General features: G+C 41.3%; 1 long non-coding RNA gene across 1 annotated transcript; it reads right to left on the bottom strand.

The window, feature by feature from the left end:
* Nucleotides 1-14,105: 14,105 nt before the first annotated feature.
* Nucleotides 14,106-43,736, bottom strand: LOC147623800 (uncharacterized). The gene is made up of 2 exons (XR_015269209.1): nucleotides 43,276-43,736; nucleotides 14,106-14,440 (listed from the first exon to the last, which is right to left on the bottom strand). It is a non-coding gene; the product is annotated as an uncharacterized LOC147623800 (long non-coding RNA).
* Nucleotides 43,737-72,089: the final 28,353 nt, after the last annotated feature.

The raw sequence follows: 72,089 nt of genomic DNA, 5'->3' as shown, positions 1-72,089 counted from the left end.
AAGGAACACCCATGTATAAGGTGCCTTCCTCCTCACCAGTGAGACAAAGAAAGTGCACATCACAAGAGACAAGCCACGCTATGGTCATTGATATTGATGAATGAGGCCATGCATCGACTAGAGTATAATGCACATGTACGAGATCGCAAGTATGCCGAGAGGCCACGGAAGATATGGGTCCACTACTAACACAAAGGCAAGTGGTTTAGGCGTGCGAAATGGCATAAGTCTCAAGTATCTCATGTTGATATCAGAGGAAGTGGCAAAAAAAAGGCCGCTTTGAAAATAAAAGCTATAGTGGTAGAAGAAGTGCAAAGACTAGAGCACAAGCATGAAGTTTTCAAGATCGAATCACACGGGGATGATGCACACGTGGAAAATATGATGTGCGTGTGAAAGATGAACCGTGTTGTACATGTCCAGATTTTGCATATAGAGAATCTAAGAAGAAGCCATATCTTGCATGTAAGCACTTGTACTTCATTTATTTACGTGTGCTAGGCTTGAGCCAGAATGAGAATATGTTTATCGACTAATCTATCCTATCGGACTTGGAGCTTTACAATGCCTTATCTTGTAGGAGAAGCTACCCTAATTTAGACCATTGAATGCATTGAATTTCACATGTCCTGTAGTATTTTGGGACTTTTGTAACCTCAAGCAACCTCATTATAGAGGGTTTGATTGTGCAATGTCTTTCTCTCCCCCTTCCTCCCTCTTCCCCCTCTTGCTCGGGTTGTGCATTTTCAAGCAGGTATGGTATTGTAGAACATGATCATATATTGATGAATGGTATTCACGTTACGAGCATTAAATGGTTAGAAATCTTAGTGAAATGAGAGGGGAATGGCGAGCTAGAGAGAGAAGAGAGATGCAAAGTGTTCCACAAAGCACACAACCCTTTATTTGAAATTGCATGTATTAAAAAAAATCAATACATACTCACTCTTCCCCAAAAATGTACAAAAATATGCCTTTATTATTGATATTAAAAAAGACAAAATGTGTTTTTATTTTGTTTGTTGCAAAAGTAGAGTACACCTTTCCCACTACTATAAATATAGAGATAAGCTCCATAACACTTTGTTAATCACCACCATTGCCACCAAGCCTTGTTAGTAGAGTACACCACCCTAAACCCTCCTTCGTATTGTTTGTGATGACCTCATCAAATATTAGCATTGAAGTTGTTGCTACGTGTATCGCAGGCCACCAATGTGGAGGTGAAGAAAAAGACCGTAGATGGTGCACAAGCATGGAAAGGTATCACATCCTTTCCACTTCCTCGTAATGATGATGATATTTCTCTAGTGAAGACCAAAGTGGTGGGCTTAATTGCAATATGGCGAGCCCATGGTTTTATTGATGATAGTGTCTGAGCATGTCTTGCTAGAGGAAGTGTGGAAGGGTACGACAGTCATTCACTTACTTTGTGCCTTCACCCCAGAGGACAAGCGAGGCCCATATAAGTAAAGATAATGGTTTGCACAGTTTTGTATTTGGAAGTTGTACGTGAATGAACTTGGTTTTATTTTCACTTTGGATCAATAACATCGATGTAGAGGATGTGATATTGTCATGTTTTTCTCTTTTTCACTCCCTCTGGCTCTCTCTCGCCCTCTTCCTCTCAAATAATTATGTCATGAATCTCTCTCCAACTCTCTTCACCTCTCTCTCTCTCTCTCTCTCTCTCTCTCTCTCTCTCTCTCTCTCTTGATGGAGGGGGAGGGAAACTTTTTGAATCTGCTGGCATGATTCCCAAAAAGCGCTCGTTAGAAAATACTCACCACCAAAAAATCCCCTACCGCTAAGTATAATGTCCTTGCAAGACCAGATGCTTATGGAAAATTGGAGAGGTTACCTATACCAAGCCTAAATTCATTAGATTGGGATTTTCCAGACAAAGGTACTTTGTTAGCATTTAAATCCAAGATTCTCTTGGATACTTAGAAGTCTATGAAAGCAAAAAGGATTTCTAAGAGGATTAAGCTATCATGGTTTATACCTCTCCATGTATTTGTGGCATGTTTTCGAGAAGCAAACATGAAGAGGACAAAAACAACGTGGCTGTCTATACATATATTTGAATCTGACTTGGATAACGTAATTGGAGAAGAATGGAAAGTCACTGAAGTCATCCATAGGGGTGATTTTATAAAATGTAATGCTTGCATTGATTCTGTGGTGATGGCATATAATATCTCTCGACAGACCTTGTACATCAACTTAGAGTACAAACGATGGAAAAAGAGTAGAGGGATTTGGATGCCATTGGATTCAGGCAAAAAATTTATGCAGTATGACCTAACGATCAACTTGAGTGTGATGACAACATAGTTTTTCCTATGAATAAGGTAGATGGTATTATGGTGGGAAGAAGATCTGCACATACTTTTAGTTGTATGAAATGTATATCCCCTGTAATCTTGAAGTTTTCTTAATACAAGATAATTTTACCTCGTATTATGGATTCATTTTGTAAAATAGTTATTCAACATTATTAATAATATTTAGGATGTATAAGACCAATGTTAAACGAGAAATGAATGCAATATTAATTTCATATATATATTTATTACAATGGTATCTATATAAATTGGTTGGATACAAAGCGTGAAGACAAAAATAATTTCTACTCCTACGGCTCTTGCTTTGGCTGGTCAGTGTCCATAGAAGCTTTGGCCTCTTCGGATCCCTTGGTCGACTGGGACTCCGATTTCTTGGACGTAGTTTTTTGACTTGGCCTCTTTTTCCCTAGACTATTTCTGTTTTCAAGGAGCCTTTCCCTTCTTTTCCGTGTCTGTTGTTTTCTTCTTTGAAGATGACCCAAATTTCAATGGAGACAATGTGGGATGTCCTTTCTTTTTCAATGGCTTCTTTTTCAGCTGAAGTGGGATTGTTGGTGGTGGCAAGTCTAGATCTGTGGAAGATCTACACGATTGTCCATCATTAATCTAATTGCCTTTGCTCTCACCCACCATATGTATGTTTCTATATAACATAAAGTTGTAAACTGCAAAGAATTATGACATAATTCTTAGTATATATTAGTATAATATGAAATTTTAAGAAAAATGTATAAATTTACCATAATTACTCTTTTTGATGTGTCTGTTGAAAATATTGATTGCATGTATACTCACAACTACTCTTTTTGATATGTCTATTGGAAATCTTGACTGCATGTTTCTCCATGTATTTTTGTGACCACTCTCCATCCACATGAGCTTCAATCAATTTGTAATCGAACCTACAACAATGATAGTTCTTGTTAAAACTCTCAACAAAAGCTCTAAGTTACAATATTTAAAATTGTTATTGATACTCTGATAACATACATGTAAAATGAAAAACTAATGTGGAGTTTTATTTTGCCAATGAGTGGAGGATGGAGGGTTTCTAATGTGTTTATTATTTGCTTAGATGCCTTGCAAAATAACAAACCACATATATTATTCAATCTAATACCATTTGCATAATTTAGCACAACCACCATATTAATTAAAAACATACAATTTTGCTTCCTCATGCATATCAAGCATGGAATTCAAGAAACATGTCCTTCTTTTCTTTAGATCAATTATAAATACAGTCCAATGGCTCCTACACAACAGAAAGAGAAGCAAATGATCATTAATAGAGAAGTATAATAAAATATATTTAAAACAAAGTAAGATATATTTAAAACAAAATACTTACTTCTTATTATAAGGCACAATTACATATTGCACCTTTTCCAAGTTGCATCTCCTCAACCATTCTTCAAGCCATTAAAATTAGTGTTTGTGTCTCTTACATAAACAGAAAGTATAGGGTCCAACAAAAAAAGAGGATAATAGGCCTCTGGGGGTAGGGTGGCCAGAAGAAGCCTACAAAAAAAATTCATTAGATAAATTAGTTTATTATCTTAAAAAAAGACTACAATAATAAAATTTACAAAAATGATAGCTTGCAAACTTGAGAGCTATCAAGATCACTGTATCATTTATTTCTCGATTTCTCTCTACCAACATATATGTATCTGATGGTGCTATATCAAGGTACTCTACACCATTAGCAAAATCTTTCACCTAAACAACAAGTTGTCCAGGTACATCCTTTAAATCTTAAAGATTCTTTTCTCAAGATCCAGTTGCTCATCCTCCATTATTCTTTCTTCCTCAATTTTCCTATCTTTCATGATTTGTAGTTCTAGCATCCATGTCATGTGTAATATCCTCAATCTTAATACCTGCATTCTTGGGTTTCCTAGCTGGTGGCACATTCAAGATATTGAATGCATTATAGTCACTCAGTGTGGTATATGATGTAATAGGTTTTCAAATCTATATCTTATAAGTCTGTAAGTGTGCATGTCCTTGTCCATAAAAGAGTGACCTATGAGCATGGGTGGAACAAATATAGTTGTCAATAAAAAAGTCAATATAAAATCTTCTGCGGCCTTTTAAATGGCACATATTGCATTAGAGGCCCATCTCATACCAAGCTTCCGGTCATCACATATTTGTTTTACAATTCTCATAAATGTAAGCTTGAGGATGGGAAGATCAACATGTTTTTGGGCATTCCTCATCTCTTTGAGGGCATTCATATGCTGGTTAATCCTTTTCTTTAGCTTCTCCCCTGATACTTTACTTGTTGCTTTCTTTGCCAAACCTGGGCCTGGTCTAACCCTCCTTGTTATCTTCTTTGTTCTAGCCATCTATGACAAATCAGACATAAGAAAATAAATCAAACACAAGAAAACTTGATGTTAATGTAGATTTTATGTGCCACTCTTCTAGTGTGCTTAACATACCAAGAGGTAAAAAATTTGATGCTAAATATGCAAGCAAACATAAATTAGATATCCAAATTACAAAAATAAGCATAAAAATAAACCTTGTATTCGGATGGAAAGACGACACGGTACTGTGATTCTGATGATGCCGCTTTGTTGATATCACACCGTGTTTCTATGAGATATGAGAACAGCGGCCCACAGATATCAGAACAGTGCCCCCTTAGATTAATCTAATTGATGCTTTGCAGACAAGAAGGTGATGTGGGATCTTGAAAGCTGAGTGAAGAAAAGGAGATGATGTGGGGGCATCTGAAAGCTGAGGTGATAAGGATCAGAGGATTTGCAAAAGGAGGTGTGAACAATCCGAGAATCTGAGAATGATGGCGCGATTTGTTTGTCTCTTTGGTGTGTATATGCGCTATTCACGTCGTCCTAAATGTGAAAAAAATACTTCCACCTATTTATAGATCGTGAAGACATGTCACATCAGCACATACTGTCACACGTGGCAGTACAGGCCACACGTACCAACCACGTGTGAACCTTACTGCCACGTGTGACCGTACTACCATGTGTCAATTCGTGAGAGCATCACACATGTGGATGAGTGTGGCTCACATGTGTACATGCACGTGGCTCACACGTGTGGATGTACGAACATGTGGCAACCGTATGGTTACCACATGTCTCCGTGCTCCAATGGTATTTTTATCCGGTTATACAAACTGTTTCGAGTCATTTTTTAATATTTTGTGTTGTACCTTTCTCGCTTCCAAGTCGCTACCTAGTCCGCACCACTGAGATCATCCTAGCTATTCATTCAACCATTTTCTCATTTTTCTTAGCTTTCGATTGTGATAGAAAGACGGTGCCAATTTGGGCATCGGAGAAGATTGAAGTTAAGTTATCATGTTGTCCTTCTACAACATCATTTAGATATAATCCCCAATTTTCATCAAAAAGTGCTTATTTTGCAAGTTAGTGTGGTAGAATGTCGACGCGTATTAAGGCAATGGATATAATTGGATTTACCATATCGTGCCATCCTTCCAAACGCTGCAAAGGTATTCCTCGATCTGCTCTTATAGGTTCAAGTGATGAAGGGATACATGTGGTAGAGGAAACACCTGCATAGAAGCTCTTTGATTTTTTGCACAATTAACAGGTGCACAGGATATGTTTGTGTCCTATAGGGAATGCTTTAATGTGGGTTTTGACTTGTGTGCACTCATTAATCATTTCAAAGAGTACTGTGCAGAAGAAATGAAAGCTTTCCTTTGCTTGATAGATGATGATGCTTTGGATTCTGAAGGTATACGGTTTGATTGTCTTAGTAGTTTAGCAAAGACTTATTTAGTAAAGGCCATGCTACAAAAGAAGTATGATGCACTTCCTGAACATGTCAAAATCACTATTGATGACTAGTGCATGTTACATAATAGAAAATGTAGGCTCCTTCAGCATAATATAGCCTTGCTTTTCTATTTGCATGCACAACAAGCATTGAGGATGCTGGAAATATTAATCTTGACATTGGTGTGTAGTTTATAGCATTTTTAGGAAATATTAAAAATCAAGAAGAAATGAATCATGTAGAAATGATCTTGGATAAGGTAGAGGAAGAAATATTGAGCAAGGATTTTTATGCTATTGATTTCAAGGTAAGCTTAATTGTGCTAGAGGAAAATGATGTTTCTATAGAGGTTTCAGAGAAGAAGATCACTCTCCCATGCCTACCATCCTTCCCACTCAAGGATAATAAAAGTTTTATACTCCTCATCACAGATATCTAGAAGCTCTTGAATTTAAGAGAAGACTATTGCCTTGGATTAATAGCAGATGGTTGTCAAGTTGCTTCAGAATTTATAGATCTTAATGAGGTTTATGAATTTTCAGTGCTTAATACAGAAGCAAGGAGCAATTTCATTGATGCACCCAGGGCTTTAGAAATGTGCTTAAAAAATATTGAAGAACAAGAAAAGATAAGAAATTAAAAAAGAAAATAAATAAATAAAAAGAGAAAAAGAGAAAAAAAAAGTGCGTATGTACACCCTCTTATCTACTCATTTTGGGGTGTGTACTTATCTTTTGTATCTGGCACACATTTGTCCATTCTAATCTAGTGAGTTTGTGTGCTCTCAAGCTTCTCTATCTTGTGTGTGTGTATTGTTGCAACCCTAACCCTGATTCCAACAATTGGTATCAGAGCTAGCTTCCTTGACACTTGATCTAGTAGTCTGCCTCCCTCCTCTCACGGCCTTTTTTTTTTTTGGTCTCTGATTGATATACCCTCTTAGGAAAAGAAGGTATATACTGTAGTGTGCTGCATACGAAGTATAAGCATTTTTGAGGTCTACGACGTGATTCGGACACATATAGGACATTGTAAGGTTTCTGTAGATGTTCTAGAGAGGCGTCAAATTGGATTGGTTCTGCTCGATTTTGGGTGTTTGGGCTGTGTAGAGGAAAAGATTTGGTGTGCAACAGCATCTACAATGTCTTCAATAACATCGACCATCATACTTTCACCAGTAACACTCTATTCTCTACTTTGTGTTATTTTTCATACACTTTGCAGGTGATTCAGTCAGTTGGCAGCCATCTAGGGTTACATTCAGTGAATATTGTGAGTACTTGCAGTGTGTTGAAAGATTTTGCATTTGGTAGAAAGTCACGGCTGGCAGTAGTGATGTATTCAACATGTTGTCTAGTTGAGGATAAACTTGATGGGACTAACTACCCATTGTGGTTCTATATGATGAGGGATGTACTGGTTGCTAAAGGCCTTTGGAATGTGGTTAGTGGTAGTGAAACTCATCCTGTTTCACAACTACTAGTGCAACCAGGTGCTGCAGGTATGTCTGAAGTAGAATCTGATACAGATGTGGCTTCTCCACATACACCACCAGTACCTCCCACTGTTGCTCAAACGAGATAGGATGGAAGAGATGCACAGGAACATGCATTGCTTGCACTTTCTGTGAAAGCGAAGCATTATTTCTCATATTCGGTCATGTAAGACTTTAAAACAGGCATGGGATGCACTTGCTGTATTATACCAGGTGCACAATGAAGCATGTATTGCGTATCTGCATAAACAGTTGTAGTCTGAGCACATGAATGAGGGAGAATTAATGGACAGCTTCTTGACCAAGATCAAAGATTTTTAGAAGCAGCTTGCTAGTGTGGATGAGATATATCTTGATAGTACATTGGTGCCCATAGTTCTCAATGCATTGCCGGATTCTTATTAGAGTTTTGTCTCTACCCTTGGACTCATGATGAAGGGAAATCCAAATGCCCTTACATTTGATGAGTTGGTTTCAGTACTCTTGCAAGAAGAGCAGTCTAGGCAAAAAAGATCTGTTATGTGAATTGGTGACCAAGCTTTTGTTGCCAATCAGAAAGGCAAAGGTAAAGCTTCTTCGCATGGTGGTGTTATGGCTCACCCTAACCCTCCTTGAAACACATCCAAAAAGAGATTACCTGGTGAACTGCAACTCTCGTGAGGATCTTTCCAATGGCCGAGCTCATAACCCTAGAGGTCTCCAAGCTCTACAACTCCTTGGGAAGCAATTCCACCGCGCCTCCCGCCGCGAGCGTTGTCACACCGCCACATTGCACTACGGGTACTCCTCCCTCCTCTCACCTCACTTCACTTACATACACTCACTAGCATGCATTAGGGAGAGATTAGCGAGAGGATTAGCAAGAGCAATACTCAATTGCACAATGGGGAGAGTATCTTGTATTATGAGAGATATTCACTTATATACACGGTCATAAGTGTCCACACTCACTTAAACTGTGGTCGGCCAGGTAGTTTAGGCTCATAAAGAGGCCTAATGCTATTACAATGACTACTCTCATAATATATCCATGAAGTACATCACTTAGGACTTCATCCTAACTTGCTCTACCACACTCTCTTGAAAGCGAGAATCGCCATAAATACCCTACAAACATTTCAAAGGATTGTGACCAATATCTATAGCGAATTTTTTCTCAATTTCCTTCAAACTTTTGTGGATAATTTTTCTAACTTTACCGACACCACCCGTCTCTCCTCATATTTAGAAGCCTTCAGCAAGCACCTTCTCCAATTGGCCGAAATCTTCAACAACTGTCGGTCATCTCAACCCTTTCAAATGCCACTTTTTGGTGGTACAAGGCACCTTCCTTGAGCACACCATCTTTGTAGAGGGCACCCAAATCTTTGTCCACCACACTCGCTACCACAGGTGCTTCATCAGAATGTATGCTGACATTGCCTTGCCCCTCACTCCGCTAATAGTGAGCCCCTCCTCAAGTCTATCACATTCTTGATGCAAGTCAAACTGCAGTTGATGATGCCCTTACCCAACCTAGCACCGAATTTCAACTGGACATACCCATTTGCTATGCTGCCCCGCCACCTACTCAATCCAGCAGAGAGAAAATTCTAGCGTGAATGCTTGGCAATTGTTTATGCACTCCAAAAGCTGTGTCACTATCTCCTAAGGTTCCTCTTCATTGTCATCACCGAACATCATGCCTTGAAATATCTTCTCAACAAGCCCCATGTGGTTGGTCGAGTCTAGAGATCGCTTCTTCTCTTCCAAGAATTCGATTTCGACATCCTACCTTGAAATATCTTCTCAACAAGTCCCAAGTGGTTGGCCAAGGCAAGAGATGGCTCCTTCTCTTCCAAGAATTTGATTTTGACATCCTGACTTTGACCAGGCAAGCATCATGTCATGGCATATCACCTTTCTTGCATGGACAATGGTAACCGTGCGACTCCTAGAGGTATTGATGATGACTTCCCTGACAATGTGCTTTTTACATTAGATGTTGCTCCTACTGGGTGCTTGCCGTGCTCTCTAAAGGTTCTTTTCACACAAGTTTGTCCCCCAAAGGCATAAGGGAGTTGCTACTCAAGAGTCAGGCATACCAACTCATGGGTGGGCTCTGCAATGATGTGCCAACCCTCATAAGGTTCCACACCTGGTGGAGGATGCTCACATTGCACCTTCCATATGGTGGCGTGCTTGGTCTCTATGTTTGAGCGATGGGGAATGGACTTCATGGGCTCCATTGATCCCATAGCTTGCCCAACAATGCCGTTACATCCTTGTCACTACTGACTATGCCACCAAGTGGGTAGAAACACAAGCCACCAAATATACCACTGCCTCTTCATAAAGGAATCTCGCTCGATTCCTTTATGAGCATATCCTCACTTGCTTTGGTTGTCCCGTGGAGCTAACCAGTGATCGAGGCTCCCATTTTGTCAATGAAATAATCGCCAACCTCATCGCCAATTACCATGTATTCCACCGCAAAGCATGTGCCTACTAGCCTCTGGGCAACGGTCAGGCCAAGAGCACCAACAAAGTGCTCTATCACCTTCTCTGCAAGGCTTGTCATTAGCATCCCAGGCAATGGTTCGACACACTTTGGGCGTATCACACTGCTTATAAGCTACTACTCAACACACCCCCTTCTAGTTTGGACTTTGGGCTTGAAGCCATGTCCCCTTTCAAATTCAACCATGGCTCCTACTGGGTGGGCACCCTCCGTGTCTCTTGCTTTGGTGAGCCTCATTCCTCCTCCGTCAACCATCTCTCCGTCTAGGAAGACACCAGTACCTTTGCCAACCCCGCGGAAGCTGAGCAGCACAAACTCAAGGTAACTTGGTGCTCCTTTACCATGCTCAATTTCTTAAACGAGTGTTGCCCTTCTCTCTGTATGTTGTCCTCTCTCTCTCTCTCTTCGCCAACAAATGTTTCTTCTCCCTCTTCGACAAGGCATTGAAGTAGAAGTACAGAGAGCTTGAAGGGGAGCAAGCGACCATGGCCAAGCAAGGAGAACCAGGTGCGGGCTTGGATGGCGAAGGGGTTACTAATGTGTTCTCAATGGTGTCTCCGTGCCTGGAAACTATATGTATGCCCATCATCTTTCACGATCACTTTTGCTGGCAGGTCTCTCATATCCGTCCTTACCTCTCTCTCTTCACCACCATGTGCTTCCCTCTCTGTCCTTGATATATATACTACTTACTCTCGCTCTTTACTCCCCACTCTGTTCGACAAAATGCTCCCTACACCCTCTCTTCCCCTCTTCGGCAACGCACATGTCTAACCTCCTCTCTCTCTCTCCATCATCCTTGCCATCGGCCCCAAGTGTTCACACCAATTGAAATTGACAAGCATCCACTAACCAACTAACAATGCCAATTACCAGCCGACAAGTGTCCAACAAACAAATGCCAATCGTTCATGACAAGTGGCACTCCAAGCTCGTGGCTCATTGATGGAAGTACCCACCTACAACCAGCCTCTTACGCACTCCATGGCATTTACCAAGTCTATCTCTAACATTGGATGGCTACTACTTGCACACCATTAGCAAATAGATGGCGTGTCTCTAATATTGGCAAACACGCACCATTAGCAAATGGGTGGCACTTCTCTAATATTGGCAAACAATCAAGATTAGGTTGCACATGAATCATGCTTCATGTTCAGTGCTGAGCACTTCATGGCACAAATGGTACACCTACTCAAGATGGTTGGATGTTCTACCAAAGTGTTATCTTGCCAATTGCCTGTTGTCATTGTCACTTTTGTGCACATTAAGTAGAGTGTTTTGTCAAAGTATGTGAATATGTAATGGAGCGAGGCACTATAGCCACACATCTCCCTAGCCAAGTAGCAACTCGTGGAGGCATATTGCCACAGAGTGAATTCATGACATAGTCCAATGTCATAGAACCTAAGTATTTGAAATGATCAATTCCAAAATAACCTAGACTAAACAATATCATTGTTTTCATTGCTCGAGATTCATATATTCTATGGATGATGGACATGTGAAAAATGATCATAAAAGCAAGCCTTATTGAGTGGTAGATGCATGGAGTAGAGAGAACCTTGGGGGCCATTTGCACATGATGTGAATGATGGTGTGCCTAAATCATACAAGTGATGTTGCTTGAAAAGGGTTATCGACGAGTATATTGCAATCAGATCCTTGAGAGCCCATTGGCAAAACAAGATGCAGCTACACCAAAAGATGATGTTGCTTGAAAAAGGTTGTCGACAACAAGTATATTGCAATCAGGGTTGTGAGTTCAATTCAACCCTGCCCCCCCCCCCCCCCCCACCCCCAAAAAAAAACAATTCTTAAGGGGTGAGAAAGAAATGAACCCTTCCCGCAAAATAAAAAAATAATCAGAGACATGACTCTCTCTTCAAGACCTTGATTGATTCAAATGCAATCGTAGTAGACCTTGTTGCCTACAGGTGTTTAATGATTATGATTGTTCAATCTAGACTATTTTGGAATTGTTCATTTCAAGAACTTCCATTAGATTCTATCATAACCAACGTACAGGAGTTAAAAGTACACCTCCTTTTCACAAATGGCTTTGCAAACCCATGAAACCGTGTAGTACATGCACCTCAAAAAAACATTAACATCAAGCATGTTTATTGATATGTTTATTGTGAAGAGTCCATGAACATCACACCAGTAAGAGTCCCAATCAAGGACATCTGCATGGATGATTTTGATTGTGTATAATGTTTCCTCATGCACTTTGAGGTCTTCTTCTTTTGGACCTCTAGTTCTAGTTCATTGGCCCTTTTAGGGGTTACTGCAACCTTTAGGGGTTGCACCTCCTTATGCTCTTAATCTTAGTGTCTTCGAGGTACAACCTTAGTGTTGAGAAGGAGATCCCAGGCGTAGGCACACATGGATGGCCAGTACCGGCCGGGGCCCCCCTTTCCTCCAATCCCATGTGAACTACAAAGGTTTGTGGAGGGATAGAGGGGGCCAAGTGCTAATTGCCTCTTTATTCTATGGTCAAGGACCAGATTTCAACATTATGGGATAACCCATTTCCACGTGAAAATCGTACCCATTTCCAAGTGAAAGTAGAAGAGGAGGACAGCTCTTGCAACACTTAGTGGGGGCCAATATTAATCTTCATAGGCTTTTAGCCTAAGGTACATTTTTGGAATGTAGAGGGGGCAACCCACATGGGGTTGGTCCTAGGTGGCATTCTATTATTAGAGGCATATGTGGGGGTCTTAGGAGCTTTTAAGAGAGGTCATGGGCAGGACATGAGCTGGAATACGCGCCCCCTTCTACATGGATCGATATAGGTAATACTCCTCTATCTCATCTACACTTGAGGCATGTACTTGTGATAGTTGTTGCCCTAATAAAACAATAAGCTTAGTGCTTAGCTCTTTATGAGCTTATCACTCATTGGTCTCTTGTGTTGAGTATTATCTATCTTCAATTATGTATCAATCATTCTTGTTAAGCTCTAGCTCATACCAACAAATGGTATCAGAGATATTGTTGGTGTACTAGTGATTAAACTAACTATGAGCATGCTTAATATGAGATCTAGAGAGATTAAGTGTTGAGGGATTCTGTGCTTTGTGTAAGCTTAGTACTCTTTGATACTAATCGTTTTACAAGATTAAGTAAGATTTTAGAGAGAGGATAATCTCTGATTTTGAAGTTATCATTGTGCTTGAGAGTAATCTTTGAGGCGTTCATTGGGATAGATTTGTGAGAGATTCATCTTGTGGTGGCCCAATAAAGTGGTGATAATCAAGTTGCAGAGGTGTGATCATCTCATTGGAAGCTCAAGGTGCTAAACTTGACGTAAATAGCATCTACAAAGGCTCATCATCAACATACATATATCCTACATCAAATCTAGTGCAAGCAAAACTTGAAATGGTGGTTACAAGAGGTAAACTATGGAAATGATTATAATTAATGTGATAAAATCAGTGGGTTGGAAGGGTTTGGAGTGTCTCCAAAGTGAGAAAAATTCATTATCTAATGGTAATTAATGGCATTAATAGAAAGGCTTGAACTTATAACAGTGAGTTAATTTTTTTTGGGTGTAATCAAAATGCTACTAAGAATGCATGGAATCACAGAGAAAGAGGCATTCAGAGCTTGAATAACTTGTGTGCAAGGTGTGTGGAAGAGCCCATGTGAATAGAAGTTGATTAAGGTCACTAATTAAATCACTAATTGGAGTTAAGCTTCTAAACAGAGTTTGCAGTCAGAACATGGGTCTGTTTTCCAGCTTGGTGTGGCCATTCCAAAGCAAAACACGATGGGTGAAGCACATGGGCACCTTCACAGGCACAGAGCGCAACCCACGCATAGTTCAATTGCAGAGGGTGCAGAAGTCAACATACACGTTTCTTATCAACCTTAATATCGTTTTGAATCTTGTTTTTTTTTTTTTGGTGAAGATCTTATTTGCTTGTGTTGTGAATCCATTAGCTATGAATACAAAGGAGTAGACCAAATGTATATTTCCTAGACTTCAAAGATCAAATGAGAATAGACCACAAGTACACACAATGAGAGAATTCAGACCACAAGTAGCCATAATGGGAATTAAGTAGCACTTAGATCACAAGGACCCATAATCAAAATTAAGTAGCACTTAGACCACAAGTACCCACAATAATCATACTAACATAGGTGTGGGCTATTCAAACCCTACAAGGGGTGTAAAACTAGAGTGGTAATGCCCACACATTAGCAAGCTAATGACGATATTCTTTGGCTGCATCATACTATGGATCAGACACCATTCTCCTTGCAATAGCTTATGCATAATTTGGCAGTAGACTGTGCAACGAACAGAAAACACACAATAATTCTTCCATCATAAACAAGATCTCGTGTATACAAATAAAATTATACAACTACCCTTTCTTTAAAATCAATCATTAAAAAAAAAAGAGAGCTTTTGACATAATATTAGAGCATTGTACTGTTGCACAAGAATTGGCACAATAGTATAGCCTATCTTAAGAATAAGACCCCCACGATGGCATAAATATTACATGTAGCATGCTAGAAGGGGATGTGTTCTCTCAAGCCCGCCACACACAACGCGTCCTTCCTAGTAGGTGGAATGTGATGAACCACTATAGAGGCCTGGGGTCGCATCTACATGGCCTCAAAAGAAGGGGTTTTTTCACCCAAGTACATTGAAGGAGTCATACCCTGTCTATGAACAAGGTAGAGCATGGATTCTATGTACTGTATTCACAATCAACACACACACATCACATTTCATAGTGTAGCATAGAAAAAGTTGTTATTTATACAACTGGTCTTGATTCACACTTGGACGCCCAAAACTTAATGAAAGATGAACTAAAGGCTTACAAGATACATAGTTTTATGGCATTGCCAGCCATTCTCATAATTACAACATCTATAGTGCTTTTTCATAACACTTATTGTGCTCTCTCTCTTATGTAATGGAGAGATACAAAGTTAACCCAAAATGGACCTGATGGAGATTCCGTCCTTGAAATCTATTACTACTGCAAGGCCTACTACCCCAGATATTCTTTATAGTAGCTTTTTCTTGTCTAGAGGACACAAAGGGTTTGGCATAGAAAGTAAAGGGGCCCTTGAGAAGTTTGTGTCAATCATATTCTCAAATGACATATGCATATACGAGAGTAGGCAACAGAGGCGATGATAGTAGTACATTATGTTAGAGGGCCCTTTGTTGAGGTCAAAGCACATCCCTTCTCTATTGTAGTTTTGGACATAACCATCCTGAATATCAATTAGAAGTATGATTAGCTTGAAGAACCTGATAGTAGCTACTATGGTAGGATCGAGGATCGCTTGCCATGCATGGACAGTATTAAGCATGAAATGCCTGTGCTCAAAGTAAGGAAAATTGTAGATCAAGTGAGATACTCGAGCACACCTTTCGTGGAACTCCTTGGCTGGTAGTAAGCCTTTGTTTGACGGGCATAAACAATGGGTCAACAACGAAGGTGCCATGGAGATGCCTTGTATATATCAACATATTCTTTGATGGCAAGGAAGGACAATCTCCACATCGGGGTTGGATATGAAAGTTGTCAATCGCAACTTCGCCATCAACATATCAGCACAAGTATTTCTGCATACCCTCCCTGTGACTCAATTGAATGCTCACGCCGCCACCACTTGAATGTGACAATTTGTATCTTGAGCAAATCAGCCAGCCATCACAGGTTGGCAAGCCTTGATCCTTTTGCTATATCAGACCACAATGTTTCTGGGTGATCTATTTTCCCCAACTCTCTTACTATCTCCCACTAAAGGGTGTGGCATAGTAGGTTGGCTATGCCCTTGTTGCATAAGCTTTCGCCTAGATTGGAGTGGTGGGGTCGAATGGAGTGATCTGTAAAAGATTTTGCCACCACAAATAATGGGGCTTAAGTAAGGAATTTATGCTCATGATGATTTGCTCATATTCTGGAGCTGGCAGATCGAGGATCGGGTCAACGGTAGAACCCGTCGCATCAAGATCTTAGTGCTGAGTGGGGCCCCAACCGTCCAATGGTTCCTCAGGGTCGAGAATGTTAGTAGGGAAATCAAATGAATAAGAGGAAAGTCTTTCTTAGTTAATGGTGTTTTAGTATTGTCCTTAGTCTTATTATCATAAATGCTAGATAAATAAGAGGTTATTGGACTAAACCCTGGATAGGTGCTGTTCTCTTCTTCTTCCCTTTTGTTGTCCTCTTCTCCCCATCATTAAAAGGAGGTGGTGGTTTCTTTGTGATTAAAAAATCATAGAGAGCATGCAAATCCGCTTCCTCGGGGAATGAGGGATACTCAATATGTACATAGTCAAAATCATAGACTAATTTTGTTAATAATGTTTGTAAAAAAGTCTTAAAATACCATAACGATGATATATTTTACTATTATGGATTAGTGGGTGCCAGTGGGTGTCCCAAGCCTCTACACAACCATGCATAGTATCCAATTTAGTTTGCCTTGTATTCTAGGAAGGGGAGCTATACAAGAATTTCAGACAATTTTAGATTTGTAGTATCACCACCACCACTTGGCTCTACACTACCATATGGATGAGCCTTTGAAGGGTGAACATCCAAAATGAACTACAAGAACATGACAGTTGATAACAGCACTAATTTTACACAACACTTCAGATTGCATGATACTTCCTCCTCAACAAAGACGCCATAACGGACAAGTTAAGGGGGTAGCGCATGGCATGCCATTCATGCCTACGCTACAGAGCACATGATGATGCTGCTAGCTAATGCATTAGCTAAATAGTACAATTGTCTGCAATTACCTCATCCAACTAATTAAAGTCACAGCGTCATGTTAGATGGCCCAATAACCAAGTGTAAATAACTCCTTGTGGCCTTATGTTTCAAAGAAACTAATCACTGGTCAGCAGAGCAGTGCATGTATAAGCCTCCATAAGCCTGTATGTGTATGGTCTCAACTAATGTCAACCATAAAGCATTCCCAGTTAACTGTATGGTTAGTTATACACATCATAACATTGCCTAAACAGATGAGGTTGGTGCTTCTCCGATCATTTGGATTATCATCAATGGGTGCATATTGTCCTGCTGAGTTTAAATGCTGCCAAAAGCTCACAGTCAAACTAAATCTAGGGACATACCATACTCTTACACTAGGTGAACATGTTTTTGCATGTCAAGGCTCAAGTGCAACAGCTAAGTTAGGCCATTCATAATGGGCAAAACTACCAGAAGTACAAATTCTCTTGCCTTATGTGAAAATACTACATATGCACATCCTCTAAACTGGTGAAAATACTGGTGAGAGAGAGTTTCTCCACCACATGGCCTACACCTAATCTTGAAAAAATGCTTCACTATTCGACCAGTTGCCAAAAATTGATTTTGCAGGAAACTTTGGGAAAAACGTAATGAAAGGTCAAATGCAAGATTAGCTGTGCACAACATAGGCAATGCTATTAAATCTTATTTTGATGGTGCTGAAGTTGAACTCTAGATATAGAGAGTTTAAAACAGCAGTTCAAAACGCACTTGTGTTGTCTTCTGCATGAGACCCTGGATATCAGAAAGCATGGCTAAAATAGCACGGAACCTTGCTCTGATCGTCTCCATCGTATCCTCTTCCCTTTCATCATTAGGATTGTTGAGAGGACAAGCTTTTAGCTGCTCTTCTAAGAGCAAGACATCTCACAGAAAACGTAACAGAACACTTTGGCATGGCTGCCTTCCAAATGTCAGTGCATCCCTGGTAGAACCCTAACTCTTCTGTCTGCTGAAAACCTACTTTCAAACCAATCTCTCTACCCTCAACCTTACCTACTTCTGTACCATCTTGAAAGCCATCATCAAAACCTTGCCGAAGCTGCGAATCCTCTAAATTAAGGGTGGAATCGAAAATCTCTTCTAGGCATGCAGATTGTTCCACACCCTTTGACATGCTTCACAACCTGTGCGAGAGTGGCCAGAGTTAGATCTCTTCAATAAAAATTCAGCTTACATGGCCCAACAAAGTATCAATATTGCATTTTGGACATCAGGCCCCCAATTTTGCCATACTAGAATATAATGTTACATATACCATGGCCCAACCCTCAGATAAGTCCCTCTATAATCCTGATGATGCAATGTGCCTAGTCAACTGATAGTTTCATAATTATTTTCCCCCCAAGAAAAGATCCAGCTATTAGTCAAAAACAATGCATCCACTCGTGAGCGAACTACAACCCTCCATGCAGGTCAAATGTATAATGCCAAAAAGGAGTGGCAAGCTCCCTCCATGGCTGGCTGCTCAACATGAATTACTAACATTAATTAGCAATTAATTTAATCTAGCATGCTTTGGGCAAGCATGTTACTGTAACTTCCAGAGGACCAGGGGTTTCGCAAAACACCTAAATTGGCCTCAGCCTTAAGCATATGCCACTTAATCCACAAAACTATAAAAGAGAGATGTGCACAGCTGACACCGCATAGAGGCCAGAATGGGCTGACCCCCCTGCCTAGAGAATTTTAATACCCAACGAAAAAATATCATGTACAAGCTTTGAAGGCCTTACTCTCCCCATGGGAAATGCCGGGTTATCCATATACAAATGCCATAACACAGCCCAACACGCGGCAACCATAAAATTCAGCCGGTACACAGGCTGTAGAAATGCCGAGCCAACTATATATTCAATATACCTCCGTGTGGGTACTGATTCTTCCCCAAAAACCACCGGTCTTCATGCAATACAGCTCATACAACAGGTACAGCTCTCCATTTAGCCGTTACAGCAATAACATGCACTGGTAGCCTGGGACAACTGAAACAAAATCTGAAACAATAGGTACAACCCTCCATTCAACCCATACAACAAGTACATGGGTTGGTACAACGGATACAAGCCTCAAATCAGCCGGTACAGCCCTCCATTCAACGTTCAAATCAACTAGTACAACCCTCCATTCAGCTGGTACAAGAAGTACATGGGTTGGTACAGCAAATACAGCCCTCAAATCAGCCGGTACATTACGTAATGCAACCGGTATAGTACATAAATCAGCCGGTACATTACGTAATGCAACCGGTATAGTACATAAATCAACCGGTATAGCTCCGTACAATCATCAAGAGGCTATATAAATAGAGAAACCTTCTATTGAGGGGAGTGAAGGAGTGTAGGAACTCTCCATAAAGTGTTGTAGACAAGAATGCAAGCAACCGTCATAGTCAAAAATTCTTTCCAAATGAAGAGAGAGGGCTCCAATTTATAGATTTGGGACATGATGACAAGTGGAGAGTGACACAAAAGCTAAAGTGACAAGTGTGAGGCCACTTGTCTCACTTTGATCCACTTTCTTGCCACAAGTCCCAATCTAAAAGATGGGTTCTTCCATAAACTTTCTAAAAATATCCCAACTAGTAGCCCATTTGTCATAGGTACTTGGGCAACTCTTGGTATTCGCTCAATTACAGATGTAATGACGCGAACGAAATTTCCATGAGAGTTGTCCAAAAGTAGTAACCTCCTACATTTTAGGAGTCGGATCCTTTGTATTCCAAGATAATCCCCCATTCCCAAAGCTTCTACTTTCCAAATATTTATACATCCTAGAGTCCACCATACCCCTTTCATACTTGGAAATGTCCAAGCTGGTGACAGTTACATAGATGTCACATCGCAATGTCGCCTAGGGTAGACCGTAGCCAAATCGCGTTCGTTGTTGCAGGTAAACCTAAGTCATGCATTATAGTTTCTTGTAAGCAGTAGAGTCATCCGCATATCTTTGCATTAGCATAAGAGTTTGTAACAAATCCATGCCTTAGGTTTTGCACGTAGGAGTTTTGCATAAGGTGCCCCGAATCAGCCCCAAAACAGAGGTTCAATTCAGTCCAAAACAGTCCCCAAGGTGTATATGTTCACTGTTTAGTGGGACAACAGTATGTCAATCTTGTACTTCATTTACATCTTGCCATACATAAGCAGATACACCTGGCACACAGGTGGGGGCCCTTAAGAGGCCTGTTGGGACCCAATCGGGTGTGTTGTGTGCTCTCTCTCTTTCTCTCTCCTTTATCATTCTTGCAAACTTCAGCAAGCACTTTAAGGAATCTCTTCTCTATTCCCATTGAAAGAATACATTTGCATAAGTCACATGTCACCATTTGGCCACCCAAGTGGTCTTCCCCTACTTCGTGCCAAGGTACAGAAGGCTAGGGAGCTTCGTGTCGCCTCTACTGAGGCCACGACTCGTGTCACCTAAGGGAGGCCAAGACTCGCGTCACCTGTAGTGTAGCTAGGATGTGAAACCAACTGTCAGGGTTACCAGTTTAGGCTTCCCATTGAGCCAATTCCGTGCTCGGGAAGACTTGCTATTTGCAGGTTCATAGAACGGGAGATATATCCATGGCATAATGCATAACATCTCTGCCTACTTGAAATTGTTTTCGCGTGCCTTATTTTGGTGTGATTGCCTGCTATGACATGTTCAATTCATGGGCAAGGGACACCCATCCATGAACCATGCGAATGCCCTGTATTCTGACATGGTTTGTGGCATGTGAGCAGGTGGTAAGTATTCATTTAAACCTTTGTTTATTTTCTCTAAGACTTTATAACCTTAACAATTCATATTCTTTTAAGTTACCGATACATGCCGCATCATATAGGACCATAACGGGTAGTTAGTCCTGTCAAGTTTATCCTTAGCGGATAACATCCGAAATACATCATTGTCTGCCATTTCTGATAATACCTAAGCAAGTAATCCCGCAACCTGCAAAGCGCTGAGTGCTCTTTGATGCAACCAAGGTGGCTGCTAATAAGGTCGCTGACAATGGAGACCTGCAAGGTGTATGAAAGAAATGCAGAGTATAGTGAGTAGAAATTTTACTCGTAAGATGCAAAGATCGATGTCGCTAAAGTGAAGCCCGTAGATACTTTCTCGTGTATCTGCACACCCGTGTAGTAGATCTGACGAAACTACTCCAGAATCCAATGAGAACAGTGCAAATCCTGTCCCCGAAGATATCTGCAGAAAACTAAAAACTGCGCGAACGTCTCCCAAAACGCACCCGGAATAATCGACCACTAACCAGTGCCGAAGGCCGAGTGCCCAAGGTATGGCTTATCCGAGCCTTGGACACCCTCTTATCCCATTAAAACCCATTTTTGTGGGACTCTTTAATGAGGGGACACCTTCAAAAGTACCCACCTTCATTAAAGGGAGTGCCACAAAGGACCCCTTTTTGATTCCACCGATCGGTGTGGAACACTTGGATGAACACAATGCTAATCAATACACTTATACACACCAAGATAGCAAGCACAATACAAGATGTAATTTGCTGAATTGACAAGAGACGCATAATGAGCCGGAACAACCGACCCCTCCCTCAAATAGTGTGTATTAATCTTGGGAGAATTAAGGACATAGTGTCATGGCCATTTCTGACTAGATTTCCATACCAATGCATATGAATACAATATTGGAAACTATATGGTTGCCAATGAAGATCTGCAACTCACACTACCCTCTCAAGTGCTTATATTCCCTACCATCTGCTCTCTATTGTTCCACCAACACATGGCTGAAACAATTTGCAAGAGAGCACGTAAGGCAAGAGAACACAACGCATGGTATGTGAACTTGGAGGGCACGTAGGACAAGAGAACACTACACAAGGTATGTGACCATGAAGTCCGACTCCTCCCTCCTCCTACTTGCTTCCATAATTGAGCATTAAAGCTTACCAATTGCAAGTAGAGTCGATGACAATGGAAGTCTTTGCGAAGGAAGCGTCTAGAGTGTTGAAATCTTCAATCTATTGTGATCCTTCACAACAAAAGTCTTCAAGTGGATGAAGGGAACCCTGGGAAAGCTTCCCCTATGGTTCAACTTGAGAAAGGAAGGCTGAAATTAGAGTTTTCAGCCAAAAGACCAAAAATTACAGCAAATATCAGAGCTGTTTTGCTGAATTTCAGTCATTGGGAGTGTGTAGGAGAGTGAATATCATCTGCAAACACTCTTGGAAGCTTGGAAAACACACTAGTAAGCTTGGATGTGGAGTTGGGAAGGAGAAACTGCAGAAAATACACCAAGAGGCCTCATGAAGGAGGGCGCCGATTTCTAGAGAGAGAAAGAAGTGGGTTTATAATTTATAAGCACCCAAGGTTACTTATAATTTATAAGTGAGTTTATACACACTCGCTTATAAATTAATGCTAATTCCTAAGGCTTGGTTTTGACCAATACTTACCACTTGTCACATGCCAAATAACCATGTCAGTAGCAGACAGTTTCATACGCACGGTTCACGGGCGGACATCCCCTTACCCTGAACTACACATTGGTCAAGCAAGCATGAAAATAGCATGCAAATTCAACTTGTAGACAAGCACATAAAGATGCTATGCAATGCAGCATTGGTATGGACAATCCCCATTCATGAGACTATACCAAAATAGACATGTTCTAGGCAAGTACACGAGATACCAAACCCAATAGAACATCAATCCTCCGAGCATTTCCGGGCATATACACACTAGCACAAGTCCAACAAAAAGTCAAGTCCACAGTATCACATGAGTGGCATCAATCCCCAGCAAATGCAACTGCCCAGTCCAATGTATATACATAATGAGAAAGCACGGGTGGACCACTTGGGTGGCCAAACAGTGACACACCTTTTCCACCCCCTTCCACCAACCTCTCCCACAACTACTTCTCTCTCTTTCTCTCTCTCTCTCTCACACACACACACACATTCAAGGCTCACATCTTTTTTTACCCCTATCTACAAGTCAACTATCTGTGTACCTACTATACCTGCTCTACCAACATAATGTATCTGTTGTACCTGACTATGTACCTGCTGTAGCCACTTACTATACATGTTGTACCTGCTTGTGTACATGTTGAAACCCTAACTGTACTTGCAAGTACAAGCTGAAACGCTAACTGCACCTGCAAGTACAAGCTAAAACCCCTTCTATACCGATAAGTACATACTGAAAACACTATTGTATCTGCAAGTACGTGCTAACCAGGTCTATACCATCACTGACAATAAGTTGAGATCCTGAATCCATGGTGTTGACACAGGCTTGCAAGTGCTCATTTGAAAAGACTCTAAAAGTTCTTGGACATACCTTTGCTGAGATATAAAGATATATGTCTTTTGTCTGCGAGATCTCTAGTCCAAGGAAGAAGTGAAGTAAGCCCATATCATATAGGCATATGCTCACTTATGGTAGTGCTATGTGTGATCAGGGCTTAACCAAGGGCACCTTTTTTCCATGTGGTTTTTCCCCTTGGATATCAAGTGTGAAAGGACACTCTATCCATATAATGTTTTGTACTCCTATATTATATGGATGTGACACACATGCAAGGGATAACTTGCATTTTGTGGCTACCACACATTTGTTGTTTAGGCTCTCTCTCTCTCTCTCTCATTTCTGCGTGAGCTTCTTCTTCCTGCACTAAACCCTAATCTACAGGACTGTGTGTGTGAGTGTGTGAGTCCACCACCAACAATTGGTATCAGAGCTCTCAAAGTTCAATCTCAACTCTCTGGAAATTCCGTCGCCTATCTTTTTCTGTCAATTGTCTTTTTCCGTCGCCTCCCTGTAGCGCCGCCCGAATCCGCTTCCCAGACGGCGGCACCAGTGGACAGAGGTCCGCCGCCGCCCGTTTCGCCCTCCTATTTGGCGACGCCACTGGAGGCCGCTCCGCCTTCCACCTTGCACGCCGGCGACGCTACTGTGCAGGTTTTCGCACGCCGGCGAAGCTTCGCCTGCAGCTCCGGCCAGTTCTCGTCCGACCTCAGTTCCGTCCCGTCGGCGGCATGTGCTTGCTCGTCGGACGCCTATGATTGCTCACCTAACAGCTGCTTTCCTCGCCTAACAACTGCTCGTCAGACACAGGCCATTTGTACCTGCTCGTTTGACAGCTCGTCGTGCTCGGGCCCGTACCTACAATCCCGTCCCGTCTGTACCTGCTCACCTGTACCTGTAGTCACGTCCCACCTATACCTGCTTGACTGGCCGTCTATACCTGGCCATCTCAAGCCAGAAAGGTATTTTAGATTCAAATATTGAAAATTAAAAAAAAACATTTGCAGACATTACACTGCAGGTTCAGTGAATTTGGGGGATTGGCAAAAAAAACTCCCCCCTTTGCATGGAAATTGCCGAAGGCAGAATTGTATGGAGAGTACTTGCTGCAGAATTGCCAAAACTTCAACATGCTGCTTTGGTTGAAATTTGGGGCTTTTTCAAATTAAGCTCAAAATTAGCAAATTAAGCCTCCCTTGGTTGCAGAAATTTGGGACTTTTGTCAAAATTGGGCAATTGACTGCACATTGAAGCAATTGCAGTGCATAAAAATCAAGGCTTTTCAGATTGGAGCATGTAATTGGAGATTACAGTGGTGATTTGTCACATATGTATACACATTGTGTGTAATTGGACAATTTGGTGCAGGTTTACCCTTGCTTCAGGTTGCAGGCAAAAATTTGTACACGACATTTGGTTGCCTGGCAGTACACATTGGTGCTTGGTTTGCTTGCAGGTGTATTTTGCTGACATGGCTCAAAATGCTACGGATGTATTTGGTGTGCTCACCCAAGAGGACAAGTTGGATGGATCAAACTACTCCCTCTGGAGTTTCATGATTAGTAATTTGTTGGTAGCCAAAGGGCTTTGGGGCATTGTGTGTGGTGATGACACACGCCCACTTACCATACAGCCAACAACATCTCAAAGGGGAGGTGCTCAAAGAGCTCCTTAGGTGGAACCTGCTCCCACACAAGAGCAGAAGAAATGGGACTCTAGGGATGCACAGGCCATGTCCTTGATAGCCCTTTCAGTGAAAAGGACTATTATTCCACACATTTGGTCTTGCAAGACATTGAAGCTTACATGGGACACATTGGAAGCAATGTATTAGGTACACAACAAGGCAGGAGTTGCCTACTTGAAGAGGCAATTGGATCTTCTTTCTATGGATGAGGGTGACTCCATGTCAGATCATCTCACCAAACTGAAAGATTTGCAGGAACAATTGCTCAACATTGATGAGGTTATCCCAGACAGACAACTGGTCACCAACACTCTTCATTCTTTACCACCTTCCTACTTGGGCTTTCACACCTCTCTCAACCTCTCTATGAGAGGAGGTGGTGATCCCGTCACTTTTGAAGAGCTGGTGGGTTTACTCTTGCAGGAAGAGCAAACAAGAGCAAACATATCTAGCAACCGTGGTAGAGACAAGGATAAGGGTAAAGCAAAGAGCTTTAGGCATGGGGGACAACAGTCTAGTAAGGCTGGTCATTTACAGCCAAGGATAAGGGTAAAGCAAAGAGCTTTAGGCATGGGGGACAACAGTCTAGTAAGGCTGGTCATGGACAGTCCTCTTCTAGTGGTGAAAAGTCTAACAAAGGGGATGCAAACAAGCCTAAAAAGATGGGCAAATGTCACTACAGCCATAAGCCTGGCCACTTCTATCAGAATATGCAGCGGAGATGAAAACAAGATCTTAAAACACCTAGAGCAAGTGCACAGCAGAAAAACGCAGAAATGAAGAGAGAGAGAGAGAGAGAGAGAGAGAGAGAGAGAGAAGCGTATAACTCTGCTATATACACAAGAAAAATCCCGGATACAATGATGAGAAGTGTGGGGGGGCAAGGGGCCATTTTATATGGCCCCAGATGACTAGTCAGCCTGCTGAAAAACAGCTGACAGCCACCAGAAGTACTCACGACTTGCTCTCCTCCAGTCGGCCAGCATATAGGGGGCAGCGTGGGGGCAGCAGAGCCCAGTCGGCCAACATCTGGAATAGCCGATAGGCACAGGGCAACCTCCCACACCAAGGAAAAATAGGAAAAAATATGGAGAGTGGGGAAAAATGAGAACACCTAAATCGGGCGGGCACACCTACAACAAAGGCCCTGGTGTAAATATACAGACAGGAGATGACTGCTAACACCCCCTCTTAGCTCCAGGATGTGGAACCAACCCCAGTGAGCTGGAGTGCCGCCGGAGCATAGCCTGAGATAGAGACTTCGTGAAGAGGTCCACCGCACTGTCCTCCGTCGAATAGAACTCTAGCAAGATGTCATTAGCAACAATCTTTTCACAAACAAAATGCCTCTTGATGACCGCGGGTTCCACCAAGGGAAACCCAATCCCACCAAGTAACCTCTGCAGCCTCACCACCTCGCAAGCAGCACCACAAACAGCTCCTAAGCCAAGGGAAAAACTGTAGCCTGATGTCAAGTTCCTCATGTCTAGCTCTCCTCCCCAAACTGAGTCACTCCAACTTCGGAGTCTAACTCCATCCATCAATCCCCCTCCTGTGTAAAAGAGTCCAAGATCCTTCGCATGCTACAGAAAACACAAGATCCGCAATCCTGCCTCCCAATGAGTCCTCTGCAAACATGAGCTCAACAGCCTCATCAAGAAGCTCCCGTCCAATCTGGTATGCATCAACCAAGACAATGAACCATTCTGCTTCCGAGTCAAGGAGGCATCATACTGCTCACAAGGATCAACAACTGTTACGGTGGAATGCCAAGTCCTGGAAACTTGCTGAAGACTACTGAAGGCCTTCGAAAACCTATAAACCACCCCCTCTGAATCCGGAACCACAAAGCCTAGAGAATGTGCAACATGCCTCCCAATGAGTCCTCTGCAAACATGAGCTCAACAGCCTCATCAAGAAGCTCCCGTCCAATCTGGTATGCATCAACCAAGACAATGAACCATTCCGCTTCCGAGTCAAGGAGGCATCATACTGCTCACAAGGATCAACAACTGTTACGGTGGAATGCCAAGTCCTGGAAACCTGCTGAAGACTATTGAAGGCCTTCGAAAACCTATAAACCACCCCCTCTGAATCCGGAACCACAAAGCCTAGAGAATGTGCAACATCCATCTCGTCCTGCAAGTAATCAACTGCCATCTACCTGGCCTTCCAATAGGTCCTCGTGGAAAGAGCTTCCTCAACTACAAGAGTTTCTTTGTCTCCCGAATGCTACGAGACATCAGAGCATAGGTTACTTGTAAAGTTTCCTCTGACTTACGAACACAAGAACTACCAACATTTGTACTAGAAAGTTCCTACAAACTACTGCCATCATCTGGCAAGCCATCCACCATCTGGTTCGGGAAAGCTTGCACCTGCAGCGTATCCACACTTAAGTGGCCATTACAAGACTACCACTCTTCACAAAACTGAGGACCTGGGAGAGAGAGTGCTGAAAGTTTGTAAACTCCATTCTCCACTCCGCCTTCCCAAACTACCTGGCTTGTTGCTTTGTCCCGGAGAGCAACAAAATGCTCATCAAACTCCACCCGTATGCCAGCCTTGCAAACTTGATGCACTGACAACAGATGAAAACCAAGTGATGGAACATACAACACTTGGGAGGAATGCTTCCCCCCTCTGCCATCGGGAACTATCTCCAACCTGCCCTCACTATGAACTAGGATAGTGGATGTATCCCCAATAAGGATGTGACCAGAATACCTGCAAAGATCCCGGAGAGCAACAAAATGCTCATCAAACTCCACCCGTATGCCAGTCTTGCAAACCTAATGCACTCACAATAGATGAAACATACAACACTTGGGAGGAATTCTTCCCCCCTCTGCCATCGAGAACTATCTCCAACCTGTCGTCACTATGAACTGGGATAGTGGATGTATCCCCAATAAGGATGTGACCAGAATACCTGCAGAGATCCTGTAAAGCCATGCGGGAAGGAGTCATGTGCCTGCAAGCACCACTGTCTAGAATCCACTCCCGAGTATCCATAGCGGAGAGTCCTCCAACCTCCTCCCTGCATGAAGAAGATGAAACACCGGTGTCCATAACTTCCTAGTGCACAAAAGCTAGAGTCTTCACGGTTGCTGCTGAGGATTCTGCATCCTTCTCGATGCTCCGCTTAGGACACTTCCTCCAATAGTGGCCTTTCTCACCACAATCATTACAGGTCCTCTCGGCCTTTAGTTTCTCTCGGTCTAAGTCGGGCTTCTTCTCAAAAGACTTCTCCGCTAAAGCCTTCCCTTTGCCCTTGTTGTTGTTATTACGGCCTTTCGACCGTTGGCTAGTTAATGCCTCAGAACCTCCGCCTTGTGGAGCGTTCGTGAATCTTTCCTCCTGGTCCAAGACCATGGGCACAAGCTCCTCTCATATGATGGTGCTAAGCCTACCACTAGTAATCAATGAAGAGTAAAAGGCTCAGTACTGAAAGGGCAAATGTGACAGCGACGTTATGGCCATATCCTGTGACGATATCTCTTTCCTTGCCTGGAGAACTTCTTGCTGAAGAGCGTGCATCTTGTTGATGTGCTCCCGCATCGTTGACGACTTTGTAGGATTCATCACCCGCATCTGAACTTACAAGGAGATTCTCTTCATGGGTGACATCTTGTTGTAGAGAGAAGCCAAATGTTGCCAAATACCTCTGGCCAGCGTCATATGCTTTATGTGGTTGATCACCTGTGGTGTGCAATTGAAGAAGATGAAAGAACGGACTCTGATATTGACACGATCCCATAACTGTGCCTATGCCTCCCGTTCCTTCCGAATAGAGGGTAACTCCTCTTCCTCTAACTCCGACCGTGGAGCCCCAACAACAATGAAATCAACAAGGCCATAAGACTCCAAAAAAGATTCCATCATTACCTTCCATATGCCGTAGTTGTTCCCGTCCAACTGATGGTCCACCGAGAATGTGGGGAGTGTCGGGATCTTCATGTGCTTCTTAGCCATCTCAAGTAAATCTAACATTACAGGGGTGTAACTGAAAAGGGAGGGTGGGTGGAAAAAAATGAAGAACTAAACTTGCAAGTGGCTGTCCAGCAACAAGGCCCGCCTTTCGCTTGCTTCTCCTCTTTCCGTACGGCCCAAAACAGTCCTCCAATCAGCAACACAAACAGCCCCCCTCTTGCTCACACACTTCCCAAGCTCTTCCAAGAGCCTAGAGCTCTGATACCATGTCAGAATATGCAACGGAGATAAAAACAAGATCTGAAAACACCTAGAGCAAGTGCATAGTAGAAAAACAGAGAGAGAGAGAGAGAGAGAGAGAGAGAGAGAGAGAGAGAGAAGCGTATAACTCTGCTATATACACAAGAAAAATCCCGGATAAAATGATGAGAAGTGTGGGGGGAGGCAAGGGGCCATTTTATATGGCCCCAGATGACCAGCCGGCCTGCTCAAAACAGCCGACAGCCACCAGAAGTGCTCACGACCTGCTCTCCTCCAGTTGGCCAACATATAGGGGGTAGCAAAGTCCAGTCGGCTAGCATCTGGAATAGTCGATAGGCATAGGACAGCCTCCCACACCAAGAAAAAATAGAAAAAAATAGGAAAAAACTATGGAGAGTGGGGAAAAATGAAAAAACACCTAAATCGGGCGAGCACACCCACAACAGAGGCCTTGGTGTAAATATGCAGACATGAGATGACTGCTAACAACTACATCAATGAATGTAGAAAGCGGATTGCAAAAGAGAAAAAGAAAGATGCAGGCAATGCAGTAGCAAACTCTTCTAATGACAAAGCACAACAATCGGCTAATGTAATTCACAAAGAGTACACTTTTTTGGTCACATGCACTAGTGACACACCAAGTGCTTCAGACAATGATATGTCTTGCATTGCATCTGACAGACAAGATGTATCATAGTATTTTAATAGTGGTGCTTCGAGCCACATCACTTCTTGCAAAGATGTATTTCAGCACTTGGTTTATGCTTCAAATGGCCGCACTGTATCATGTGCAGATCATACCACATATCCAGTAAAGGGAATTGGCAATGCATAGTTACATTCCGTACCCGTACTACCTTCGGTACTTTCCTTACCACTCCATACGTACCGTACCTCGTATAGATAAGGTCTACGTATCAAATATGAGGTTCAATGTACAACACTTATTTGGCCCGTTTTTAAATTATTTTAGTCAGTGGTCATTGCTCAGTAGTTAATAGATTAGTTTCCATTTTCTTTCATGCTATTTTTGTATGGATGCTAGATTTTTTCCTTATTTTACTATATATATATATAGTAAAAAAGGTGAGCATACTTAAAGTACTTATCTTGATGCGTACTTTACGTACTCGCACCGTACACGTACCATAACGCACCGTACCTAAAGTACTCAACCACTATGTGGCAATGTCATACTTGTTGCAGCCAATGGTGCCAATATATGTATGAAAAATCTGTTGTATGTTCCAGGAATAAAGAAAAATCTGCTCTCTGTTTCAGCCATAAACGACCAAGGTTTAAAGGTTGAATTTGAAGATGGGAAGTGTTTGGTAAAAGACCCATCAAAGGGTTATGAAATAGTCACTTCTGAAACACGATACAAAGGCTTGTATAAGCTGCATAACTATGACAACAGTACTTATGATGCAAATACAGTGGCTGCCCACACTCCTGCTATGCATGATGCAAAGCTATGGCATGCTCGTTTTGGGCATGTAAATTTTCAGAGTTTGATGCTTTTGCAGAAGCATCATATGGTTGATAATATGCCGCCTCATGAGTCTCCAACAAGACATGTATGTGAGGGGTGTATTTTGGGTGCATCGAAAACCATTCCCCAAGGATGAAGCTGTTAGAGCTGAAAGTAAATTACAGCTCATACACAATGATGTATGTGGTCCAATGCGGACACCATCCATAGGGGGGCATCTTTATTTCGTCACATTCATTGATGACTACTCCAGGTTTGCTTGGGTTTACCCCTTGAAAGCGAAACTAGTTGTCCTCCTTCAGAAAAAAAAAACACACACGTGTGCCCTGCCCTCTAGGAAAAGTCCACACGCCAGTAGATGGAGCCAACTTTCCCCAAAAAGAGCATGGCGCCCCCATAATAGCATATGGTCACGATTCCTTTCCCAAAGGGGAGGTCCTTTTATTTTTAGAGGTTTTTAAACCTTTGTCCCCTCCCCCCACATGGGGTTGTGAAAAAGGTCCTTATAAAAGATTGCCCCAAATTGATGCCATTCACACTGTCTGCCCTGTTCCCATGCACACTTGCATAAGGTCAAGAGAAAAACACAGGGTCATAACACATCCCAGCAATGTATCCAGTCACGTTGAGTGTACCTCTCATGGCTATATAAGCCCTATGTATAAGATCTTTTGATATCAATGCAATCAAGCTCTTTTTCATCATGAATGGCTCATTTTCTTTTCCTCCTTAACATGGTACCAGAGCATAGATCCTAATTTAACCTTTAGCATTCAATTTTGAGCCTCTAGCAAAAGTCAAACTATCCCACTATCCCCTAGAATATCCCCACCAATCAAGGGCATTTGATTGCCACTTGTACTCCACAACAAGGCACCACCTATCATGCCATCCATTCGCTCCACTGCAATCTCTCGGACATATCCATTTGAGCTCCCCGGCGGGATAAATCTGGTTTTGTGCGGTTGGCTTACTGCCATTACCTGCTTGCCTCGTCTACGGCCCTCTCACCCCCCGTTACCTGCATACCTCATCTCTAGTTCCCAAATCGACCTCACTTGGAGCAGATAAGCCACATCATATTCTTCATCAATCAAGGACTCAACATCCGCTACTTGTCTATTATATCAAGGCGTCTGATTTTATCTTCTCTCTCAGACAGAGAGGAACAGAGTCATGAGACATGACATTTGGCAGGGCCACATACAGGAGACTTGGCTATCTCCCAGTCAGCCACTCCCGACGAAGATGCTCTACTACAGAGACCACTTCTTGAGCACCTCCATAGACGGCTTCATCCAGCGACCAGGATACTTGGAGGTCCACTTATCACATGGAGCCAGAGTAGCCATTGGGCGACTAAGGGTCTCATCACACCAACTAGAGATCGAGACTAGGAGAGCAGCACGCATCCCTCGAGCAGAGCGCATTTGCAGATTATGCCAGACGGGGGTAGAGACAGAGGAGCATTTTGTTTGCCAGTGTGGTGCTTTGCAAGAGATCAGGGCATGCTATCCTGAGGTTTTTAGCAGGACCACATCACTTAGACAGATCTCGGAGAGATCAGACCAGAGACAGCTAGGCAGACTACTACTAGCACTACAGAGACACAGGGAGATCGTACTTCAGACACCCGCACATCATAGCGGAGGAAGACAGTCCCAGTTGACTGACTTCTTCCAGAGATTGGCACCAGTAGCCCAGCCACACACATTGGGAGTGACATCTCAGCGAGCGGAGGAGATTCGAGCTAGGCGACGACCCAGACTAGCCAGCTACCAGACACCACGGCTACACCACAGAGAGATTGCGGTCATCCGGTCTCGACACCAGCAGGAGGTCCAAGAGCAGCTGGCACATTTTCGCTCTGATCCAGGACGCATGTTCCAGACATTTACGACATCCTCAGATCGGATGTATGACATATTGTACCCAGACTATGGGACTGGATGGAGTTAGGAGTAGATAACATATCATACTTGTATCACCCCTTCAGCATATAGAGATGCATTAGTAGCCCTAGTACTCCATCCACACCCTCTCGTTTGTACACCACCATTGACTGACTTCTTCCAGAGGTTGGCACCAGTAGCCCAGCCACACACATTGGGAGTGACATCTCAGCGAGCTGAGGAGATTCGAGCTAGGCGACGACCCAGACTAGCCGGCTACCAGACACCACGGCTACACCACAGAGAGATCGCGACCATCCGGTCTCGACACCAGTAGGAGGTCCAAGAGCAGCTGGCACATTTTCGCTCTGATCCAGGACGCATGTTCCAAACATTTACGACATCCTTAGATCGGATGTATGACATTGTACCCAGACTATGGGACTGGATGGAGTTAGGAGTAGATAACATATCATACTTGTATCACCCCTTCAGCATATAGAGATGCACTAGTAGCCCTAGTACTCCATCCACACCCTCTCGTTTGTACACCACCATTGAGTCCCCTATGGTCGTGTTGTCATACTTGTACATTTTATTCTCACTCCACATTTTCCTCTTGATGACTGGAGGAACATCATTGTACTACTTGTTTGTCTCATAGGCCAATTTTGGCCTTTTGCAGACGTTAATATATCTTTCTTTCTTTCTTTCTTTCTCAAGCCAATTCGACTGCAATACTCACGTTTTGCGCTAATTTTCATTCGATTTGCAAAATTTGCTTGCTCACGGCTCCTCAGCATCAACCCTAGCTACTTTAGGGTTTTGAAATTAATGCTATGGTAAGCTTGCCCACCAATTTGATAGCAATTAAACCATTCTACAAGCCGAGAATAACAGATCTACACTAAGCCTTTTTTGAAGAAACTGCATCAATTCTCGACAATTCTAGTGGGTCCAACGGAAGGAGCCTAGGTGAAGCTAGAGCTACCAGCAAGATCTGTTCAAAAAAACGCAGTAACCATGGCTACAAATCTGAAAACGCAGAGGTATTCATGGAAGTAGATAGGGCTGAATCTGTAAGGGATGACCAATAGCTTTAATGGAGAAAACGCTTGGAAGAAGTAGGTGACCAGCAGCAACTCTGGGAAGAAAAAACGCAAGAGGGAGAGGAGGGAGCATCCAACACTATTTTTCACTGGCACTATGATACCATGATAGAATGCACAGTGGAAGATGGAAAGGAAACACAGGAGAGAGAGAGAGAGAGAGAGAGAGAGAGAGATGGATAGGAAACACAGGTATAGACCTGCTCTCAATATCACCAACCAAGAATACAAGTCCCGAGCAAGAGGGGAGGCGGCCTCGTATATGAGGTACTGCAACAAACAATGCAATGTAATGAATATAAGGGCGGGTAGACGCAGCTATATATATGCCCATGTAGAGGCAGCCGACTAGGTCTACACGACTAGGATAAATCCTCCACGACTAGGATAAATATCCAAGACTCCATAAAATGGGGATAAAATATGGGAAAAATATGTGAGGGGTGACCAGCCCCTCAAGCTAACATGGTCAGCCCTAAAGGCTAAAATAGGACACCAAACAAGAAGTCAGCAGAAGAGGATGATGTTGTAACACATATGTTACATGCTCTTCCTCTCTAGCATGGGACGCCTGTCCACCATGCACTTTGCCATCATGAACTGCATGAGAGACATTTTCAACCATATCTTGTTTATGCATATGAGCATCACTGTGTACATTCACTTCTCCATGCTCCACATATACATATTCTTTTGCATTTACATCCCGCATGGTACCTGTCTGACTTGCCGTATTATCTAACAATGCTAAATGCTAGTGTTTGCAAGATTTTGGATCGTCTTCCTCGTAAGAAGAGAGAAGATCCTAGACTCTAATACCAATGAGACTCCCCCGTTCGGGGTTGAGCACAATCTTGACTTACACTTAAAAGCAATTAACACAATTAAACAAGCTGAAAATGGCACCACAAAATGAACTTTAACAAAACTGAAAATTGAAATCACTTGCACACTGCACTAGGGCCGGAAAAGGCCAACCACCCTTGTAATAGATTGTATTATCAAGGTTCCTGTTACAAGCTTTACAGGCATTCTCATGCCAAACTGTCCATAGGCATTCATGCAAATGAAAACAACATTGCAAACATAGTTGTTGATACGGTTGATTGATTCCATAGCTTCCATTTGATTTCATTGTCTCACTCCTCGATCCCTCATAGCTAATCAAATGCAACTATGCTCCATTGGCATCCATACACAAACATTGTATGTGCCAAGACCGAGACATAGAACCATAATGACTAGTATTCAGATCTTGAGTAAGTGAAAGAGAGCTTAAATGAGCTCTTACCGCAATTCTCCTAGTTGAATTTGAGTAGAACCATCGTACGGTTGATGTCTACGCTTCCAGGGATCCATTTCCACTCCCAACTGAAATTAGGGTTTTCAACAGGTATTTAAACTCCAAAATTGGGGCTTTTGGCTGCAAAAGACGCTCAATGCAGAAGTCTATAGATGTACTATGGTTGCCCTAAATTAGGAATTTTAAAATTAGGGTTTTTGACTTCTCAAGCTTTCATGGCTATGGGAATCATGAAAGAGAAGAAAATCAGCTTTCCCATAAGTGTGTGTGTGTGTGTGTGCAAAAGTGAAAAGAGAAGCCCCGACATAGTTGCCCCGACATGGTTGGCACCCACTTCTAGAGAGAGGAGAGAGAGAGAGAAGATAAGCTTTCACAACATGTAGAGGATGAGTGGAGTCTTGACATGTGGGAGGCCACCCAAAGCTCATAACATGCTGAAAAGAGAGCCTAAATATGTGCCTGGCCGACCGAGAGTGAAAACTAGTCCAACCTCTTTATGAATTTTCTGCCCGAACCTTAATGAAGTGTGCACTGTGGATACCCAAACTCACTCATAACTTGGGCCGTATTAAAGTCTGGACCTGCAAAACAGAAAAATGAGCAACATAGAGTAAAGTAGTATACTTACCTTACCACCTTTCTGCATCCCACAAGCGAGGTCAGACGACAGCTTCACTCGCACGGTTCACAAGAGGGCGTCCACGCACAATTCATGCATACAACAAAACGGTTCATGCGAAAACAGGTTTAAAACCTTACACGCATAAATGCAATGCAAGAATGCACCATGGAACAGTTTCCCATTTCATTTAGCTACTTGAAACAAAGCAATCGTCCTCGATTGTTCAGTCAAAGGATCTGCCAACTGAGGCAGATCCTGGGGCTCGTGCAAACATCACCCCAGAGCTTGCGGCAAAGTTGGGCATCAAACCAGAAGAGATGGGTGTGTTGCATGAGGCTACTTTGGCTTGCCCTGGACATACGGTTGAGGTTACACCGATCATTGGGAAACTGTGTCTCAGTGTGCAGACTTACACGGACAGAGAGGATGATTTCTACATTATGCCGTTGGAGGGTTGTGATGTTTTGTTGGGTATGCCTTGGTGCCATAAAGTTAAAGCGGTGGTAGATACTTTCAATAGGAAAATTACTCACTCACAAGAATAAGGAACACACTCTTGATGTAAAGCTTAATGGAGAATCTATTCCTGTTGTATCGGCCTCGGCCATTTCTCGTCTAATAAAGAAACATCTTTCTGTTTACTTAGTGTATGTTAAAGAGAATCAGGATACTACAGATTCCAACCTGTCTGAGTTGGACAAGGAAAGAATGGATTTTCTCAAAAGTTTTCAAGATTGTTTTTCAAAGACTTTGCCAAGGGAGTTGCCGCCTGCTAGGCCTGAGGATCATGCAATCGATTTGATTCCTAGAAGTTCACCACCAAATAAGCCACCCTATAGGGTGAATGCAGTCCAACAAGAAGAGATTATGAGCCAAGTGCGTGATATGTTGGACAAAGGGTTGATTCAGCCGAGCTCTTCGCCTTATTGTTCACCAGTGCTTTTGGTACAAAAGAAAGATGGTTCTTGGCGGAGGTGCATTGATTACAAGGCACTGAATAAGATTACCATCAAGAACAGATTCCCTATACCACGAATCGATGATATTTTGGATCGGTTACAGGGAGCAACTTACTTTAGTCGCATTGATCTAAAGAGTGGATATCATCAAATTCGCATCAGACCAAAAGATGTGCACGAAACAGCCTTCAGGACAACTTTTGGACTTTATGAGTTTTTGGTCATGCCTTTTGGTCTTACGAATGCTCCAGCAACTTTCAACATGATGATGGATCGGATTTTCGAACCCCACCGTGCGTTTGTGGACACCTTCTTTGATGATATGATTGTGTTTTCTCATTCAGAGAAGGATCATCGGGAGCATTTGACCAAAGTGTTTGAGGAACTCAAAAAGCATTGTCAATGGAAAGAAGAGTGAATTTTTCATGCAAGAGATTCACTTTCTTGGACACAGTGTGTCTAAGGATGGCATCACGATGAATCCAGCGAAAATTGAAGTGATAAGAATTGGCCGGATTTGCAGTCTATACATGATGTGCGAAGTTTCCTAGGACTTTGTTCATATTACAGGAGGTTTATCCGATTCTTTGCAGAAATTGCTTCACCTTTACATCACCTAACCAAAAAGGATGTAAAATTTCGATGGACAGAGAAGAAAATGGAAGCTTTCAACAAGCTTAAGGAAAAGCTTACCACTGGTCCAGTTTTGGTTCTACCGGATCTTCATAAGCCTTTTTTGGTACAGTGTGATGCATGTGGGAATAGCATTGGAGCTGTTCTTATGCAAGATGGGCATGTTATTGCTTATGGGAGTAGAACTTGTCACCAGCAGAAAGAAATCTACAAGTATATGAGAAGGAGCTTCTTGCGGAGATTCATGCTCTTTCTACTTGGAAGCATTACCTTCTTGGGGCTGATTTCATTGTTCAGAGTGATCATCAGACTTTACAATACTTCCTTACTCAAACGAAGCTCTGAGAGAAGCATATGAGATGGGATAATTTTCTGTCCATGTTTCACTTTCAGATTGTTCATGTGGATGGCAAAAAAGAAGGTGGTTGCGGATGCCTTGTCCAGGAAACCACATGTGGCTGCCATCTCTATTATCTTTCATCATGAACTTGGATGATATGCGAGAACAGTATGCTCATGACGCAGATTTTGAGCGGATTTTTGATCGTTTGACTGAAGGAGAGCGAGTTGATCATTATTCTCTCAAAGAAGGATTTTTTATGATGCATGACAAATTGTGTGTCACATTTCAGTTGAGGCAAAAGGTTTTGACAGAATGCCATGCTCCGCCTTATGCAAGCCATCGTGGTATTGAGGCTACAGTAAAAGCTTTGGAGGCATTCTTTTATTGGCCTAGCATACGCAAGGATGCTGATGCTTTTGTTTGTGATTGCATCATTTGTCAGAGGGTGAAGTATGACCGTCAAAAGACACCTGGGTTACTTCATCCTTTGTCTATTCCAGATAGACCGTGGGAGAGTATTGCTATGGATTTTATCTTTGATCTTCGTAGGACAAAGAGTGGGAATGATGGCATCTGGACTATCGTGGATCGTTTCAACAAGCAAGCCCATTTCATTCCAGTCAGGAAGAAGATTAATGCAGAGCAAATCGTGAGGGTATTTTTGACAAATATCTTCAAGTACCATGGGATGCCCACATCTATTGTTAGTGACCGAGATCCTCGAATGACGAGTTTATTTTGGAGAGCATTGTTCGAGAACATAAAGACTTCGTTGAAGTTCTCATCGTATTTTCATCCACAAACAGACGGGCAATCGGAAATTGCCAACTCAGTTGTATTGGATCTTCTGAAGTGTTATGTTTCGGATCATAAGGAGCAGTGGGAAAAGTATCTTCCTTTGGTAGAGTTTGCTTACAACAACACCATTCACACTTCGACAGGTAAGGCACCTTTCAAGATTGTGGAAGGCGGGAAGAAAGTACCTCCAATCCTGCATACAAAAGATAAGATCTTCGAGGCATATCATTTTGTGGAGAATATGGATGAGGCTTACAAGAAGGTCAACTTGGCTCTTCAAAGGACTCAAGAGAAACAGACGAAAGTAGCAAACCTTCACCGTTGATCATTGGTTTTGATTTGGGTAATTAGGTGCTTTTGAGATTTGAGAAGGCTAGACTCAAGAAAATGAAGGGTAAACAGCACTTATATTCTAAACTGAGTATGCGGTACTATGGGCCTTTTCAGGTGATTGAGAAGATGAGGGATGTTTCTTATCGTCTTCAATTACCGGATCATTGGAGGATTCATAATGCATTCCATGTGAGTCTTCTTAAACCTTTCAAAGGTGAGGTGCCTACAGATCAGGTTGATGAGACACAGCGAGAAGTCGAAGAACTAGATGAGATTCTTCAACCGGAACAGATTTTGGCACATAAAGAAAGAAAAGTCAAAGGAAAAGTTTCACGTCGATATCTGGTGAAGTTTGTGAAGTATTCACCTATGGATTCGAAGTGGATGAAGGAGGGTGACTTGGCAGATTCACCGAGGATACTAAAACTTTACCTCGAGGCTTTTGGTTTGGAGCCTACCTTAGAAAGTGCTTCAACAGGTTCAGCTGTGGATTCTAGAGTACTACCTGTTACTCAAGAGGGGGGTGACTCTGCTCCCTTATCACAGAGTTCACTTGGATGAGATCTAGGAGTTGCTTGGTGTTCTTATCAGCACACCTGAGATACTTAACTGACAGTATATCTGGCTATGGGACTTCTCTAATATATGTGTACTAGTCGCATGGTTTGATTCATGGATATACGGATCTTTTTGAGAGAATGGGGACGCCTATTCGAGACTTTCATTTGATATGCATGTATATAGATACTTGCCTTGATGCATCTGTGTTTACTCATGTTCATGATGTATTGTTGATTGTGGGTCCTATGGGATGACCATGAGCGGAGCAGCTAAAGCATCCAGGGGGACATGACTATTCATGAGGTGGATGCTCTTGATTTTTGTTATTAAGATGTTCTGTTTCAATAGGCAGGACATAGCTTTCTCCTTGGTCTCTTAGGTTCTGTTTCAGTTGGCAGATCCTTTGACTGAACAATCAAGGACGATTGCTTTGTTTTAAGAGGGGGATATGCCACAGGACTGAGTATTTTACATCTTTTCTTAAGCATTGCAATTATGCTTTGAGCATGTTTAAGCACAGCCGGGTAGCAGCCAACGTAGCAACGTCGACAGCACGTCCAGGTGACGTGGTGCTGCCACGTGGCAGTTGCCACGTGGCAGAGGCGGCTGGACTGCAGGTTATGCTAGATGGCGAGTTGGCGCATAGATCAGTTGCCCAAAACTCAAGAGAGAAAGCCGTCGAGCAGCCAAACGCGAAGAGAAAGTTGCATTAAATCCAAAACGCATCGCCATGTAATTTTTTATTTATTTTTTTTTTTTAAAGAAAAAGAAAAAAGCACTTGTAGAAGTTTTTTTTTTTTTAAGGGAAAAAAGCTATGCTTTTCACCCCAAACTTGTATAAAAAGGGGGGCCAAGGCTCTTGTATGACACAACACAAATCTGGGTGACACAACACAAATCTGGGTGAAAGTTTCAAGAAGACTCCTCTACGTAAAGCAAAAGATATCTTCTCGAAAGTTGTACAAGGGCTACGCCGACTTCAAGTGATAAATAAATACCTGCGGGGGCGCCACGCTTTGGGGCCTATTGGTCTCTTGTGTAGGAGCGCTCTAGCTCCACCTCTTTTTCTTCTTCTTTCTCCAAGTTTATTATTCCAATTCATAAAGAGTTTTAAGTGTGATTAAGTTGTGCTCACCGCCTGTCAAGTTTCCGAAGGCTGGTTTCAATCGAAGGACAAGGTGTCCTTGGGAAGATCTCCTTCTGTTTATGAGTGCAGTCTGACATCCCCACAATCGGAGGACAAGGTGTTCCTGGGAAGACCTTCTCCTATTTATGAGTGCAGTCTAACATCCCACACTTGCGTGCATCCTATTTAGTGCATGGTGCCGAATCTACATAAGCTATCTCCGAGCTATCCAGCAACCTATGGCCAATCTTAGTGTCTAAATTGGGTGATGTCAGGCTTCCAGTCAAGCCTAATACAAAGTGGCTTCTCATTATATGAGGGGCCCTGCAAAATAGAGCAACCCATTACCCGTACACTAACAATCACAAGGGTGGAGCATTGATTTCCAACAAAAACACCGTCTCTCTCGAGACGCCGTTTCCGTTTCCAATTTCCATTTTTAAAGCTACATGAGATTGGTATTAGAGGAAGGCTAAACAATGAAAGTTTGAGCGTAACCAAAAAACAAAAAACAAAAAAAAACATGTGGGAAGAAGCTTTTGCGTTATTTGCAAATGTGTGTGGTGGAGTTACAATCTAGTAACAATACCGACATGGACAGCAAGGCCACCATACATGGTGAAACTCCTCTTCACAAGGAGAACCATGAAACTCCTCTTCACAAGGAGAGCCACACTTTTTTCGGTACTGGGGGTGATGGAGACAGCTTTTTCTCTAGAGAGCCACTGCCCACAGTACATACTAACAAGGAGACAATTGTCTACCCACTTTATGTTCCTTTGAATCAATTTTCATCAAGCAACCTGTGGCCAATGGCCAATGCAATCAGCCTCAAGAGTGGAACATCCCCTTCCGTGACTGGAATCCATGTGACCATCTTTCCTTACCAGGCTCACATTACGGCCTTTTGATGTCTACTTATCTAGCTCTAGCCCGTGCCACTTGTTCATGCCATGAGACAGACAGGACAAAAAAGCAAGCATGGTACAAACCAGACTCTATCTAAATTTAGCAACGTGGGAAGACTGCAAACGGAGGAGGGATACTTTTGAAGTTTCCCACGAGGGGGGGGGGGGGGGGGGGGGGGAGGAAAGGCTTACTCCATGCATGTGATTGATCAAGCAACTAGAAAGGGCCCACATGGCCAACCAGCCCTGGTCGACCAAATACTTGAGCATTTTGAAGAGCATCCACCCTATCTTTTTGTGAGCAGCAAGCCAACTAGCAACTACCAGAAAGGAGACTGTAGTCTGGACTGCTGTCTTCTTAGGGGTCACTAACATCACTTTGCCTCCTGCCTTGGATTTGTGTTATAATTGTTGTTGAACAACTTATGCTCTTTATATTTTGCAATATACATATCAAAAGCTTAGAAAATTGTTGCTTCTTGTGAAAGTGTTCGCAAATCTTCTATCCCATCGTTGTGAAAGGCAACGCTGGCAAGTAACAAACAGTGAGTGCTTAGCTTCACAACTCGAAGTAGCCACTATTGGCTACTTCTTCCTAAGCCATGATATACATGCATCACCAAGATGAAAGCAAAATCCAATAGTGGACACTCGCATGTCATAACATCCAACCCAACCGAGTATCCTATAAGTATCGGAATACTCGCTTGGCAGCCTGCCAATGCTTACTTTCGAGACTGTGCATAAACCTACTCAATTCGGAGACCCCAAACTGAATGTCTGGCCTCGTATTACATAGATAGATGAGGCACCCAACAAGCTGCTTGCATTAAAATGGTTCACTCAATGGCAAAGCAGAAGGCAGAACAAGGCACACAAGGGACTGACTACAGACTCTAGAGGAGTGGGCCGCCTAGGAAGAGGTCACAACAGGAGGCGAGCCAGATGTCAGGTTGCAAACGCTGCTGCAGGATCAGAGACAGCAATGTCCTGGAAGTGGCAGCAGCCTTAATGATGATTATGATGGCAGCTAGCATCAAAACACATCAAATGATGATGATGATGACACCTCAGTTCAGAAAACAAATGGTGCAGTTGGTGAAGAATAGCTAGACAAAAAAATCCCAACATGTCATAATGGTGGAGCATAACTATGAAGCAAAAAAACGCAAGTTTCATGGTGGGACAACAAAGAAAATACAAAAACCGTAAAAGAGTAGAAACCCTAAAATTGCAAAAATTATAAAAGTGCAGAAACCCTAAATACCCAGATGTGCTTCAGCCTAGCTCTTTTACCATATTGGCATCCACGAGATCACACTTGCAGCTATGGAGGATAAAATATCATCTTCATGGTGGAGTGAGATGAACCTAGGGGAGAGAAGAAGGTTCAAGCCATGGCAACGGTTGAACAAGATGAAGAGATAGAGAGAAAGTAAGAGGGAGAGAGAGATGAGATACTCAAGCCAAGAGAGCAAGTTTGCACAACTCAAATGATATTCACTGTGCCACCCAAATACATGCTTTTATAGGCACCAAGGCCTTATCTTTTGACCCTACATAAGAGGGTGTTCACACGCAGGGTATTCACACCATTAAGGACACTTGACCAGACTCTAGAATAACTCCGAAATACCCAACAATTTATTCAGGTGCTTTTTAAAACCAGGCAGAACAGAGACATACTCTCATGTCAAAGGGTCAATGGGCATTTTCAACGCACTTGGTGAGGATTTTCATTTTCTATTAGACATCATATGTTTTACTCATAACCCTGTACAATAGCTACTTCGGGATTTAGCCCCCCCCAGACCCAGCCACGGTACATACTTGCCTTTCATCAGTACCCATAAAACATTGGCTATGATGGTAGGGAAAATCAAGAAGGAAATTGTCCCCATAAACATAAGATAATCAAACCCAAGCGATGGTGATAGCAAGCGCCAATCTGGAATCTCAAGGTACGACCATTATAACTTAGAAAGCCTTTGCAAAAAGAGCAGAAATGCAATTAATCTTAGTAAACCCTAGCCATGGCAATCTGATCTCAGGAAAGAGCAGAAAAGAAGGGTGGATTTAACCTGGTGTTGCGTCTCAGAAAACGGGATGGTAGTCCTCTACAGAGAGTCCGGGAACAGGCCAAGGCGTGCCGGGGGGCTGCTCCCAACGTTCTCTAATGCGCCGGATGCGATGCTCTCTGTTAGGCCTAGGGTTTCCGAACTTCCCTCTAAACCGCTTGCCCTTCTTGGTCTTCTTGTCGCCGCGCCCGCACAGGAAAGGCACAGAGGGAGGGCTCTGGGCAAGAGGAGACGAATTCTGTGCAGGAGAAATTTGGGAAGGGGATATTGAAAAAGATGGTTGGGAAGTGAAGGGGCGAAGAAATCCACAGGCCACAGAGCTTTTAATAGGGCACCAGAGCAATCCCAATATGATGCTGCTGCTGCGGGACGCCATAGCCAGAAAGCAATTTCACATGTGACTTAACACACACTTGGATGCAATGGCCGGGCCGAGGACGGATCGTGGGCGGCAGCCCGAAAGAAAAGCCCATTGCTTGGGCGCGAAAAAAAAAAAAAACAAAAAAAGGTGACTAGGTTACTATGTGTTCCTTGTTGCTTGCTTCGTATGCAGAGCTAGGAACACCTCTAACGGTGGCAATCGAGCATAGTAGAGCAAGCAAGATAGAAAAACTAGCCTATTGAATGTTGTAATAACAACCTCTGTTGCAAGGATGCCCCTCTTCATGGCTGCCACCATCACCCTTGCCATGGTGCCAAATAACACCACTACTCATGTGGTCCCCCAAGCACGGCCTATTCTCCCTCACAATGACATGTTTACGAGCTCATCAACTTTCAGAGAGGTTGTCCAACTTGCTTGAACACTACTAGGTTTGTGAAAAAGACACATTCAAAATTGTTATGAACCATGGCAAAGTCATGAAAGGGCCAAGGTGCTTAAGCAAATCCAAATACATGAAGGTAAGTTCTTAGTCTGAAGTTGCAACATTGAATTCTATGAAGGACCCTTAGTTTTATTGTCACTGCATCTAAAATTTGCATTTTGAGATGAGCACTTCATGTGCCAACTTTAAAAAATCCGCAAACGTTTTTAATTCAATATCTATGAATCTTGCTTATCTGAATGAAACACATGTACAAATTCATCTCATCATAACCTTGATCAATCCCAAGTGTTGGATTATCCTAATTGAAACTAGGGATCAAGTTTTATGAGCTTAGACTTAGTTATGGTCAAGTCTTAAGAGAGCACTCGTCTATTGTTGGGTTTGTGTTTATACATTGAGAGACCTCATGATATGTAAAGGGGATTTTGGTCTTAAACTTCTAAATTAGGTCAATGGTATGGGGATGCCATACTGGGCTACCTTCAATTCCCAATGCCACTAGTGCTACTCTTCTTCTAGCTTGACTCTAATGGGATGTCGAGTCAAAGCTATATGGTTGTGGGAGGCAAGATTGCCTCTTCTTATTCTTCTTAAGGTTCAATTCATTGTGGATCCTTAACTCCAAGGAATCGTGCTAAAGAACCCATCCAAGTTTTATAGCCCAATCAACTCGTGTGAAACATGTTATAAAGTTGTGGTAAAACCATGCCACACCGATTCCTGATACCTTTGGAAATCGCACCTTGAACCATCTCTCTTTAAGCCCACATGAGCAAACATATCACCATCTCTCTTTGAACCCACATGAGCAAACATATCAATTATTTTCATGTTAAATAGATTGAAACCAACTCCAAGAACCATGCTATAGAACCCATCCAGGCTCTAAGAAACTTTCACAATTATGTCCTAGGAAGTAAACATGTCCATGTAGATTGAAACCAACTCCAAGGAACTGTGCTATATAACCATCCAAAAAACTCTCAATTATTTCCTGGGAGGTATCGTCCAAATCATGTACAAATTTCACCATTTTGCACCATTATATGATTGATGTGAAACCCATTGTGCAAAACCAATATGCATGTTTGAATTGTTGTACACAAACACTCATCTTTCACATCGTGCATGACATAAAACCGCCATCGGATTCAATTTAAACTCGTCATCCATGTAATCCATGTAATCCATTGTGTACGACCAAATACATGTACGAGCACGTTTCACACAATCATTATCAAACCTTTACAAGACAAAAAGTGTCTAAAGCTAGTCAAGTACAAGGCAAGCTTGCAAATGCTTGGCACCTACAAGCAAGAAGGAATGCAACAATCGCCACTAGGAGGTTCTTTTATGTAGAGAACATTCCTCATTGTGAGAAGTTCTTACTTTTTGGACATGGTGAAAGCAATTGGTGAAGTGGGACTAAGCTTCAAGTCGCCGACGTACGAAGCTTTGTGTGTTAAGGAACTAAAAGATGGAGTAAAATGCATGGAGAAATATTTGCTTGGTGTATGAGAGAAGTGGATAAAGTATGGCTACACAATTGTGTGTGGCGGCGGTTGGTCAAATACTTGAAAGAGGCCCATAATCAATGTGCTTGCATCGTCTATTCATGGCAGCGTGTTTCTAGAATCTATGGACACCAAAGGATAGAACAAGTCATGTGAATACATTTTCAGTATTTTGAAAGATGTGATTTTAGATGTTGGACTTGCAATGGCATGACGAAATCGTTTTTTCCAAAATTAGTTGATATGTGTTCCTCCGCTACAACCTATGTGTTCTAGCTTACTATTTATCATCTTGTGAGCCAAAAAATATTAGTTTTCTCACACCAAAAAAAAGCCCTTCATACACGTCCGGTCTAGGGAAATTGTTGGAAAATAAAAACATACTCAACTGCCAAACTTCTTCATACCCATCTAGCCTTCGGTCTCATTAATTGACTAATGCTCAAGAGAGTTCTCTAAGAAGGTAGGCTTAAATTGAGACCACCTTGAGCAAGGAGTCTTGGGAAGAAATGATCCAAATTAGCCTAGATTTAGGAGGAGGGCATGGTGAATACCCAAAAATGGGCAATGTCGTGAACCAAGCCACCCCACATTTGCCTATTGGTTCAATTAAGAGCATAATGAACTTCATGAAAAGAGCATTCACATGCCTAGTCTTTGGAAGAAGCTCAACCCTTGTAGTGGAGCAAGACCATCAAGGTTCTCTCATAATAATGTGATGCAACGATCTTCCAAAACCTGATTGTAACTTATGTAAGAGACCTTGAATTGGGATTGCCCCCCAGTGACTCGTTACTAACTAAATTTGATGGTAGTTACAAAGATCTCATCCAATACTTGGAAAAGTTTGATTGAGTTTGCAAAGCTTTTGGGAGAATTGATGACCTTACGAATGTTAGTGCTTTTTGGCCTTTGCCTTGAAGGCAAAGCTGATAAGTGGTTTAATACATTAGACAAGGTCCTTAGACAATCACTCATTGCTGGATTCTCTCTATGTAGAGCAAGATGGTGCCCAATTGCTCAAATCTACAAAATTAATTGATTTTTAAAGTCAAACAACTAGCCACCATATTCCAAGAAGCATGCTGGAAAAGCAAAATCATAATCAAGAATTACATCGCATAGTATATCATACCAAGCTTAATGTAGTAAAGGTGAGCTTTCTCTGTGTTGGAATTAGGGTTGCAGGAATGCACACACAACTTCAAGAAGATGAGGAAGCTTGAGCACAACACAGTAGTGTATTATGAGTGCCAAAAATGAAAGATAACAAGCCCTAGAAGATAATGGGCGTATATACAATGCACGGGGGAAAAAACCTCCTAGTGAGGGAAAAAGTGCCCCGGCGGTCCTAAGTGTGTTCACACACATCACTACTATAATATGGTAACAAATCCCCCCTGGAGTGATGCGGTGAACAAGAGCTAGCACTCATGCATAGGGAAGTGTCTAGCTATGTGGACGAATCCACAAAAGGGAGTAAGCCCAAAGCTTTGCGAAAAGCTTCGAACTTCTCACGAGGCAGAGCCTTTGTGAAAAGGTCTGCAAGGTTATCCTGTGTTGGCACATAAGCCAAACTGATCTCTCCTGCAGAGAGTCTCTCCCTGACATAATGGTAGTGCACCTCAATGTGCTTCGTACGAGCATGGAACACTGGGTTCCGCGCAACTGCCAATGCGCTCTGACTGTCAGTGAAGAGGGTGGTGGCAGATGGCTGCCCAACACCCAAATCAGCCATAAGGCGTCTGAGCCACACACACTCAACCGTAGCTGTGAAAGCTGCCCTGTACTCAGCTTCACAACTAGAAGTGGCCACAGTAGGCTGCTTCTTGCTCAACCATGATATGCATGAGCTTCCAAGCATGAAGCAAAAACCACTCGTGGACACGCGTGTGTCATAACAACCAGCCCAGTCAGAATCTGAAAAAGCATGTAAATCTGGCGGCAATGATCCCCCCTTGGGATAAAACAACCCAAGATGCCGAGTACCACTCAAATAGCGAAAGATACGCTTCACTGCCTGCCAATGCTTAATGCCTGGGCTATGCATAAATCTGCTCACCTGTGAGACTGCAAACTGAATGTCTGGCCTCGTAATGCATACATAAATGAGGCAACCAACAGCTGTCTGATAGAGTGTGACATCAAAGTGATCTCCAGCATCATGAAGACTCAACTTCAAACCTGTCTCCATTGGAGTAGCAATAGGCTTGCAGTCTTCAAGGCCAAATCTCCGCAACAATGTTTCAATATACTTTGTCTGACACAAAGCAATACCTCCATCACACTGCTTAAATTGTATCCCCAAATAATGATGCAAATGCCCCAAATCTGACATCTCAAAAGAGGCATTCAAATCAGCCTTAAAATCAGCAATATGACTCTCATTTGGTCCTGTGAGCAGCATGTCATCGACATAGAGAGCAATGATTAGATGTACACCATCCACACGTTTAACATACAAAGTGCTTTCTGTTGGACTATTCTGAAACCCATGTGCAGTCAAATATGCATGTATTTTTTCATACCAAGCTCGTGGAGCTTGCTTTAAACCATATAAAGCCTTTTTTAACCTGCACACTTTGTTTTCCTGCCCTCTTTGAACAAAACCACGAGGCTGCGATACATACACCTCCTCATGCAAATCTCCATTTAAGAACGCAGTCTTTATGTCCAGCTGATGTACATTCCAACCATTATGAGCTGCTAATGCACAGATGCTGCGAACAGTGGTCATACGACATGTGGGAGCAAAAGTCTCATCAAAATCAATGCCCTTCTCTTGAGCATAACCTTTTGCAACAAGCCTAGCCTTATGGCGATCCACTGTGCCATCAGGCTTACGCTTCAATTTGTATACCCACTTAGTGCCAATGGCCTTCTTGCCAGGGGGCAAGTCACATAAAGACCATGTACCATTCTTCATAATAGCATCGTATTCTGCTTGCATAGCAGCCATCCAATTTTCTGAACTTTGTGCCTCATCAAATGAAACAGGCTCACTTTCATCGCACATACTAGAAACAGCCAATGCATAACAATCTGACGCATAAGAGGCACCATGAGAGCCAGAACGAGTGCGACTAGACAAAGGGGCATCCAACTTGCTGTCACGCAAAGTCTGCACCAGCCATCTAGGCATATTCCTAGAGCCCTCAATCTCTTGTCTCTCATCCTCAAGTGCATCATGCACATCTGCATCAGATATAGGCTGATCTGTGCCATCATTTAAAACCTGCATAGGCTGAAAAACTGCCTCATGAGGTATTGCACTTGACTGTGCACCACTGAAAAGAGGCAACAATGTATCATAGACATCACGTGAGCTGATATCTGTCTCCTTAGTACATGAAACCAAGGGCTGAACTGCATCTTCCACAAATACAACATCACGGCTAACCAAAATGCGCTTTGTCTGTGGATGATACAAACGATAGCCTTTGCTCTCAGCACTATATCCAACAAAAATACATTTGACAGCTTTGTCATCCAATTTTCTGCGATGTTGCACAGGCACTAATGCATATGCCAGGCAACCAAAAACACGTAAATGGCCAACAGATGGCTTGCGGCCATGCCAAGCCTCATATGGAGTGACAACCTGTAATGCTTTGGTGGGACACCTGTTTAGTACATAAGTGGCACACATGACAGCCTCAAGCCAAAAACCATGTGGTAGACTTTGACTCTTAACCATACATCTTGCCATTTCCATGAGAGACCTGTTTTTTCTCTCAGCCACACCATTTTGCTGTGGTGTATACGGCACTGTACATTGGTGTTTTATCCCACGCTCAGCCAGAAATGCATTAAATTCTGAAGACATATACTCCCCCCCTCGATCTGAACGGAGGGTGCCCATCTTACTTTCTGACACATTTTCAGCCATAACCAAAAACTGTTTGAAGCACAAAAACACTTCGGACTTTGCCTTCAAAGGATATACCCATGCATGCCTGGTAAAATCATCAATGAAAGTCACGAAGTAAAGGTAGTTTCCAAATGATGGAGTTTGCATGGGACCACAAACATCACTGTGAACAAGCTGCAATCTGCGTTCAGCTCTCACTGATCCATCTTTGGGAAAGGAAGCACGCTGCATTTTACCCAATATGCAGCCCTCACAAACATGCTTGACAGGTGCCTCAAGCTTAGGCAAAGAAGACACCATTTCAGATTTCTGCAGGCGCAGCAAACTTGCAAAATTCAGATGACCAAAACGTGCATGCCACAGTTTTGCATTTGAAATAGCCTGCGTATCCATAATAGCACATGCTGAATCCTCTACACATTTGCCATCCATATTGAGCTTATACAGCCCTCGACATAGTGAACCAGATGCTACAATGATGTCACCACAAGAGAGATCATGAACAGTACATCTGTCATCCACAAATTTTACAACCAAACCTGTTTTGGCAAATGCGGAGACTGACAGCAGATTCTTTTTGATCCCTGGCACATACAATGCATCAAAAAGTGTAAAGGTGTTGCCATTTGCAACATTCAGCACAATCTGTCCAACTCCTTCAACAGGATAAGAGGAGTTATTGGCACAAGTGACAGTATTCCCTGTGGGAGCAGACTCAAGGAAAGTGAATAAACTGCGCTGCGAGGTGATATGCTTAGTGGCACCACTGTCAAAGTACCATACATCTGAATCTACTGCAGACATACATGTGTCATGCAAAGATGGGTCATAACTGCACTGCGCATTGAATGCCCATTCTGTATCTAGCACAACATTAGCAGATTCATTGTTAGAAGGAGAGGCATCTGCAACAGCCATACCAGCCTCTTTCTTCTTAGCCTCTTTCGCAGCCAGCTTAGGACACGCTTTGATGACATGATCATTTCCCTTACAGTACTTGCAAAATGTCTTCTGTTTGTCACCCTTCTTCTCATCTTTGTCTTCCTTCTTTGGTTGCGCAGCATTTGCAGATTTCTGCTTACTAGAAGAAAAGCCAGCTTTACCTTTCCCGCTTCTCTGACTAGCAACGAAAGCTTGATCTGCGACACGCATATTATTCCTGTTTTGCCTTGACTGGTCTTCTTGCAGCAAAACAGAAACTAACTCCTCAAATGATAAGGCATTGGGATTGCCTTTCATCATCAAGCGAAGAGTGGAAGCAAAACCCTGATAAGAATCTGGTAGACCATTCAAAACAGTCTGCACAAGTGAACTGTCTGACAGGATTTCATCTGCAGAAATGAGCTGCTCTTTGAAATCCTTGATCTTTGTCAAAAAGCTATCCATAGAATCACCTTCGTTCATATGCTCATTCTCCAACTGTTTTCGGAGGTAAGCAACACGAGCCTCATTTCTTGCCTGATACAATGTGGCAAGTACATCCCAAGCATCCTTAGAAGTCCTGCAGGAGCGAATATGTGGGATAATGGTACGTTTGACAGACAGCGCAATCAAGGCATGAGCCTGCGCATCTCTACCATCCCAACGAATCTGCTCTGCTGAAAGTGGTGGTTCTCGAACAGCTGCTACAGCACTTGTGCCTGCACCATCATCAACAGTACCTGTTTCTGATGTGTTTGCAGCATTCCCAGCCACAATAGGACGTGCATCAATACCCTGCACAATGTTCCATAACCCCTTTGCTACCAATACATGTCGCATCATATATGCCCACAATGGATAGTTGGTGCCATCCAACTTATCCTCAGCAGCCAACATGCGGAATACATCATTGTTGTCAGCCATGGCCAATGACTGTACTACTAGATGTAAATGCTGTCTGTAAGAGGTAAACCTGTATAAAATCGACCTGTGCTATGTAGCACAGCCCAAAACAGACGAATGGGCACCTGTCCTGCAGATTTTAATCTTGACAGAAAATCTGCACAGTAGGACGATTTTGCCTGCGCAGTACTTGGAATGCAAAAACGGAGGGCGAAATGACTTCAGATCAAAATTCTGAAACGAACAAGCCCTACGGGCTCTCCCACGGCATATACTAACCTGCAGACGCTCGTGAAACCTCGTCGCAATCGGAGGAGATGAAGCGGCAGGTGCCGGTGATGCTGCCCGGGAGGAGGAAGCCTGCTCTGATACCAATTGTTGGAATTAGGGTTGCAGGAATGCACACACAACTTCAAGAAGATGAGGAAGCTTGAGCACAACACAGTAGTGTATTATGAGTGCCAAAAATGAAAGATAACAAGCCCTAGAAGATAATGGGCGTATATACAATGCACGGGGGAAAAAACCTCCTAGTGAGGGAAAAAGTGCCCCGCGGCGGTCCTAAGTGTGTTCACACACATCACTACTATAATATGGTAACACTCTGCACTCAGACTATGATATAAAGAAAACATTCATGAAATTACCCAATAAGCTTTCTTATCACAAATTCATGATTTTTAACATCAAACAACTGACCACCATAAGCAAAATCATAATCGAGAATTACATTGCATAGTACATCATAGGCAATTCTTATGTCATATGTTTGATGCCCTACTTTTAAAAATCAAAGAACCAAACCCCATATTCCAAGAAGCATGCTAGAAAATAAAATTCATAATCAAGAATTACGTCGCATAGTATATCATAGCCAATTCTTATGTCACATGTTTTATGCCCTACTTTTGAAAGATAGCTTATAAAGTTCTATGAACAAAAGATAAATGCATCATAACTCTAACGAGCAACACACAAATTCTAATGAGAAACACACTACTCCTTGTCAACTAATTGATCACAGTGAAGACAAGTTTTGAAAACTTTGAGGTCCTTCTCCATGCATAGGCACAATAGTTAAGCGTCTCCTTGCTTTGCCAATCCCTCCATAGCCAGCAAATATTGTCACACCGTCACGTTGGACTATGGGTCCTTGTCCCTTCCACTCACCTTACACACTCAGTAGTATGCAAGGAAGATGATTAGCACGAGGTTTAGCAAGAGCAAGACTCAGTTGCAAGCTTGCAAGGAAGATGAATAGCAAGAGAAAGACCTAATTGTGTATTTATATTATGAGAAAAATAACTTATATACAGGCCTTATGTGTTCACAATAGGAGACTATATTTACAATAGGAGACTATATTTACAAGTCCTTATGTGTAGGAGACTATATTTACATTATGATAAAAATTAACTTATGTGTAGGAGACTATATGTGTTCGATAGGAGACTATATTTACAAGTCCTTATGTGTAGGAGACTATATTTACATTATGATAAAAATTAACTTATACAAGGCCTTATGTGTTCACATATGGCCAAGACTAGGCATCCACCATGATCTCATAAGACACCCATGAAGTACATCAATGCATCTTAGCTTACAGCAGACACATGCTATTGGAGCAGGGATCACCATGAATATTCCAATGTTGCCTGTCTAAGTTCTAGATATAGACACCATTATTTCTCCATAGTTTGTTTATGCATCCTTTTGGTGTGTCCTTCTTTACTCATTAGTGTATAGTATTAGTGGTAGCATCTATTGTTAATCCCCCATAACGGTGTCGGGTCTTAGTTTCTTAGGTTCTCTCCCTATCATGCAACTCGATGGCCTACTACTTGGCAATAAGTCATCAAATATATATAATCCTTGGGTGATCAAGAGACTATGTAACTATGGTTCATTACGGCCCATAAGAAACTAGTGTAACATCTATTCATTATTGGATTTCTCCTACGGTTCACACCTAGAGTTCAAGCACTTGATACATGTAGTGAAGTTTCAAATTGACTCACCACCTTTTGTTCTATGCTATTTAGATGTGTTGCCGCACTCCATTTGCACCACTCTGTGTGTATCCAACCATTTTTCACCACTTTATGTGTGTCTAACCATAAAAGTAACTTATAAAGCGAGATAATTAATCTTTTTCTCAAATTTGAGAGATCGATACCATTGATTAGCCTTTCCATCTAGGCTCAATGAGCCTTTGCAAAATTATTAACATATGTGAAGGCTTCTCATAATTTGTTCAAATGTCTTAATATGTTAGGTGGGATTACCAAATTTATCAAATTTGTTCTAAAGCTTAAAAACCATATGTGAGTTTAGTCTAATAAGCATCTGATCTTATTGCATTTTCCATTGCATGGCCACCCTCTTCCTAAAGCATGTGCCATCCTCAATATATTTGTAGGTGGTGGAGCGTAAGCGGATGGAACTAGGTAGTATGTCATCATGTGAGGATTAGCTTATGATTCCATTGTCTGCGACATTATGGTCACTAGTTGCACTGGCCTTGGAGGATTAGCTAGGCCTAGGATTCCACTGCCTGCAACATTAGGGTCACTATTTGGATTGGAGGTTCTCCTTGAGCTCCTATTGCGCATGTGCCATAGGATTTACTCATGTATATGGCCTAACAAGAGGTGTACTTGGTGGCATCATGTAGTACTCCCTTGAGGTCTAAGATTATGTATAATAGATTGTTCCTATCCTTGTAGAGAAAGGATTTGGTGGGATTTGAGCATTCCTTAGCCTTGCCAAAGCATGGATCTTTGGGCCTTGCCTTAGAGCCACAATTATAGCTTCCCTATGTGGGTGCAATGGCTCGTCCATCCCACCCTCACTCACACTCAAATGCTCCTTGCCCATGGTGTGCCTCTCTCCGTATCTACTTACTTGCTAGCTCTCTATGTGTGTTGCTACCTTTGTCTCCACTCCAATAATTGGTATCAGAGCATGTTCTCTTGGCCCTCAACCCTGTTAACTATGTTTTGGGACATTTTGAGACTCGTTCACATACCATAAGGTTTCTATAGACATCCCGTGGGCAGTGTCAGTTTGAACTGTCTTTGTGCTAAATTTTAGGTTTTCTGTATTACAGTAGCATTTGGTGTGTAGACACGACCATCGTCGTCTTTGACATTGCATCATTTGAGCTTATCACATCAATAGCTTCGACAACATCGTCATCATTATCATTGATTTCTACATTCTTTCTAGTAACGTTTTTACACTCTACACTGCCATTTTTACACTCTACACTGCCATTTTTCAATCACTTTGCAAGTTTCCTTCGTCCATTGATGATCTATTGATAGTAGCATCTCGGTTGCATTCAGTGGTAGTTGGGATATTTACATTCAGTGGTAGTTGGGATATTTACATTCATGGTTACATTTAGTGGCCATTAACAACTAGTTGGGATATTTGCATTTTATGTGAGAGATTTGTTATTTGCAAGCTAAAATGTCAGAGATTCATTATTTGCAAGCTGAAATGGTAGACAGAGATATATTTGGGATGTTTTTCGTTGAGAATAAGCTTGACATGATCAACTATCTATTGTAGTCATATATGATGTATCATGTATTGGTTGCTAAAGAGCTATGGAATGTTGTTATTGGCATTGAGGCATGCCCTATCTCATCAACAAAGGATAGTATAGGTACTTTCAGATGTAACTATAACATCTGTCTCTGTACCTCTCACACCTCTCATAGTAGAACAAGCCAAGTGTAATGGCAAGGATGTACATGCACATGTACTGGGCGTCCTTTCTGTGAAAAGGAGCATGTAAAACTACCAAGCAAGCTTAGGAGGTGCTTGCTACACTTTGAATTTAACTATGGTATTTGCCTCTGCACCTCCCACACCTCCTAAAGTGGGATGGCAGGGATACACATGCTCATACATTGGTGGCACTTTCGGTGAAAAGAAGCATTATTTCTCCCACACATCCCACAACGAAAGAAGCCATGTGGGATGGTAGGTATGTACATACACATGCATTGGTAGCACTTTTTTGTGAAAAGGAGCATTATTTCTCATATTCGCTCATGTAACACTACTAAGCAGGCTTAAGATATGCTTAGTATGCTTTACCAGGTGCACAACAAGGCACGAGTGGCCTATCTGCATAAGCACTTAGAGTCCAAACATATGAATAAGGGAGATTTAACGGATGAGTTCTTCATGAGGATTAAAGATCTCAGGGAGCATCTTGCATGTATTGATGAGGCCTATCCAAAACAATTCATTTGTATGAACATATGAATGAGGGAGATTAAGGATTAAAGATCTCAAGGATCAGCTTACATGTATTGATGAGACCTATCTAAAACAATTCATTTGTGTCTACTATTCTCACAACTTTTCTAGATTCATACCATGGTTTTGCATCCACACTTTTGGCTCATGATGAAGAGTAACCCTAACGCCCTTACATGGTGAGTTGGTTGTACTCTACAACCAACTCATCACATAAGGGCATGCGTGTAGGAGATCATGCATTTGATGTTAGTTGAAAAGGTAAAGACAAATCCTTCTCTCAAGGTGGCTACAGGCCCAATGTAGAATTAGTCTAGTTTTCTATCAAGGATGCCAAGAAGGGGGGTAGTAAGCTTAAGAAGAAAGGCAAATGCAACTATTATTAGAAGCTAGGCCACCTCATATCAATGAATAAAGAAAAAGGATAGAGAAGGAGAAGGAGAAGAAGAAAGAGTCAGGCACGTTTGTGGGCTGATGCATCAGCACCAAGTGCTGAAAAGAAGGAGTTAAGCACGTTTGTGGGCACTTGGTACCTGATGCATCAGCACCAAGTGCTGAAAAGAAGGAGTTAAGCACGTTTGTGGGCACTTGGTACCTGATGCATTAGCACCAAGTGTTGAAAAGAAGGAGTTAGCAAACTAAGCACAGGGTGATTGGGCATTGTGCACTACGATTATGACCCTTTTGTCCATGATGTATGCACATAAGTACCATATCAACGTGTATGGTATTTTGATAGTGGTACTAGGAAGTATGTTACTTCTCAGTGTGATTTGTTTTCCTTCCTTAAGTCTACTTCTCAAAGAAGGCACAGTCGTATGTACAAACGACTCCTCACATCCAGTGAAAGAAGTTGGTAAGGTTGTTTTCTCATTACTACAAATGGTGGGACAATCTTTTTCTCATAAGTCTTATTTATTCCAAACATTAAAAAGAACTTAGTGTCAATCTCTACCATTACCAGGGTTGGCCTAGTTCTCACATTTGTTAATGACAAGTGTACACTTCTTGATTGGGGCAATGAGACATCATTATGGTATCCCGTACTCTATGCCATGATCTTTACATGTTTGGACATGTATGAGAGATTGGCACATAACTACCACAAATGTGACGCAAAGCTATTGCATGCTCACTTTGTTCACTTGAATTTTGGCAGTTTGTTGTGCCTTAAAAGGAAAGAGATGGTGCTAAAGTTGCCAAAGCTCGAGGCCCCTATTACAAACATGTATGTGGGGTGTATTTTGGGTAAGATGCGACGGGCATCATTCCCGAAAGATGGATGTGAGGGGTGCATTTTGGGCAAGAGGCAATGGGCATTATTCTTAAAAGATGGATCAAGTGATGTATGTGGTCCTATTCGGGAAAGATGGAATAGGCATCATTCTCGAAAGATGGATAAATAAAGGATGTCCATAAATTATAGCTTATACATAGTGATGCATGTGGTCCTCTGAGGACACCATTGATCGGAGGATATATTTACTTTGTGTCTTTTATTGATGACTCCTCTAGGCACACTTGGATGTACTCTACTTTGTGTCTTTTATTGATGACTCCTCTAGGCACACTTGGATGTACTCTACTTTGTGTCTTTTATTGATGACTGCTCCAGGCACATCTGGGTGTATCCGTTGAAAGCAAAGTCAAAGGTTTTTACATGCTTTTTGTGTGTTTTTTATTGTCTTGCTTATGCTCTTGTGCTCGAGCAACAACACAATAAGCTTAGAATGATAGGATGCCCAAATGCATTTTTGTGTGATACAGCTCAGAAAGCAAAGGGTATAAACTCTACCATCTAGCCACAAGGGAAATTTTGGTGAGTAAAGATGTTGTCTTTGTTCGTAACTTGGTTCATCCCATGCTTTTATGTATAAAAAATGTAAAATGTATGCTCACATGACATCTTTGATACACTTCTACCTTTGTACGATGCTGACAACCATATGTGGAGCAAATGAATGCTCAACAAGGTGCTGATGAAAATCAACTTAAATTTTAGCCTTTCAATGTGGCACTTATGGATGATGCAGTGTGAATGAGGAAAGGGCAACCATATAGGCATCTAATAGCACGCTAAAATGGTAGGTGCAAGCATTATAGGATAGTAATTTAGCTACTCCTTTACTCAGCAAGACACGTGAAGGTTCTCATTGTGCATCTTATTCTTTTGTGGACCATGCATGCTCTTTATTACCAGTATATGCAATGAAGAGGAACCTATTTTCTTTGAGGGCACATAGAAAAATAATCATTAGATGATGCAGGCCATGTAGGATGAGTACGAATCAATCTTTAAAAATGTCACTTCGTGTTTGGCAGATTTGCCTTATAGTAAAAAGGCCATTGGTACAAAGTGGGTTTATAATCTTAAGCATAAAGCTCATGGTAGCGTCGAGGCCACTACAAGGCAAGTCTTGTTACAAATGGTTATGCTCAAGAGAAAGGCATACATTAGATGAGACCTTTACACCGTCTCGTATAACTATAATCAAGGGTATTATTACATTGGCAGTGTGTCCTGGTTGAAATGTACACGATTGAATATTAAGACTGTCTTCTTTAATAAAGATTTACATGGGGAAGTTTTTATGTACCTCAGCCTCATGGTTTTATTGAGAAGGGACATGAGTCTAAAGTATGCACGTTAAGAAAGTTTTATATAGCCATAAGTAGGATGATATGAGAAGATAAACACATACTTAGTTATAAATGGTTTTTACAATAGTTCAACTGAGGGTAACCTCTATGTAAAGAGGAGTAAATATTGTTTTTTGAGTCATCCTTTACGTTGATGACATGCTGCTCTCACAGGCCCTAATGAGGAGAAGATTTGAACCTTCAAGGCTAAATTACATGTGTCATTTGAGATGATAGATTTGGACTCATTGCATTATTATTTGGGTGTATGATTTATACATCATGGTTTGGTCTTGAAGATTGTAATCCTATTGCTACACCTGTAGTGACAAGTGTTAGGCTCAGTCTCCATGATGTAGGTAAACCATCTGATGCATCACTTTATCACTGGGGCTATCGGGTGTCTCATCTATCTATGTAATTCAAGGCCAGACATCTAGTTTGGGGTCTCCCACTTGAGTAAGTTTATGCATAGTCCTAGAAGTAAGCATTATCCTGCTGCTAAGTGAGTATTCTAATACTTACATGGCACTTAACCCCTTGGACTATTCCATACTAAGTGTGTGATATTCAAGTATATGCTTTTTGTGACTCTGATTGGGCTAGATGTTATGACATGATGAGTGCCCACTAGTGGCTTTTTCTTTCATTGCTGGCATTGTGTATGTGTGTTGCTACCTTTGTCTCTCCACTCCAATAGTGAGATCTACCACACTATACCAAAAAATCCATATTTTTTAGTCCAAAAGTACCTCCATAGGACACTAAAAGTGGACAAGAAAGACAAGATCCATGGTCTAGGCACCTATTACGTAGTACTGGTAGTCACATGTTATTGTTTGGGACACGTGGGAAGTATCACATGGATTAGGCTAGTCTCATCTATATGTCTTGACACATGAGTTTTATGGTTGAGAATATAAGCTCCATCTTCATCATTATTCTTAATTGTGCTTATATTCCTTAACTTTGATTCATCGTGATTCGTAAGTTGCAACATTATTACAATAGTGCCCATATGATGAGAAGCCATAGTGAACATAAAACATTAGTTCCGATTATTACAATAGTGTCCATATTACGAAAAGCCATGACATAGTGAACACAAAATATTTCATTGCAAGTTTGAAAAAAAAACATGCTTCATTTTGCAAGTTTGAAGATGCAAATTAGGAAGAATGATTGCTCCAAGAGAGTTGTAAAGGTTGAAGACATATTATGCTACCATGACAAGGACACAGATGATGAGTTAGTTTCCCCACCACCTAGATCTAATAGTAAGAAGCATGTTCAATGGAGGGATGAAAGTCCCTATGTAGTTGGCCAAAAAAAGGAGTTGGTGACCAAATCATCTTAAAAACCACTTCCCTAAGGTTTTATAAAATCATGTAAAGACACTCTTGAATAAGTTGTTTTTATTTTATTATAGCGAGAGGGATTAAAGGAAGAGAGAATTCTTATAAATATGAAAAATATGAAACCTTAATCAACCTTGTTTTACACCAACTCCAACATTTTCAAGCATTGTAACATTATCGATATAATCATCATCAACACTAGCTTGGGTTGGGTAAAGAGTTTATAAAATTGGTCAATATATGCCATCTAAATTGAGTGTAAAATGTGTTAAGTTCATAAATACAAAGTGCTTTTTTTTTCTTGGTCTTTGATGCATAAATTTGTAAAAGCATTGTTCCACCTTTGTACCTCCACTCTAATGATTAGTTTAGCCTAAATTTAGTAATTAATAGTCAAGGTCTAATGTATCCATGAGATGTAGGGACTCAAGGTCCAAGGTCAAGGCAACCTAAGCTACAAGCCATGGTTGTAGGAGTTAGAACCCTAATGTTTATGAAACTCATTAACTAAGGATGACTGTTAAAGTGTGGTTTCATTCATATTGGGATTGTGTGAGATTAGGAGGAGGCATGGAATCCTTATCAATGGTTGGAAAAGGGTGAAAAAGGGTTAAAAATTTGAGAGGTCTAATGTAGTAATAGGTGTGGTATAAAACTTATGGGTGAGTCTCACATAAGTGTTACTACCCACTTAACTTACTTGTTACAGCCATTCTCAGTCAATCTCCAAAAAGCTCAACTTCTATTTGGTCACTCTCTTCCCCTCTTTGATCCTCCTGGAGTTTCTCCTCCTCTGATGTGTCACTCACCAAGTTGCTTCACTCCGTTAGATGGGTCATGTCTCACTCCCTCAAATACACATGGAAACAAGAAATTAAGAGGCAAAATGCACAATGTACAATGTAGTCACACACAAGATGTCTCAGACACATAAGGTAGAACCAAGATTATTGAATTATGCACTCTATATACAATAGTGGAAGTCACTTATATATCTGGCCATGTGTTCACATCGTGGTATCCCAAAACTTAAAAAAGTAAACTACTAATGAACTAAAGGCCTTATATATGATTAGCCTTACAACTCTTGGACTTTAAAAAATTACACTAAGCATATATACTATACATTAACCCAAAATATGGTTAACATGCCCCCACTTCCTAATGGAGATTTTGTCCTCAGTAGAGCTGAACTAATGGCCTTATATATGATTAGCCTTACAGCTCTTGGACTAACAAAAAATACATTAAGTGTATATACAATATGTTGATCCAAAATATGGTTAACATGCCCCCACTTCCTAATGAATTTCTATCCTCAGAAGCTCATACGGGTAGTAGCTAACCATGCTCCTAAATTCCTTTGTAAACATCCTTCCAATTCTAGTAGTTCGACATCCAAAAGTTGGTGTCAAACGTATCGTGAGGTAGTAGAAGGACATATATTTTTCTCTTTGAAAATAACATAGTATGCCATATTGAGAGATTTGTGCATGTATTGATATCAAAGTTGAGATTACTTATGTATTTATTCTTATATTACTCCTTTGGCTGATTCTCTAGTGAGGCTACCTTTCATTTGGGCAGTACACTAAAGGGAACTAATCTAACTAAGATAGAGGTGGAAAATCTGCACAATGATACAAAATGTGATTGTGTCTTTAAAGGATGACAACTCAAATAATGGAAAGTTGTAAATCACATGAGGGTTCCTTACCTTCATTGCTTTGAATTGCTCTCAGGTCCACATATTATATGTAGGCCTTCAATGTGATTGTGTCTTTAAAGGATGACAACTCAAATAATGGAAAGTTGTAAATCACACGAGGGTTCCTTACCTTCATTGCTTTGAATTGCTCTTAGGTCCACATATTATATGTAGGCCTTCAATGTGATTGTGTCTTTAAAGGATGACAACTCAAATAATGGAAAGTTGTAAATCACATGAGGGTTCCTTACCTTCATTGCTTTGAATTGCTCTCAGGTCCATCGTCTTCTTAATTAAGGGCATGTCGGTAGGTTTTACCTTTAAGCTAAGGTTTATTGATGTAGGAGTCTCAGTACTACTTGAGAGTCATGAACTTTTTCCTCCATTTTGGACCACTTCAAATGTAAGGCGATGGTCTCCTACATAATGAGGTTCTCACCTTTAAGGTAGTGTACCACGCCCATGGTCTCCTACATAATGAGGTTCTCACCTTCAAGGTAGTGTACCACTCCTCCATGTGCAAGCTCTCCCATATGATTACTATGATGATTCTGATCTCAAGAATTTTAAATAATACTACATCTTATAAATTCTCTTTACCTTCTAGGAGAGCTTAACATGGGTTTGTTGAATAAAATCCTCCAAATACAACATGCGAGCTTACATAGGGTAAGGAGCCATGTGTCGAAGTTTGGGACAATCTTGCATATGCCTCTTCAAGGAGTGGATATGTGTACACCAAAGGGGCAAGATAACCACTAGCTCAAACAAAGGATAATCAACCACCACATAGTCTTCTTCATTCCACTCCTCCTTTTGGCTATACATGGGTTATGCTAGAGAGGGTGCGAGATCATGTACTCGTTGTTTCTCCTTGTACAGAAGGCTCGTTATCATTAAAAGTGTTATCTAGACTAGTACAAACATTACTAAAAATGTCGAGCTAGTATAAGTATTAGTATGCCATGTTTTTTTGGGGGTTGCTGTGGTGGTAACTTTTGTGCAGTGGTTATGGTGGTAGTGGGTTGAGGGGTTGTGGTATGGCCTTGATGCGATGTAGAATCTTTCTTGGGGTTACTTTCTTTGACTTCACCTTTGAGCGCCAAGTATTCCACATTCTTGAAGAAGTGGGTTATATCCTCAAAGAGATTTCTTATCTTTATCATCATCAATGTAGGCTACATGAGATGTATCAAATGAATTAGCCTTTCTAGTGAGATTGGTTAGTAGTTACATTGATACAAAATGTTAATACCCCTAGGATTATGGGTGGTACTATCATAATTTATTAAGTGTTTGCATGTTGCTAAAGCGTCCCTCCACACTTGGGCATTGAACCAATGGAAATTGGCTCTCAAAATATATTCGAAAGTAGGCTCATAGGTGTTAGGTCTTATGGGCAGTAAAGCTCTATAATTGCTTATCCTCTTCCTTTAATACAGTAACATGTTATAATATTCTAAGCTCTATGGGGTGAAGAGTTGAAGACAAGATGTTATAATACTCTAAGCTCTATGGGGTGAAGAGTTGAAGACAAGATGTGCTTTAGGGGTTGCTAGGTCTTATGGGCAGTAAATCTCGATAATTAAGTTCTATAATTGCTTTGTCCACATCATTTAGGATAGTATCATCTTGTAATATTCTATACCACAAGCTAAAGCTAAGCACTATGGAGTGAAGAGGTAAAGAGAAGATGTGATTTAGAGGTTACTAGTAGGGAGATGTCTCCATTAAAGAAGGCCATGCCCACAAGTGAGTGTGCATAAGGAGTAGAAGTCACTTACGTAACTAGGCCATGTGACATTATAAACACCTAAAAATAAAAAAAGCACACTAATAATGAACTAATGCCTTTATAGATGACTGGCCTTACAACTCTTAAACTAAACAAAGATAACATTAAAGATTATATTAAGTGTATATATGATGTGTTAACCTAAAATGTGGCTAATAATGACGTTCATGTGGGACTTTGGACTATTAGAATATACTTGCATTAGATTAGAAGAATCTATGTAATGCAATTGTTGGATTCATTTTGTATTGTTATCTCCTTGCTAGTGTTAAAGTACATTTGAGATATTATCTTATCTTTTAAATAATGGATTTGATAGTTATCCCTAGCTTGTCATTTGCAACTTTGAACATAATTGGTAGAGCACAATGTTGTCTATTTACTATTATATAATACATTAAACCCTAAAAATAAAACAAGGGTTTAATTTAGAAAGTAATCTCTTTTTTTATATGAAAAATGGTACTAGTAATTTATGCAAATACCAATCACTTGAAATAAAGGCAAGGTCAAATTTTAATTAAAAAAACAATTACAATCGATAAAAAGTACAATAAGAGTATTTTTTAAGCATTGTGGACCTGTTGCCCCTTCCCTCTAACAAAATCAAAGCTCAATGCTTAGATTTCTTGCCCTCTCATACGATGCTCTAATAATTACTAAAACATGCGCTAGCTTATGAAACTAGCAACAAATTTCATTGCTAATAGATTGAGCTTATCTAAATACTTTGTTGAACCCAACCAATTCTACTATCAATTCTCCATTTTGTCTTTTGGGCATATGCTTTGTTAATAACATTTCCACCTTTTAGATGTGTGAACAAGAAGCTTTCTCTTTGAGGATTTGCTTGTATTCTAGACGCCTTTACTCTAGACCAAGGATTTGCTTGTGATCTAGATGCCTTTACTCTAGACCAAGGATCCAATAACCGATATTCTTAAAGGCTTTAGATATTCATGGATTCTCAAGACCTGGCCATTGTGTAAGCTCACATGTCCAAATTTTCATCCGATGTAAGGGATTGTTGGGTGCTAATAAGGGCATTTATAGACATGTGATCCCTACTTGTGAAAATAGTGGATGTCCCTCCTCGACCGGGGACCTTCATGGTTAAACCCCAACCCACTGTTTGATTATGATGGTGGGTCTGTTTGCAAAGACTCTTGGGATATATATTGAATAATGCATGTCCATGAGTGGGACACACAATCTTGCTCATCAAACTCCCCACCCAAGCTATTAATGATATTGCCCATCCAACTTCCCCCTTGTTGGTAGTTAATAATTTGATAATGCCCCTCTTTTCCTAGAGAAGTGCTGAAAAAGGGAGATAATCTACCTCGCTCATGGACAAAGAATGTCCCTCATTCATTGCACATCCACCCTTCTTTTTTGCTGATAGCCTAAAATTTTGATGCTAGTGGTAAAGTCCCTAAGTTTTGATTTGAAGTGTTCAAAATAGGGCACCAAAGTCCTGAAAAGAGGAGAGAATCTCCCTTGCCCACCATTTCTCATGGATGGGGAGTCTCCCTCATTCATTGCATGGCCACCCTTCTGTTTTGCTGTGTGAGCCTGAAATTTCAATGCTAGTGGTAAAGGCCATAAGTTTTTATTTGAAGTGTTCAAAATAGGGCACCAAAGTCCTAAAAAGAGGAGAGAATCTCCCTTGCCCACCATTTCTCATGGATGGGGAGTCTCCCTCATTCATTGCATGGCCACCCTTCTTTTTTGCTGTGAGCCTAAAATTTCAATGCTAGTGGTAAAGGCCATAAGTTTTTATTTGAAGTGTTTGAAATAGGGCACCAAAGTCTTCTTTTGAGGGCCATTATTAAATAATTAATTTATTGAATGAACTAAATCTTAGCTTTATGCTGAAGTTTTATCACACTATCTTTTTTATTGGCTATTCAAAACAAATAGTCAGGCACCCTAGTAGCCTAGTTGTGTGTAATAATGAGTCATCATTTAGAAAGTAGCTAGTTTTATAGGAGAGAATGAATAACCTAAAACAAAGTAGGAATGCGTGTGGGCTTAGTAACATCAGGCCCCAATTGGGGATGAGTTTAGAGCAAGCATAGAGTGAGATTTTTTCGACATCCACCCTCTATTACCCTTGTCCTCTCTCGCTTCTCACCTCATCCTCCCCAGCCTAGCCCAGCCCTCACTGCACTTTCTTCTCCTCTCTCTCTCTCTCTCTCTCTCTCTCTCTCTCTCTCTCTCTCTCTCTCTCTCTCTCTCTCTCTCTCTCTCTCTCTCATCTCTCTACTCTCTTTCTCTCACTCACTCTTTACCCTCGTCAACCACTCTCTCTCTCTCTCTCTCTCTCTCTCTCTCTCTCTCTCTCTCTCTCTCTCTCTCACACACACACACACACACACACACACACACACACACACACATTGATGTTATTGAACAAATAATTATTACTCAGTCTTTGATACACACACTAATGGTATTACACAAATATTTATCTCCTCCATTGTGGCACACTAAAATCAAGGGAGTAGGATGTCTTAATTATTTCAATTTTCATAGTGCAGTAGTACGTCTAAACATGTTCCTCTTACTCTTCTTTTTCTTCCACCTTTTTTTCAAAATCCTAATGAAGAATAGTTTCTTCATTGTCAGTGATATAGCCATATGCATACCAAGCCCCTATCGCTATACTCAACTTTAAATTCCATTGATAATTGTCTCTTCTTCAAATATCCCTTCTCCATTCATTTTCTCCCACAGTGACTTTGCTTCTAGAGTTAGCTTTATTCGATTGAAGATTTCTTGATCACCTTATTCAATGTCTTTCATTTGCACTTTCATCTTAGATAAGATTGTAGAGATAGCCTGTATAATTACTGCTGCTCGCTAGAGCTAAACATGATGTTTAGGGGCTTGAGATCAGAGATAGATTGATAGTCACAGGATATAAAAGGACACAACAAGGAGCACAAAAGCTAATACGAGAGAGAGAGAGAGAGAGAGAGAGAGAGAGAGAGAGAGAGAGAAGAGTATAAATAATATATTAGGGGGACATTGATGGTCACAAGGATGAGATACGATAATGTGTGTGTGTGTGTGTGTGTGTGTGTGTGTGTGTGTGTGTGTGTGAGAGAGAGAGAGAGAGAGAGAGAGAGAGAGAGAGAGAGAGAGAGAGAAGAGTATAATAATATATTAGGGGGACACAGATGGTCACATGGATAAGATACGATAATGAGAGAGAGAGAGAGAGAGAGAGAGAGAGAGAGAGAGAGAGAGAGAGAGAGAGAAGAGTATAATAATATATTAGAGGGACACATATGGTCACAAGGATAAGATATGATAATGAGAGAGAGAGAGAGAGAGAGAGAGAGAGAGAGAGAGAGAGAGAGAGAGAGAGAGAGAGAGAGAGAGAAAAGAGAGAGATAGATAGAGGGAACACTCTTTGTAGAGACCATAAATTAAGAAGTAATGCAAGACCTATTTATATAAAAAACATGCATGAAAATGTGTGTACAAAAAATTGTACATGAAAGAAGGAATATAAAATTAAGTAATGTCATTTTAGTCATGCATCTATCTGATAATCAGTCTATTCTTTCCTTTATATGAAAAAAATTACATAATGCTCTTGTATTTCATATCTTTCTTGATATTCATACTGCCACTATCGCCATTTGTACCATATTTGAGATTCCAATGGTTGTTTCTCTATCATCCTTGATATTCATTTTTGCCAATGTTATCATTTGTACCATCCTTGATATTCCAATGGTTGTATTATTCCACCTCCATATATTGTCCTTTCATTCAAGTTCAGTCAATTCATTTTTTACACAAATCAAATTTTATAATGTCCTTGTATCTTGTACCGTGTTGGGAAAAAAACTTATCTCTCTATCACCCTCTCTATTTCTCAAGCTCTCTATCACTCTCTCATTTCTCTCACTCCTTCTCTAGTTCTAAGTGAGAGGATGTAAATGTGTATTCTCCAATTTGTATTACCATTTTGGCCGTGGGCTTATCATTACAATGACCAACCAAACGTAAACATTTTTGGACCTATGACAGACAATATCCTTACAAGGTCTTCTTTTTTAAGCTATGGCTAGTGTATGAAAATATTGCTGTGTGCATCCAAGCCAAAAATTTAAAGGTACATGAAGTACAGTTGCTTGCATACTAAGAATACACATCCCCAATCTACCCTAATTTGGAAGTCTTAGCAAGTGTAACTAGGGTGTTTTGTAATAGTGACATCATATCTACCTCTAATGGCAGAATTACTTGTCTCCATTACAAAGATCTCATGCTCCAATTTTTTAATCATCCTTTTAGCCACAATGTTGCATGACAATGACAAGGCATGGTTAATTCTCTTTGTAGCATTTGACAACCTGCTCCTATACCTTAATGTTTGCGCTTGTCCAACATCCTCCTCCCCTATAGTGTCTTCTATCTCCAATATGAAACTTGACCTCTCTATTGCAGCTATCTCTATCTCTATTAGATTAGTTCCCTTTAGTATTGGTCACACAAAAAGGTGGCCTCATTGGAGAATTTTGTATCATTGTTCAAATTTTCCACCTCTATCTCCGTTAGATTGGTTCCCTATAGTATTGGCCATACAGAAGGTGGCTTGTGGGTGTTGGACACTAGGAAAGTTAGTAGCAATGGTGATGGTGTTCCTGTCTATGAGCTAGGACCTAAGCTGAGTTGCTTTCCTTCTTGGAATGCATTCTTCTTCATGCTCTATAGGAGTGTATTGCAAGATCAGTTAACATCATACAAGGTTAATGTGCCCTTAAATCCTTCGCCTGCTACTATTCTTAGCCAACATGCTTTGACTCTGCTAGGTTGGTTCGTGACAAGACATCCAAGGATTTCTTGTCAAACTCCTATAGGCTAAACCAAAAAACTTTACTTCAATTCATTGAAATGACAACATAACTTGTTTAAACATTAAAAGTTGGTTACCCTAACTAGGTGATGTCTCCAATGAGGAAATCTCACATTCTACCAACTCAACCAATAATCCATGGCAGCAATATTTCCATCGGTAACCTTACCATTACCCCACCATGCTCTTATATACATGTACTATGTTAGTGCATCATCCTCAGTTTTGATGCATGATGCGATCTTCTATGTAGAATCTTGTGGTGATCTTGAAAGGCCTTGACAACATATTGCTTTGTGTGTATGCATATGATCTACTCCCAATGAAAGAGGCATGATCGTTTAATACCCTCCATCCTATTATTAAGACAATTGTTGTGTACAGTTTGTATTGCCTTCCAATTAGCACTTGCATCATCATCCATGAAGTCAAATAAATCTAGCATTGGAAATCCCTTTCTCTCTACCAACTCATTTAGCATTCTCCAAAATAGAACTTGTGCAGATGTATCCTTATTCATCTCACATTTTTGCTAATGTCATGAACTCCTACACACACTGCATCTCCAAAAAGTACTAGTTTTTTCTTAACATAAACATTGACATTAGGTGGTAGTAATCTCTCACTGGGATCGTACACGTGAGCAACCATAGTGGTCTAGCCTTGAACCCTTCGCATGTGATTAAAGTAAACCCAGTCCCTCTTTAAATATCCATTACTAGTTCGCCGCATCCGGCTGACCAAATCCACTCCAAAAGCAGGCCCAGATGTTGATATCTTAGCAACATAACATCGTTCATGTTCCTCAGTTGCTTGCCCTAGAAAATAGCTACCATGAAATAACTCATAGGCGCATTGCTTCCTCAACTCTAGTATAGTTAACTCTCGTCCTTGTGCGTCCCCACCTTTATTTAACATCTTGACCATACTCTTGAACCTATCTAGCAATTATTTGTTGCTAAATTACAACACTAAATAAAAAATATATAATTCCCCTAGATATGTTTCAAAAAACAATGTGTTACCTGCTTGTTTGAACAAGCGGATGCATCTACAAGAGCATATCAGATAACTCCCTCTAGATTTTTTGCTTCTGTACTTCATTATCTTTTCTAACCACACGACATCAATGACAAGCCACTTTACAATACACATTTGAATCTTTTGTGGGGGCGATAGGAAGATATGTTAGAAATTGCTTCTTCAAAAAGCTCCATGGTTCTCTTGCATGATGTTCCTCTTCGAACATCATGGCTATGAAACCCTTAATGTGTCATCACCCATGTTGAATGTGCATTCCTGACATACAATAGTATACAATATAAACACCATAAGGAATCGTAACTTTAAGTCAAAATTCCTATGCTAGGCAGCTTGCATATAAAACAACACAATATGTTAAGAAATATTTTTAACGTTCAAATGAATGCTTAAGGTTCACTTATGTTCACAAACCATGCCACGACATACAATTTTGTTGTGCAGTTATTAAAAAACTACCACAAAGGGAATATTGGCACTCAAACACACCTCCATAATAGATATTTCACACAACCCCGGGAAACTTCACATGGGTCTCCACCACTGGTCATGTTAACAAATGACCATCGTACATTTGTTCCATGCCTATCATTGGTGAAATTTGGTCCTTATTGATGCAAGGAAGTTCAAATACCACATTGTTGTTGTATACATATGGGATTTCTTCTACTTTCTTTATATTATTGCTATAACCTATTATTAGTTTTTTAAGAAGATTTGCATTGCTATTGTCATTTACTATGATGCTTGTGATACTATGCTCTCTCTCTCTCTCTCTCTCTCTCTCTCTCTCTCTCTCTCTCTCTCTCTCTCTCTCTCTCTCTCTCTCTCTCTCTCTCTCTCTCAATTTTAAAAAATGGAAATCTCAAGTGCCGAGCTCGCCACTTAGGATGTGGCAGCTTGGGTGTTTTTTTCCATTTAAAAGAAATCTGTACTCACCCCACCTCTCTCTCTCTCTCTCTCTCTCTCTCTCTCTCTCTCTCTCTCTCTCTCTCTCTCCAAAAAAAATGAAAAAAGTGAAAAAAAACCAAGCTACCTCATCGTAAGTGGCGAGCTTGCCACTTGGGATATGGTAGCTTGGGTGTTTTTTCCATTTTTTAAATCTCTCTCTCTCTCTCTCTCTCTCTCTCTCTCTCTCTCTCTCTCTCTCTCTCCAAAAAAAATAAATTTAAGAAAGGTGGAAAAATAACCCAGGCTATCCCATCCCAAGTGGCAAGCTCGCCACCACTTAGGATAGGGTAGCTAGGCTTTTTTTTATTTTAAAAAAAAGTCTTTTCTCTCTCTCCAAAAAAAATAAATTTAAGAAAGGTGGAAAAATAACCCAAGCTATCCCATCCCAAGTGGCAAGCTCGCCACCACTTAGGATAGGGTAGCTTGGCTTTTTTCATTTAAAAAAAAGTCTCTCTCTCTCTCTCTCTCTCTCTCTCTCTCTCTCTCTCTCTCTCTCTCTCTCTCTCTCTCTCTCTCTCTCTCTCTCTCTCTCTCTCTCTCTCTCTCTCTCTCTCTCTCTCTCTCTCTCTCTCTAAAATAAAAAAAACCCAAGTTGCCACATCCGTGGCGAGCTTCCCAAATGGTGAGCTCACTACTTGGGATGTGGAAGCTTTGGTTTTTTGTGTCTTCAAGGAGGTACTTGATAGGGCCAAGTTTGCCTTTTCGTTAGACAAACAGCCTCGTGTAAAGCAAGCAACAAAGCATTACGTCTATAGGTGGGTAACACAAACATTTATAGTTTATTTTACATGATTATCAATGCACTAAAGTGGTAATTTTTTCTTTATAGATAGTTGCTCTCATGCATGGAGAGAAACGAACTAGTAGTAATTCTAGCACCGCTGTGGTTGAGTAGTAGATTGGAACTCCAAGGATATAATATACATAAAGTTATAGGCTATGGATTTTTAGGACACTGAGGTGTACGAAATGTACCCTTGGTGGTTGGATTTCCCACACGATAAATATCCAGCAGAGGAAAAGAAAGAGTTTATAGAGCATGCAAAGAAATGGGAAGTAAACAAAGCAAGAAATGTATTTTTAATACTTTGGTGCATATCCTATCATAACTTAAGATGTTAACATATAAACTATCATAACTTCCTTTAGGGTAAGGAGCTTTGAAGTCAAAAGCCGTTGCGTTTAGCTTCAGTGACCGTAGAAGATAAAATGGAAGACCTTAAAATGGAAGACCTTAAAGGAGATGACCTTAAAGATATCAGTGACAATGAAGGATTTGACGATACGCTACATGGTTGATGGAGCATCCACAATGATCTAAAGTTGGCAGTGTTATTAGTATGGACTCTCATCAAGTATTGATGATAGGGGGCTTATCAAGCATTGATGAGCCCCCCTATCAATCAATCACAAACGATCTAAGGTTGGTAGTGTTATTGGTATTGAATCTCATTAAGTATTGATGATCCCCCCTATCAATCATACACACAAAAGATCTAAGGTTGGCAATGTTATTAGTATTGACTCTTAGTTGTAATGATTTACATGCAAATTCTTAATTTATATGTAACTAGGTGAACAAGCAACAACTTAAAGAAAGTCAGGTTTCTCGTAAGCAAACGGAGAAAAACTCAGGCTATAAACAAGCATGAGATGGAATCTAAAGGTCATCAAAACAAACCAAGGGAAACTCGAGATTAAGCCAAGAAGCACATAGAACCTTGCCCTTCACCCAATCAACAAGCATGATCTCATGCTCCAATAGAGCAATATGTAGGAACTTAGGATCTGCCGACTGAAATTTAGGATACATTGAAGCAAGGCATGTAACAACTCTAAGACAGTCCCGTAAATAACAAAGGCATAGAAGATTTTAACCACACTGCACAAAGTGTTGAATTTTGTTCCCTGGCTTATTTAGTTTTCTACACAAAAGGCAAGTCCAAGATTTTAACCACTATACAAAGTGTTAATTTTTGTTCCTTGGCTTATTTAGTTTTCTATGTGTGTAGTGGAGATAGTTGCAGTTTGGGCAAGATTAAGGTTATGGTCGATAATCCTTTAAATATTGGCTTGGCACTAAGGGGAGGGGAGATACCCCAAGCTTTTGTGCACTTACACAATGCTCTGG

This window comes from Cibotium barometz, chromosome 26 (genome assembly GCF_041138505.1).
Source record: "Cibotium barometz isolate CiBa-2024 chromosome 26, ASM4113850v1, whole genome shotgun sequence".
Classification (NCBI taxonomy): domain Eukaryota; kingdom Viridiplantae; phylum Streptophyta; class Polypodiopsida; order Cyatheales; family Cibotiaceae; genus Cibotium; species Cibotium barometz.
This window is presented reverse-complemented; position numbering and strand designations above follow the sequence as displayed.